The sequence below is a fragment of the Pan paniscus genome, chromosome 23 (genome assembly GCF_029289425.2).
Source record: "Pan paniscus chromosome 23, NHGRI_mPanPan1-v2.0_pri, whole genome shotgun sequence".
In the NCBI taxonomy this organism is placed as follows: domain Eukaryota; kingdom Metazoa; phylum Chordata; class Mammalia; order Primates; family Hominidae; genus Pan; species Pan paniscus.
This window is the reverse complement of record NC_085927.1, coordinates 40,236,709-40,297,656: the sequence shown is the minus strand read 5'-3', so window position 1 is coordinate 40,297,656 and position 60,948 is coordinate 40,236,709. Positions and strand designations below refer to the sequence as shown.

The 60,948-nt window shown below is 53.0% G+C and overlaps 2 protein-coding genes across 5 annotated transcripts; both read left to right on the top strand.

Moving 5' to 3' along the window:
* The first annotated feature begins 3,616 nt into the window (after positions 1-3,616).
* On the top strand, positions 3,617-38,478 carry TBC1D10A (TBC1 domain family member 10A). The gene is made up of 9 exons (XM_014343287.4): positions 3,617-3,905; positions 25,865-25,964; positions 30,936-31,043; positions 34,644-34,750; positions 35,432-35,546; positions 35,626-35,691; positions 36,370-36,559; positions 36,675-36,829; positions 37,616-38,478. Exons 1-9 carry the CDS (start codon positions 3,697-3,699, stop codon positions 38,090-38,092), a joined length of 1,527 nt encoding a protein of 508 aa, XP_014198773.2. The 5' UTR covers positions 3,617-3,696; the 3' UTR covers positions 38,093-38,478.
* Positions 38,479-40,685: 2,207 nt separating this feature from the next.
* CASTOR1 (cytosolic arginine sensor for mTORC1 subunit 1) lies at positions 40,686-45,376 on the top strand. 4 transcript variants are annotated; one of them, XM_008964403.4, is made up of 9 exons: positions 40,686-41,083; positions 41,693-41,763; positions 42,909-43,096; positions 43,182-43,314; positions 43,521-43,644; positions 44,093-44,206; positions 44,371-44,453; positions 44,543-44,637; positions 44,805-45,376. In XM_008964403.4, exons 1-9 carry the CDS (start codon positions 40,971-40,973, stop codon positions 44,871-44,873), a joined length of 990 nt encoding a protein of 329 aa, XP_008962651.1. In that variant the 5' UTR covers positions 40,686-40,970; the 3' UTR covers positions 44,874-45,376. The 4 variants fall into 4 exon arrangements, with proteins under 4 accessions (XP_008962651.1, XP_008962650.1, XP_008962652.1 ...); XM_008964402.4 differs by having other exon boundaries at positions 40,710-41,083; positions 43,518-43,644; XM_008964404.4 differs by lacking the exon at positions 44,093-44,206 and having other exon boundaries at positions 40,834-41,083; positions 43,518-43,644.
* Positions 45,377-60,948: the final 15,572 nt, after the last annotated feature.

The window sequence follows — 60,948 nt, the reverse complement described above, 5'->3', positions numbered from 1 at the left end:
TCTTATTCACTAGAGCAAGCTCGTCCAACCCATGGCCCAGGAGAGCTTTGAATGTGGCCCAACACAAATTTGTAAACTTTCTCTTTTTTTTTTTTGAGACAGAGTCTTGCTCTTTCGCCCAGGCTGGAGTGCAGTGGCGCCATCTCGGCTCACTGCAAGCTCCACCTCCCGGGTTCACGCCATTCTCCTGCCTCAGCCTCCTGAGTAGCTGGGACTACAGGCTCCTGCCACCACGCCCGGCTAATTTTTTATATTTTTAGTAGAGACGGGGTTTCACCGTGTTAGCCAGGATGGTCTCGATCTCCTGACCTCATGATCCGCCCTCCTCGGCCTCCCAAAGTGCTGGGATTATAGGCATGAGCCGCGCCCGGCCCCAAATTTGTAAACTTCCTTAAAACATTATGAGATTTTTTTTTGCAATGTTTTTTAACTCATCAGCTATATCGTTAGTGTATTTTATGTATGGCCTAAGACAATTCTTCTTCCAGTGTGGCCCAGGGAAGCCGAAAGGTTGGACACCCCTGCACTAATGTCTGGCTCATTATAGGTGTATTAAATAAAGAACTCTGGAGTTTGGCCAGGCATGGAGGCTCACGCCTGTAATCCCAACAATTTGGGAGGCCAAGGCGGGAAGATCACTTGAGCCCAGGAGTTCAAGACCATCCTAGGCCACATAGTAAGACCTAATCTCTACAAAAAAATACAAAAGTTAGCAATTTCACACAAGGACACCCAGTTGTTGAGGGGCACAGCCACGAAGTGAAGTCTCCCAAGCCACGTGCCATAGATTAAATTGGGCAAACTCCCCCGCTGCAGCCACAGGGTGTGATGGGGAACACTCAAGACAATAATGAATTTGCAATTCCTTTTGCAAGCTTCAAATGCCACCACTCCTGGCCATTATTTATTTATTTATTTATTTATTTATTTTGAGATGGAGTCTCTTGTCTGTCACCTAGGCTGGAGTGGTGTGATCTCTGCTCACTGCAACCTCTGCCTCCCAGGTTCCAGCGATTCTCCTGCCTCAGCCTCCTGAGTAACTGTGATTACAGGCACCTGCCACCACACCCAGCTAATTTTTGAATTTTTAATAGAGACGGGGTTTCACCACGTTGGCCAGGCTGGTCTCGAACTCCTGATCTCAAGTGATCCACCCACCTCAGCCTCTCAAAGTGCTGGGATTACAGGCATGAGCCACCGCGCCCAGCTCCTGGCCATTATTTACTGGGCTTCTCCATGTGCCAGGTGTTTAGCGCATACTGTCACACTAAAGTCTCAGCACAACTCTTCCAAGGAAGAATTTTTTCAGAATTTCCAATTTATAGATGAGGAAATGGGCTCAGAGAGAAGTAATTTGCTCAAGGTCACAGAGCATAAATTCAAATCCTGGTGGTTTGATTAAAGAAAATTAGAAGCTGAAGCATCACTGGAGTAACATCTATACAGTCTCCTAAAGATGAACACTCAGGGTCTCTAATCTGCCCCCTCCCCAAATATCCCTGGGTGAACGTCTCTATATTTGTGCCCTCACAGAGCTGAGTAAGAACATGTTTGGGATATAACCCTAGGGATAGAATCATGAAGTCAAAGGGTCGTGGATACTTTTCTTTGCTGTACTTGAGGCTTCACATCTGCCCCAGGAATGTCTGGCTCCTCCCCCTCCCTTTCCTGGGATAGGCCCATACCACCATGAAAGACCCATACCGCCCCTCGTGGGAACTGGGACCAGGAGCCCACCACTGTCTGGAGTCACTGAAGAGAAGGAACATCCTCCTAGACTGAGGGTTTAAGACCAAAATAGCCTGTGCCCACTCCCATGTCTGTTCTTGCCTTGTTTATGGAAAGCCAGAAGCTCATGGAATGTGAGGATTGTACAATGACGCCATCAAGAATGTCCAGGCCACATGGCATCAAGGTGAAATCACTCAAGGCTCAAGACCCCCTCTTGGGGCTTGCCTTGGGGCCCTGAATAGTCTGTCCCAGGCCCTGCAGCCAGGTCTGAGTCTTCCAGTCCCTTCCCCTCTCTAGGCCTGTCTCTCCCACAGGTCTGCAGGGAGTGTCAGATGACAATATACTGTGACTTGTAAACCATAAAGTACTAGACATAAGCGAGGAGCTATCATTATATTATAGATCCAAGAGTTGACAATCTCTAGGGTCAGAAATCAGCTGCTTGGGGCTAAGCCCATATAGATAAAATCGGCCCATCCCTCCAAATATAGGCAGTTGGTAAGAGCTAAGTTCGAATCCTGGCTATATTCACAGCTAATTCTGGGACCTTAGGCAACTGACTTTACCTGACTTTACCTCAGTCTCCTTAACTGTAAAATGGGACTAATAATGGTGTATACCTCATTGCTAAGAGATTACAAGACATGTTGCAACCAATTTGGAAAACAGTTTGCCAGTTCCTCGAAAGGTTAAACAGTTGCCATATGACCCAGCAATTCCACTCTTCCTTATCTATCCAAGAGAAATGTAAACATAGGCCCCCACACAAAAGCTTGTACCTGAATGGTCAGAGCAGCATTATTCATAATGGCTAAAAACTAGAAACACGCGAATGACCATCACTGATGAATGGAAAAACAAAATCTGGTATAGTCCCAGCTCCCAGGAGGGGCAGTATAGGTCTTTCATGGCGGTGTGGGCCTATCCCAGGAAAGGGAGGGGTGGAGTCAGACATACCTGGGGCAGATGTGAATCCAGAAGCACTGATACATGCTACAATGTGGATGAAACTTGAAAATGTTCAAGAGAAAGAATCCAGACATAAAAGGCCATATACTGTATAATTCCATTTATATGAAATATCCAGAAAAGGGAAATCTATAGAAACAGGAAGCAGATTAGTGGTTGCCAGGGACTGGGGGAGCCAGGATGCGGAGTGACTGCTAATTGGTAGGAGTTTCTTTTTGGGGTGATGAAAATGTTCTAAAATTAGAATGTTGTGATGGCTGCACAACTCTGTAAATATGCTAAAAATCATTGTACACTTTAAACGTGAATTTATGGTATGTTTATGTTCCATAAAACTGCTGTGGAAAAGACTACAGGAGAAAGTAGGTAGAGCTTCGGGCGTGCGTGGCTCAGTAAACGCTGGTGATTATTAATAATTAGGTCTCACGAGGTAATTTAAAGCCCCAGAAGCAGTGAGTGCAATGGGACTGCCAGACTTCTGGCTCAGGCTGGGCCTTTAAGCCGCTCTGCGTCCCTGAACTCACTTGGGCCTCCTCAGAGTTCCTCATAAATGAATGGGGCAAACAATCCCTACCACGTCCTTGGGGTCTCGCAAGGAGCGGGGCTCAGGAGGCAGATGAGGAATCCATGGAGGAAGCCCTGGGCCTCCGGCTCGCGCTCTGCAGTAGGTGACAGGCGCCGCGTGGGACCAACCCGGAAAGGCCCGAGCTCGTCCAGGTGAGTTCTTGTGATTGGCAGCCCGGAGGAGGGCGGGGAGGGCTGCGGTGACGGCTGCCCCGCCCCCTCACTTCGGGCTTGTTGGCGCCCGCCGGGGGAAGGTGGGCGGGGCCCGGGGTCCGCGGCGCCCATTGGGCGTGGGGGGAGAGCTCCCGGGTGGGCCTGGAGCCCCGCCCCCCGGCCTTGCGGCGGCCAATAGGCGCCGCGCGTGGGCGGGGCGTCGGCGGCAGCCGGGCGGCTGAGGTGGCCGCTGGAGCTCAGGCGGCGGGCGCGGCCGGGATGGCGAAGAGCAACGGAGAGAATGGGCCGCGCGCGCCCGCGGCCGGGGAAAGCCTGTCGGGAACCCGGGAGAGCCTGGCCCAGGGCCCCGACGCCGCAACCACCGACGAACTCAGCTCTCTCGGGTCCGACTCGGAGGCCAACGGCTTCGCCGAGCGCCGCATCGACAAGTTCGGCTTCATCGTGGGCTCGCAGGGCGCCGAGGGCGCGTGAGTAGCGCCGGGGGTCGGGACTGAGCGCGGTACCCACGCGAGGGGCCTCGACACGGACGGAGGCGCCCTCGGGACTTGCCGACACGTCCCCCTCCCAGGCAGGGACCACTAATCCCCGTTCCCTCCCCTGCCCCACCCCCACCACCCGGGCCTTCCTAGACCCGCCCCCTTCGCAGTCCTACTTCCGACCCAGGGGGCGGACGGGCCCACACCTCCACCCGCCACCTCCACCCTCCGGACAGACTGACCCGCTCCCAGGAAGGACCGACTGTGCCCTCCTTCCAGCCGTGGAACAGAATGACAGACTGCCCCAAACCCACCCCTGCCGCCAAGTCCTTAGGGATGATTGTTTCTGCCACCCCGACAGGCTCCCAGATGGCTGGCGCCCCCCTCCATAGACACGTATTCTCCATCTTTCCCCCTCCCACAAACCCACAGACGCCCTTGTCTCCCCGCCTCACTGCCCCCACACCAGGAGACCTCAGACCGACTTCAGGACTGACTGCCCCGCCCCCACCCCTTCCCAGGACAGACTGACCCTTTCCTCGAGGCATACAGACCTCTGGATGGACAGACATTGGTCACCTCCCTCCCCTCAGCTCCATCCTGGGACAGACAGTCCCTTCTCCTCATGGAAGCGTCGGAGAAGGGCCCCCTACCCCCTCATACACAGCTTCCTCCACTGGCACTGGCAACAGGTGGGCAGGTACTCTCCCCCTTCCCAGCACGTACAGGGCGACAGGGAGCCCCACCACTAGGACAGACCATCAGCTCCAGCAGCCACAGGAGCCAGTAGATGGGCTCTGTGTATGTCCTGTGTATGTATGCGCCTCTTCCCAAGGGCAGATCTTGGGCGTGGGACGGGGGCAGGCAGGGAGACAGCAGGGTCCCTGCTCATATTAGCACCCCCCGATGTCCTATCCCGAGAGCACCCAGACACCCAGCTAGCAGACAGAGAAATGTGGGGCAGTGGAACAGCACCTTGCCTCCAAGCTGGGCCCCATGTTGCCCCACAGAATCCCCCGAGCCCAGGCCTCAGAGATCATGTGTACAGGCTGGCGGTCCCCTTAGGAAAGATGGACTCCATACCCCACTCTCATCCCAGCTGTCCTGTCACGTGAGACCAGTGTTGTGCACAGAACTGACAAGACTCCCTCCTGATGTGTGCTTTCCATCCCAATCACCAGTAGGAGCTCCTGGGGCCCTGCCATGACCCTACTCCAGAGAATATCCTTTCTCCCTTTCTCTGACCAATTGAGATTGTCCAAGGTCACCCCAGACTCTCATGACTTATGGAAGCGCTTTAACTGTCTAAGAACCCCTGTCACTTCCGGGATTTTCCCCAGCCCTAAAGCCTCTTATTCACCAGGCCTCCTTCTTCCTGGGAGAAATCCAGGCCCCTCCCCTAAGGGGAGTTCCCTCTCACCCACTGGATCTGTCTCCTCCAGTATCTCCCTACTGGCTCACAGCAGGCTAGGTTTAGTCCAGGACTCAGAGAGAGCACCCCTCATTCTGAACCCTCACCCTGACTGATGCTTTGTCACAGTTCCCCAGGGATTCACTTGTCAGAACTTAGTGGGGACCTGGAGTGTTTTGAATTGAGGAGCAGTCACCTGGGATTAGGACCCAGGGAGGTGTGTGGTCTTGAGATCTAGGAAAGGAGTTCTCAGTTGCATTTATGGGACCTTGGAAGGAAGAGCTCAGATTTGTGGGAGAATGCTAGGGCATGAGAGTTCCTACTACATGCTTATCAGGCAATCAACCAGATCTTGGGGTGCAGAGCAATGTGATATATTAGGAAAAGGCCAAACTTAGGAATTACACTTGCTAGCTTTGTGACCTTGGGCAAGATCCTGAATCTCTGAGCCTGTTTACTCACTGTAAAGGGCGACAGTAACACCCACTTCCCAACATTACTCTGGGGGTTAAGTGAGTATATGATACGTGAAGGTGCCTGGCACAGCGCTTGTCACAAGTAGCGGCCCAGAAAATGTTAGTTTTCTTTCTTTCCTTCTAAGGGTCTGAGAAATGAAGAGAAAAATGAGGGCATATCTCTGGTATTTGTGGGCAGAGTGAGGCCCCAGTGGAAGCACCTCCCTTTGGCTGTAGTCCCCAACCAGGCAGCCAGACATCTGTCTTTCTTACCCCACAACCACAAACCCGGGATGTGGCTCTGCAGACACCCTCTACATGGCTGCTGTCTGTAGGGCTGGGGCTGAGGTGGGATCCCAGCTCCAGTCCTCTCTCCTTCCCTCACTTTCTGGAGCCTGTCAGTCAACCTAAAATCTCTGGTATCTGAAAGCTTCGATGTTCCCTACTTAATTTATATTGTGGTTTCAAAAAAGCCAAGAGTAAGTCCCTGCCCAAGGCCATAGAGGGGAAGTTACGGAAAGTTTCAGGGTGACCGCCCTGAACCCAGTCTCGTGGTTGAAGGCTAGGAGTCCATGTTCTATGCTAGAGAAGTGAAACGTTAGCCCTCATGGGTACTGTGGAGATGGTGGGGACTCTGACTCCAGATTAAAGGTCCATTTCAGCTACCCTGGGCCAAAGGTTGTCTTAAGACATTTTGGTTGTGGAAGTTGCCAGGCCTGGCGGTAAGAAAGCAGGTCACAGGCTACCTTACTGAGGTGACTATTAGCTACATGGCATGAGTAGATTAAAAAAACCATAGACTGCACTGTAAGGGATCTTTTTTTTTGAGACGGAGTCTCGCTCTGTCACCCAGGCTGGAGTGCAGTGGCGCAGTCTCGACTCACTGCAACCTCTGCCTCCCGGGTTCAAGTGATTCTCCTGTCTCAGCCTCCTGAGTAGCTGGGAGGCAGAGATTGCACCCATCACCACACCTGGCTAATTTTTCATATTTTTAGTAGAGATGGAGTTTCACCATGTTGGCCAGGTTGGTCTTGAACTCCTGACCTCAGGCGATCCACCCGCCTCAGCCTCCCGAAGTGCTGGGTTTACAGGCATGAGCCACCATGCCTGGCCTGTAAGGGATCTTAATAGATTGACCAGCTCAGCCCTTACTTACATAGATGAGGAAACTGAGGCCCAGAGAGAAGAGTAACTTTCTTAAGATCACAGCATATTAGTGGCAGAACTAGGACTTGGACTTAGGGTTTCTGACTCCCAGGTCAGTACAGTTTCCACTGCCTTCACCATCCATAAATATGGCCTTTCGTCCCTGCAGGATATCAGGTGTCAGACAGGTAGAACAGAAGTGTCTTAGCAGTCACCTGCCTGCTCTTACCTTCCCTGACTTAGCTCAGCACTTTCGACTCTCTCAGCAGTATATGAGGCTAATAGAAGTGGCCCAGAAGGATAAGAATATGTTGTCATTACCAGTTCATTAGACTGATTAGCTTCAGGACTGGGAAGAGGCTCATTCACCTTTTTCTCCTCAGGCCTGCGGTGGAGTAATTAATACTTATTTGCGGGGAGATATTTCAAGTCAGGAAGCTGAAAGTGGCAGGGCATGGTGGCTCACGCCTATAATCCCAGCACTTTGGGAGGCTGAGGCAGGTGGATTCCTTGAGTTCAGGAATTCGAGACCAGCCTGGGCAACATGGTGAAACTCCATCTCTACAAGAAAATACAAAAAATTAGCTGGGCATTGTTGTTGGGCACCTGTAATCCCAGCTACTTGGGAGGCTGAGAGGTGGGAGGATCTCTTGAGCCCAGGAGGTGGAGGTTGCAGTAAGCCAAGATGGTGCCACTGTGCTCCACCCAGCTCTTTCTTGAGACAGAACATGACCCTGTCTCAAAAAAAAAAAAAAAAAAAAAAAAAAAAAAGACTAGGTGCTGTGCCTCACGCCTGTAATTCCAGCACTTTGGGAGGCTGAGGCAGGCGATCGCTTGAGCCCAGGAGTTCAAGACCAGCCTGGCCAACATGGTGAAACCCCATCTCTACAAAAAATACAAAAATTTGTTGGGTGTGGTGTCATGCACCTATAGTCCTAGCCACTTGGGAGGCTGAGGTAGGAGGACTGCTTGAGCCCAGGGAGGTGGAGGTTACAGTGAGCTGAAATCACGCCACTACACTCCAGCCTGGGAGACCTTGCCTAAAAAAAAAAAAAAAAAAAAAAAAGCTGAAAGTGACCTTAGAGATGGCCATCAGCATACAGATGGATAAACTGGAGGCCTGTGAGAAACCTGGAATTCCTGATTCCCAGTCCTAGGCCTTTCCATTTCTTCACCTTGTCTGTCTTTTGAGCCTACTCCGCAGGGAACCTTTAGTGAGACTGAGATGGTCCCTGTCTGTTTTTGAGTAGTAGCCACAGACAAGAAAGCAGCTTGCCAGTAAATGATCCTGTGGGTGGCATAGGCATAGATCAGAGTGCCGACAGCATTAGTTCTTCTGGCTTGGCTGGAGACCGAGTGGGGCATTGAAGCCCAGGAAGGGCCGGGTGCAGTGGTTCACCGCCGTAATCCCAGCACTTTAGGAGGCCGAGGTGAGCAGATCATTTGAGGTCAGGAGTTTGAGACCAGCCTGGCCAACATGGTGAAACCCCGTCTCTACTAAAAATACAAAAATTAGCCAGGCGGTAGTGGCTCACACCCATAATCCCAGCTGCTCAGGAGGCTGAGACAGGAGAATCGCTTGAGCTTGGGAGGCAGAGGTTGTAATGAGTTGAGATCATGCCACTGTACTCCAGTCTGGGTGAGACAGACCGTGTCTCAAAGAAAAAAAAAAAAAAAAAAAAAAAAAAGGCCCAGGACCAGTTGAGGAAAAAGATGTTTTCAGCAGGGAAGGGTGGGAGGAGTGATGATACCCCTCCTGTCACTTTGGAGCAGGAAGAACAGACTTGTTTGGTGGCCCTTCTGTAGCATAGAGGAAGTGGTTGGGAAGGGAAAGAAGGATACAAGTTTTATACCAGGTCTCCTGACCCGAGGGAGGTGACCTGAGAGAGATGGTCCCTGACCTTCTTCTCCTTTTCCTATGTGATTGTCAGGTCTGGCCTCCTGAGGCTGAGAGCTTCCCATCCAGCCTCAGTCCGCCCAGTCTGCAGGCCAAATGAGGTGAGGAGCTATGCTCTTTGGGATCCCATGGGTGTTGGCTTCCTGTTATGGGAGCAAGGGATCTGAGCTGGGCCCAGGGAGAAACATCTGGAATAGCAGTATTGCCTTCTTTAGTTCTCATTCCCTGGGCCTTTCATTACTAGCCAACTTTGGAAATCATAGAACTGGCTTAATTGGCATCCCTATAGTTTATTGTGTGCCAGTTTTTATTGGAGTGGGGTCAGGGCCCTCCTGGCAGGCCAGATTCTGACTCCTTGCCTTATTCTCTAGTTAGTAAACTCAGAGCATCTACTTTTCTTGAGCTGTTACAGATCCCAGGAGAGCATGGAGCTGGCATTGGGGTGGTCCCTGGGTGGCCCATCTGGAAGGAGGCATTTGTACATATGGGGCCCTGGGCTGTGACTCTAGACTGCAGGCCCTCCCATTTTCTCTCATTTTTTCCTTCTTAGCCTCGAAGGAAAATCCGGTTTGGTGGCCCTGTGAGTGTTAGGTCCTCAGACAAGACCTGACTTGGTAAAGGAGGGAGCCGGCACACCAGCTGCTACCCTGGGAAGGTGCCTGAGTGTCCGCCTGCTGGGAAACTCTAAGCTGTGGGAAAGAGATAAGATGGTAGCACCTACTTGATGTTTTGTCCTACCAGCATCTGGGCCTGAAACAGGACCTCCCAAGGGGCAGTGAGGCCTGGCTGTGGCCCAGCCACCCAATCTGTTTATATCGAGGTGGGCAAGAGAAGGTACTGTGTGCTCCCTCCTCACACAAGTGCCAGAATCTGGCTGGCTGTGTGATCTTGGACATGTTGCTTCACTTCTCTGAGCCTCAGTTTCTCACCTGCAGAATGGTTATGATAACACTGACTTTGCAGGATCATTCTGAGGTTTAAATGAACTAATACAGGGTAGGTGCTCAGTGAATGTTCTTCTCCCTCTTAAAGACTGGAGCAGCTTGTGGTTCTATCTTTTCATTTTCTACTTCCCATCTTTGGCTATAATGATGAGTGTCAGTGAGGCCCAGCCCCTGTGGGCAGGAATGAACCCTAACCCATGATGAATCCTTACTTCCCCTGAGAGGGGTGATTATCCCCATTCTGTGGATGAGCGTACTGAAGACCGAGGAAAAAGTGCCCAAGGTTTGCCAGCTGGTAAATGGCAGAACTGCGACCAGAACCTGTTTCTTGACACTGCATCCAGTAGTGACTACACCTTGCTAAGGTGGCAGCAGGCAGGGTGCCAGGTGCTTACTGTCCCTAAGTCCCTAAGGTCCCTGAGGTCCCTACACCCAGGGCAGGAGTTAGCAGGAATCTGGCTGCCTCCCCCTTCCAGTATGGAGGGCAGAGCAGGTCTCAGTACAGGGAAAGGTCATGGCCGTCAAGCAGGAGAAAGGCACAGGGAGGAAAATCCTTGGAGAGGTCCTGGAAGCATGGCCAGATCAGGCCTGATTTAGTCCTCCCATAGGCCAGAGTCTGGATTGCATTGGTCTTGACCCCAACATGCTGCATAATGGCCATTTGACTTTGATATCTAGTCTGTGCCTTTTGGAAGAAGTGTTACTTTGTAGATGAGGCAGGGATTATGTTGCTTGTACCGGTGAGGAATCTGAAGGTTGGAGAACTCTTGCTGTTAGTGAACTGTGGAGCCAGACCAGAGAGGGATCCCAGGTCCTCCGACTGTCACCCAGTGCTCCTCTAGCTACGTAGCACTGACCATTCTCTTCCCCTTTCTCTTCCTCAGTCGAGGTAATTGAGCCTACAGGCTCAGGATGCATTGCCGACTAGAGCAGAGCCCTGCCATCATCCATCCATTGTCCTAACCGATCACTTTATCCTGCAGACAGTACACTTGAGGGGTAGGAGGCCTCCTTTAACTGATTAGTCTGCCCCTGGTAAATCTATTGCCGCAATCCTGGGCCCAGAGACCCTCTCCAGCAGGGAGAACACTGTACTGGCCACCCCACTGGCAAGTCAATGCTCCTGATACTTAACCAGCTTAGAAGCCCCCACCTAGGATTTCAGGGCAGCTGCCAACTTTGGCTTTCTCTGTCTCATCCTTCCATTTCCCGTCTCTCCTCCCCCTACCCTACCCTACTCCATTCTGTGCCCTGTCCAGGTCTTCAGAGGCTGCCATAGCTTAGCACTCAACACCTCTTCAGGTAGAGAAATACTCAGCAGACCCAGCAGCCTGGGAGAGCAAACCAAGGCTTACTTTTGCCAGCTTATCCATCTTAGCAGTGAGCTTATTTACCACACATTTATTGAGCACCTACTCTGTCAGACCCTGTGATTTGGACAAGAGATATAGAACTGAACAAGATGTCTGTGTTTTATTGCCCTCAAGGCACTCACAGACTTGCTGAAAAATAGAACCACAGACAAATCTTTCCAGTGTTGAGTGATGAAGGCTGTCATTGAGGCATGCAGTTGCTCTGGGAGTACAGAGGAAAAAGCAGCCAGCCCCACCTACAGGAGCCTAGAAAGTAGTAGCATTTGATCCAGGCTTCAGAAGAGGCAAAGCAGGCAGTCCATTGGATGAGAGGGGGCCCATGTGCAAAGTCCCTCCCAAAAGCAGTCATTTCAGCATGTGTGCCAAGAGCAGAGATGACAAGAAGAACGGGAGGCAGTAGGATGATACGACAAGAAGAACGGGAGGCAGTAGAATGATACGAAGCAAGGGTAGGTTAGGGAAATGGGTTGGGCAGTCTGAGTCTAGCCTTGAATGTCAGGCTGAGGCCTCCTGTGTTGCATAAAAGTTAGTCCAGGAAATGGGTTGGGCGGTCTGAGTCCAGCCTTGAATGTCAGGCTGAGGCCTCCTGTGTTGCATAAAAGTTAGTCCAGGTCTGGCATGGAAGACGGCATAAAGAGGAGCTGGACTGCAGGCAGTGAGACCTGTTGGGAGAATCAAGGATGGCCTAAAAGGGCTGTGGTGAGACCTGGAAGAGGTCTGGAGCAGTGAGGATAAAGAGGCTGGCAAATCATTAGGGCTTGGTTCATGACTGCCATGTGGGCTGATGGAGAGGTAGGAAGGCTCTGGACTAGCTGAAGTGGCTTTGGCCTCTTACAGAGTCCATTCTGGAGCCCTCTGGCTACAGGGAAGCAAGGCCAGCTGTGGCCTTCCTCTGAAGAGGGCAGTGGGCTGCTGTGACTCTGCGTTGTCACAGCTCTGGGCTCCCCAAGGTGCCTGGTATGGCTGGCTTGCCCAGGGCACATCAAGGGGTTCTTTGTCTCCTTCCAGCAGGAGAGTGGGTTGGCTGACCTGGTTGGGGAAGGAATAGGATAAGCGGTGTTGAGCTTCCTGGTCTCTGCCTGGCAGACATATTGGATGATAAGGAAGGATGCAAGGAGAACCAGAAGAGAGGACTGGGGCCTGAGGACATGGAAAACCTACCTTAGGGTGGTATGGCAACTGGGAAGGGTGGGTTTGGGCCTTTGGACACAGCATACACTGATCAAGGGGAGGCACTTGGCAACTGGAGGCTTGTTTGACCTCACCTAGCACCTTTATTCTGTTCTTAGAGGTGGTGCCTTGGCTGGGACAAAACCTGTGAGAAGGCAAACCCCTCAGCACTTACAAGGGGCACCACCAGTGGCATCCGGAGATGAGAGATTCTGGCTGGAAATGTGGATTTTAGGCTAGTGTTTGAGAAAGGGCTCTGAACCAGGCACAGGGTCAGAGTGTCAGTGATGGCTCCACCACTGACCTTTGTAATATGTGACTTAGGCACATCCCTCACCCAACCATGGGGCTAATGCTTCCAGTTTTTTTCACCCAGCACTTACTATATGTGTAGCCCTGTGCTAGGCTCAGGATATAGACCTGATCTTGCCCTCACAGGGAAATCAGACATTAAACAAGTAGTTTCAACCAGTCTGGTCAACATAGTGAGACCCTGTCTCTAAAAAATAAATTAGCTGGGCATGGTGGCACGTGCCGGTAGTCCTAGCTACTACGGAGGCTGAGGCTGAGCCTGGGAGTTTGAGGCTGCAGTGAGCTGTGATTGTGCCACTGCACTCCAGCCTGGGTGACAGAGCGAGACCCCATTTCTAAAAAAAATTTTAAAAAGAGAAAGAAGTTACCAGGTGTGGTTGTATACAAAGGATTGTGAGGATCAAATGAGATAATTGGATTAGGAGCATAGTGTAAACAAATACTGCTGAACGGAGATCTGGAGACCTTAACCCTATGCCTTACTGAGCCACTAACTAGCTGTGTGACCTTGAGAAAGTTGCTTAATCTTGGTTTTGTTTTGTTTTGTTTTGTTTTTTTGAGATGGAGTTTTGCTCTTTTGCGCAGGCTGGAGTGAAATGGCACAATTGATCTTGGCTCACTGCAACCTCTGCCTTCCGGTTCAAGCGATTCTCAATGCCTCAGCCTCCCGAGTAGCTGGGGTTTTAGGTGCCCACCACCATGCCCAGCTAATTTTTGCATTTTTAGTAGAGACGGGGTTTTGCCATGTTGGCCAGGTTGGTCTCAAACTCCTGACCTCAGGTGATCCACCCACCTTGGCCTTCCAAAATGCTGGGATTACAGGCATGAGCCACCATGCCGGTCAAAAGTTGCTTAATCTTTTTAACCTCGGTTTTCCCCACATAAAAACTACTCAGTTTGTATGTGTGTGTGTATGTGTGTTTGTTTTTAAGAGACAGGGTCTGGCTCTGTCACCCAGGCTGGAATGCAGTGGTGCAATCACAGCTCACTGCAGCCTCAACCTCCCAGGCACAAGCGATCTTCCCACCTCAGCCTCCTGAGTAGCTGGGATTACAGGCTGAAGCCACCATGCCTGGCTACTTTTTTTACTTTTTGTAGAGACAGAGTCTCACTATGTTGCCCAGGCTGGTTTCAAACTGCTGGGCACAAGCGATCCTCCCTCTTCAGCCTCCCAAAGTGCTTACATTATAGGCATGAGCCACTGTGCCAGCCAACTAAGGCAGCTTTAGTGGGATGGTGTTGAAGACAGCTACATCTGACATCCTGAGACTGACCGTGGAGTATATGAAAAGTGTTTTGAAGCCTGAGTAACATAGGGAGACCCCATCTCTACATCCCATAATTTAAAAATTAGCTGGGCATAGTGGTGCGCACCTGTTGTCCCAGCTACTTGGGAGGCTGAGGTAGGAGGATCACTTGAGCCTGGGAAATCAAGGCTACAGTGAGCCATTATTGCACTACTGCACTCCAGCCTGGGCAATGGAGACCCTATCTCAAAACAAAAACAAAAACAGTGCTTTGAGAAGTTCTCTATGTGGTACCACGCAAGTTCAGGGGAGTCACCATGGCACATGCCACAGAAGCCACTGCTCCCAGCATGCTCTGTTCCTCTTGTGAGAGGACCTCTCTGATTGATTGATTGAGACAGGGTCTTACTTTTTTGCCCAGCTTGGTCTTAAACTCCTGGCTTCAAGTGATCTTCTTGCCTCTGCCTCCCAAAGTGCTGGAATTAGAGGCATGAACTACCGTACCAGACTGGACTTCTCTTTGTGTGCAGGATCGGTGTCCCTCAGGACTTTGGGAATGTAATCAAATCAAGGGATGCTTTGATTTATCTAGCTCTTTAGTCTGCAAAGTGCTTTCATTTCCACTGCCTCTCAGTAACCCTTATAGGAGCAATGGGAAATTGGTAGGCTATTATTTTACCCTGTTTCCTGATAAGGAAACCAAGGGTGAGCAAGTGATGGAACAGGGCCTGGCACCCAGCATTCCTCCTTCCTAATTTCCCATCTTACCAAAGTTGGTGACCACTGTGTGGCCTCTCCTCCTCCCCTTCCTGTCCCAGTCTTAGGACTTCAGCCCAGCCCCAAGTGTCTGCACTTCTCCTACCAGGCTTTTCAGGTTGTTTTTGTTGCTAAGTTGTCATGATGGATGACACAATTCCTGTCCCAGGACTCCACACACAGCTCCTCATATGTACCCCAAGACAAGGCAGGAGTAGCTGGGTCGTGAGTGACCCAGTGAAGGAGCATAAGTTTGGAGAACTCCTGTCCCTACTCAGTGCTTTGGACCTTGGACACTGTGAGTCCAGAAGCGATCTTCCGCGGCCAGCCACTTTTGGAGAATGCTGCTGCTTTCCCTTTCATCTTCGCTTGGCTTCACAAAAAAAGAGAACCTAGGCTGGGCACTGTGGCTCACGCCTATAATCCCAGTACTCTGGGAGGCCAAGGTGGACAGATCACTTCAGTCCAGGAGTTCAAGACCAGCCTGGGCAACATAGCAAAACCGTATCTCTACTAAAAATACAAAAAAATTAGCTGGGTGTGGCAGTGGCATTGGGAGCAGGAGTATTATTAGGATTAAGGGAGATGTTGTTGGTAAAGCACCCAGCACAGTGTCTGTCACAAAGTAAGGGCTCTGTGGAACATGGCGGCTCTCACAATTCGAGTGTAAATTACCCTCTGAGATTTTACCTCAGACATTTAGCATAATGGTAAGGGAGCAATGCAGCTTTGGGGTGAAAATCTGGCTTCCCTCACGTGCTCTTCCAACCTACCCCACGACCGTGGAGGTTAGGCAGGAGCCAGTCCCACTCAGCTTGTGGTCTGGAGCTTCCTGGCCTGCCAGGGCAGGCTGGGAATCCCCCCATGAGTTCCTCGCTGAGTCATCTGGAGCAGGGCTGTGATCTGAGGGCCTGACCTTCCCTTTCCTTGGTCTGTGAAGATAAGCAGAAGTAAGAGCAAAGGTGGGCCTCCCGAAAGATTCCACTCAAGGCTTGCAACCAGAGTGCTGCCCGGGGCCTCTGTCCTCCTGGGTGGTGGTAGTCACTTGGGGAAGGAGTCTGAGTTTGCTTAATAATTACCACCACCCTCCTCTGTGTTTTTTTTTGTGGGTTTTTTGTGGTTTTTTGGTGGGTTTTTTTTTTTTTTTTTGAGTCAGGGTCTCCCTCTCTCACCCAGGCTGGAGTGCAGTGGCACAATTATGGCTCACTGCAGCCTTGAACTCCTGGGCTCAAGCAATCTTCCACCTCAGCCTCCTGAGTAGCTACGACTACAGACATGCAGCACTATGCCTGGCTAATTTTTAAAAGAATTTTGTAGAGACAGGGTCTCACTCTCTTGCCCAGGCTGGTCTCAAACTCCTGGCCTCAAGCAATCCTCTGGCCTCTGCCTTCCAAAATGTTGGGATTATAGGCGTGAGCTACTGTGCCTGGCACCATGTAGACTTTCATCCTGAGCTTCCTGTTCTGCTTCTGAGTGACCCCCTCCATCCTCCCAGGATAGTCACAGTAATGCCATTTCACAGAGGAGCCTGTATGGTGGACGAGGCTTTCACCTACATCACCTCGTTTAATTCTGTGAGAGTATTTATCATCATAGTCCCCATTTTAAGAAGCAGAAACCAAGTCCCAGAGAGGCAAAGTGACTTGCCAAGCATCACACAGCTTGTGCCTCTGAGTCCACTGAGCTCCAGGCTCCTCAGGAGCAAGGCTGTGTATACCCAGCCTACTGGACAGCACTTGGTGGTGGAGTTGAGTGACAGAGGGAGAGATGAGCAGGGCCTGGATTCACTTTCCAGTGCCATCACCTGCTTGACTTGGACTTTGGCCAGTTATTGTCTTTCTGAAGAACCTGAGTTTCCTTATTCACAAAAGGGAGTTGATAATTAGAGGATTTATCTCATGGGCTTGTCAGGATTAAATGAAATAATGTAAGTTAAGTGCTGAACACAGTGTCTGGTGCATAGCAAGCGTCTGTTGTTATAACAGACATTCAGTTAAGTTAATTGAATATTAGAATTGTAATGTTATAAAATGCCATCATCAAGCAGATCTGTGCTCAGCCCTGTGCTGGGCTTTGAGGAAGATCTAGAGCTGGTACCAGGCCAGAGAGGGAATGCTCTTTATCAAGTTCTTACTATGCTTTACCCACCTGATATCAAGGTAGAGGAGCATATTCCCTTTTCACTGCTGACAACACTTAATGAAATTCAGAGTGTCTGAGGTCACCAAGCTCATGAATCACTCAACACACACATTTGTTGGCCAGGCACGGTGGCTCACACCTGTAATCCCTACACTTTGGGAGGCTGAGGTGGGTGGATCATGAGGTCAGGAGATCGAGACCATCCTGGCCAACATGGTGAAACCCCGTCTCTGCTAAAAAAAAAAAAATTAGCTGGGCATGGTGGTGCACACCTGTAGTCCCAGCTACTCAGGAGGCTGAGGCAGGAGAATAGCTTGAACCCAGGAGGCGGAGGTTGCAGTGAGCCGAGATTGCGCCACTGCACTCCAGCCTGGGCGACAGAGCAAGACTCCGTCTCAAAACAACAATAACAACACACACACACACACACACATTTATTGAGCACCAGCTAGGTATCAGGCTTGGGACACACTGCAGAGAATGAGGCCAAGAGAGCCCCTGCCCTCCAGGAACACGCCTTCTCATGAAATGCTGCCTCTGCAGAACAGCCTTTAGGTGGAGAAGCTCCACCTGTCCCACTGGACTGCTCACATTCCCCAAACAAGCCATTCCTTCTCCTATTAACTAGCATTTGAACATACTGAGTGTTTTGCCTGGTGTGTTCTTTCCCCTTTCTCAGCCTAGCTACTTCCTGTCACCCTTCAAACCCCAATTCAAAAGTCAACTCCCCTTTAAAGCTTTCTCTAAACAGCCCGTCCTCACCCTGGGGTCTTTTTGCAGTCTCCTAGCCCCTTCTACATGCTCCTGTGATGGCACTTCTTCTCTGTGTGCTAGTTATTTACCTACCTGTTTGTTGATGCCAGATTGACCTCCTCAAGGGCAGGGACCACATTTTATTCATCTTTGTAGATTCAGGGCCTGGAACACAGGCTCTAGAAAGGTGTGCATGGAATATAATGAGGGCCTGATTGTGTTCTGTCCCTGGAATAGTTAGGAGAGGCTTTGTAGAGATGAGAAGGAGTTCGGAATGATGCTTCCCAAGATGATGGCACCAAAATTGAATGGGGGTTGAAGGAAGATGGCTCAGGGGTAGGGGCCTATAGAGATGGGACTAGGGGAGAAAGGGATGTGCAGGGGAACAGGAGGGCCTTGAGAGCCAGGGCCTGAAGTTTCTTTGTTTTTTGTGTTGTTGTTGTTGTTGTTATTATTGTTCTTTGTTTTCTGTTTGTTTGTTTGTTTTGAGAAAAGGTCTTGCCCTGTGACCCAGTGGCCCAGTCTAGGGTGCAGTGGCACAGTCATGGTTCACTGCAGCTTCAAACTCCTGAGCTCAAGTGATCCTCCCACTTCAGTCTCCCGAGCAGCTGGGAAGACAGGGCGTGTGCCGTAATGCCCAGCTACAGGGTCTGAGGTTTCTGTTGGATAATGAGGGCAGTAGGGAGCCATGGACGAGTCTGGGCAGAGGAGGGGTCTTATATAAACAGTGAGTCAAGACTAATTTTGGTAAGATCTATCAATGACATCTAGCAGTTTGGTAAGGATGAGTCAGGGTGGCCCCTGGGTGCCTGCAGTGAGATTGTGATCCAAGGACTCAGTCACCAGCAAGGGAATTTCAAGCAGCACTCTGCCTGGTAGGAGCTGGGATTTGGAGAAAAGATGTCTTCTGTTGAGAATAGTCTCGGGCGGCACTCAGTCACTAATACCCGTAATCCTAACACTTTGGGAGGCTGATGCAGGCAGATCACTTGAGCCCAGGAGTTTGAGACTAGCCTGGGCAACACGGTGAAACCATGTCTCTACAAAAAATACAAAACTTAGTGGGGCATGGTAGCATGAGCCTATGGTCCCAGCTACTCGAGAGGCTGAGGTGGGAGGATGGCTTAAGCCCAGGAGGCGGAGGCTGCAGTGAGCCGAGATCATGCCACTGCACTCCATCTTGGGCGACAGAGCGAGACCCTATCTAATACCTTTCTGCAGTTGTCAGGGAGAGCTGCTTGGGAGTTTCTCTGTGGTCTACGCCCTTCCCTAGATGAGTGCATCAGAGGAAGGTAGATACCTTGGTTTTTCTTTTTGGGAGCCAGCAAGGCTAGTGCTAAAGGAACCATTTCTCACACTGACTAGGGTGGAGCTGAGCAGAGTAGAGAGCTGGGCAGAGGTCCAGGGCACCAAGGCCAGTGAAGGGTGGAGAGAACCTGTTTACCATTGTGCACTGACCCAGCACTAGAAGCAGAGCCAGGGAATTCCTCATGGGAAAGACAGGCAGCCCCAGAATTAGCCTGCATTGGGAAGGAGGGAGAGTGAAGCAAGCCAGACTCTCTCACTCAGACAAGGAGCCTGGACACTGCCAGCTGGCTCCTAGGCAGGGGTGGCCGGGCCCCAGAAGGGAGTGCCAGGCTGCTGCAGACCCTCTTCCTTTTTCCTACCAACTCACAGAGTGTGTGGCGTCAGGCAGACCGCTTACCTTCTGGGGAGGGGATGGCCTCACTGCATGATCTCATAGGTTTCCCAGTCCTGACAGCCATTTGCACACCACCAGCCTACCCTCTCCTGCCTTTGGTTTCTCATCATCACTTCTTATGGAACTGGTCTAAAAGCCATTTATACCTTCATTCATTACCACCTCTTAGGGTAGTGAACTCCAGAGGTTGTTGCCTAGTATGCAAAACAGGTCAGCCTTTTGTTTGTCCTCACTTCACTTTCAGGCTCTGGGTGGAGAGGGTAACCCTCTGGATCGGTGATTGGCCATGCTCCCCCTGCACATCCACTTCCCAATTTTCCACACTTTGGTGGGACTTCCTCCAACTGCCTCCTCTCCATCCTGGAGACCCAAGTGTGAGGGGTTTTTTTTTCACGTTATTCACCCCTGCCTTTCTCGGCACAGAGGGTGATAAGAAGAGGGAAGGGAATGTGACAGGGATTGAAGCCATGGTATGAGCGGGGGACTTTATATGTCTTGGATAGTTTAGTGCTCAGGTGGCAGCCTCTACTTCCAGGCTATGTAACCTTGGGCATATTACTCCACTGTGCTGAATCTTAGTGTTCTTGTCTATTAAATGGAGATAATTAAAGCTATTTCCTTGGGGGATTGTGTGCCTGTGTAGTGTTTGGCAGAGCTAGTACACGGCCAGCGCATGAAAGTGTCAGCTCTTAATTGCCTCACATCAATGTTTACCAATGTTCTCTGAGGAGGTGGCATTCCTCCTGGGTTACAGATGAGGAACTGGAAGCTCAGAGAGCAAAGCAGCCAGCCCTGTTTCACACAGCTGTAAAGCGGTAGAGCTTGGATCAGCGGCCAGGAGTTAGAATTTGTTTACCATTGAGCAAATTAAGTAATCTCTCAGAGCCTCAATTGCTTCATGAGTAAAATGGTGGTAATCATGCCCTGCCTTCCTCAAAGGCCTGTGTATGGGGACCAGTCAGATGAGAAAAGAGATGTGAAATTGCTAGTTAAGCCGCAAATACCAGTCACCTAATAGCTACCATTTGCTGGCCACCCACCAGGCTGGGCCCTTGTACACATTTATTCCTCATTGCAGCCCTATAAGAGATGAGGTGTGCGTTATGACCCCACTGAAAGATGAAGAAGTTGTCACTTGTTGCACATGGTCTCCCAGTTAGTAGATGGCAGAACTGGAGTACCTAGCTCAGCTAACTTCAGGTCCCCACTCTATTTATTCTCCCCTACACCCCACCTGGTTTTCCCTATGGGTGAGAGGAGGATCAGTCCTGTGGTCTGTGACCTCAGACTTTCTGCTTAGGGTGTATTTCTCTTTGTTTGGGCTGGTTCAGGGAGTGAGGCTTGGAGGAGGGTTTAGACGGGTTCCTTGGTATCAAGATTTATCTCCCACGACAGGCTAGGATAAGGAGGTGATGAGCATGGACACTGCCCTTGCTGAACCTGCCTAGCCAGAGGTGCTGAGATGTGCTTGGGCAGAAAGCAGATGTCTAGAAGGACAAGGGAAGAGAGAACCCCAGCCCTTGGTCTCAGTAGCCTGGGAAGCAGTCTTGTCCTTCTGAACTTTTGGAAGCCTCAAGCCTCTGGGTTTTGGGAGAACGCTAGGAAACTGGGAACCTACAGAGAATGGGGTCAGCAGAGCGTCACTGCTGCCTTGGACCATGACATGGCACAGCATGGCTAAGCCTGTTCCAGTCCAGGAGCCTGACAAGATCTGTGATTAGGTGCCACCTTTGTCTCCTCTGAGCCTTTCCTCCTCAGAAGCTGGGGTTGCCAGCAAATGGCAGATTGCCCTGGCCGGGTGTGGTGGCTCATGCCTGTCATCCCAGCACTTTGGGAGGCTGAGGCGGGTGGATCACATGGTCAAGAGATTGAGACCATCCTGGCCAACATGGTGAAACCCCGTCTCTACTAAAAATACAAAAATTAGCTGGGTGTGGTGGTGCCCCAGCTACTTGGGATGCTGAAGCAAGAGAATCACTTAAACCCGGGAGGTGGAGGTTGCAGTGAGCCGAGATCATGCCACTGCACTCCAGCCTGGGCGACAGAGCAAGACTCCGTTTCAAAAAAAAAAATGGCAGATTACCCAGGCTTACCATCTGCACCTGAGGTTGTGCTGGCAAACCATCCCATCCAGTGTATTGGTGTCTCTGAGCATTGCTAGGTACGGGCAGGCCACTCACTGGGGCAGTCACAACACTGGAGGAGGGGGTTAGACTGTCTCCAGTGGCTTGGGGGCCAGAGATGGAGCCACACAGAAGCATCTGGAGAAGGGCCTGATTTCCCCACAGCCTTCCCCAGGGAGCTGGAAATAGCATATAGGTCACTGTGACAGAGGGGAAGCCCTGGGTCAGCTACTTACTTATTAGCTTTGTGACTTTGTCCAAGTCATACAACCTTTCTGATCAGGCCAAGTCTGTCATGGTCCAAATGGAAATAGTAATTAATCTGTGAGGGCCCCTCTTCACTGGGCTATTAGAGGGACACGTACAATTTCTAAGGCAGAAGTAGCTTGTAGCCCTGATGCAGTGCAGATGAAGGTAATGATGTCATGGAGAAAGCCAGGCAGGCAGCTGTTGAACACCTGGGGCGTGTGGTAGGAGTCACAGAAGAAGTTCAAGACCCGGTCCAGCTGGGGAGGGACAGTGCTGAGTAATATGAGCAAGTGGTAATGAAGTGCATATTTCACACTTAATGACTTGACTCATTTATCAGTTGGTGCTGAAATCAGTTTTAGGGGCTTGTGACCAGCATTTAAAACAATAGAATAGAAAAATAGAAAATCAATCTGGAAATATCAGAGTGCATTTGTACATGTAAGGGCAACTCGTTTCCTAAAATGTATTCTGGTTGTGTGTGTGTATGTGTGTTGTGTTTGTGTGGGTCTCAGTTTAAAAAGCATGAGACATGGTGTTCTGAGCCAGGATGAAGATCTTCAGGTTGGAGGACATTTTACGAGATCTAGGCAGGCAGGCAGGCAGGCAGGCATGCAGGCATGCAGGCTGTGTGGAGGCTGAGGGCTTGACCTGTGGAGGCAGAGAAGTGTAGTACAAGGGTCAAGAGCATGAGCTGTAGAGTCAGTCAGGCCTGGGTTTGAGTCCCAGCTCTGCCACTTATAGCTACATGGTCTTAAAACACTCTTAACATTACTAAGCCTTGGATTCTACTTTAAAATGGGGAGAATGGGCCGGGCGCTGTGGCTCACGCCTGTAATCCCAACACTTCAGGAGGCCGAGGCGGGTGGATCGCCTGAGGTCAGGAGTTCAAGACCAGCCTGGCCAACATAGTGAAACCCTGTCTCTACTAAAAATGCAAAAAATTAGCTGGGTGTGGTGGTGGGCGCCTGTAATCCCAGCTACTCGGGAGGCTGAGGCACGAGAATCACTTGAACCCGGAAGGCGGACGTTGCAGTGAGCCGAGATCGCGCCATTGCACTCCAGCCTGGGCAACAAGTGCAAAACTCCGTCTCAAAAAAATAAAATAAAAAGGGGAGAATGATGTTATAGTAGGGTTATTACAAAAGGTACATGTGATAAAGGTATGTGAAGCATTGAGAAGAAAATTGTAAGTAGTAAATAATCTACGAATGGTAACTACTGTTGCTGATATTATTATTGTTGTAGTGATGGTTTTTAATGTAATATTGGGCTCTGAAGGGTTACTGTCACTTGGAGAAGGGAGAAGAAAGGGCATTCAGTTAGGGATGAGTGGATGGTGAGGGATAAACATGTGTGTGCCTGGTATGGGAGAATTGTATGGCCTCAAAAGCGGTGTTGAGATTATGGTGGAAGTTACTAGGACAATCTTGGCATAAGGTGGGGAAGAAAGCTTTAGCAGTGGAAACTGTTTAACAATAGGGTGACTTCACCTGGAGGTAAGGAAGGCCCATCCCTGGAGGAGTTCCAGCAGTGGCTGAGCCAAAAGAAACTGGTCTCACTTGTCTCTTTTGGCTTCAGAGACTCCCTCAGGCTACCTTAAGGAAGGAGGGGTTTTCTGGAGGATGAGTGAGGCCGCCAGATTTGCGACATCCCCGTGGGCCATTTGTGGTCCCTTATACTGGGCCAGCTTCTCTCTCACTAGCAATTGGTTCCTGCCCTCTCCACTGTCAGGAGGAAGCCTCCTCAGGGCTTCTACACGGTCATACTATTTTCAGGGACCCCTCTGACCCCAGCTTCATCCCACAGCTCCTCTGTGGGCCTCCTTAGAGGGTCAAATTCATAAGATAGACTGTACAAGCATGTAGCGAAACTGAGGATCAGAGAAGAAAGGGGACTTGCCTAATGTAGAAAGGATTTCTACATCAGACAGCAGTTGGATCAGATGTTTTCTAAGATCCTGACTGAGTTAATTGAAGGATATGTGACTCTTCTGATTTAACAACAAAAAAAATAGCCTGCAATGTTTCAGGAGTATATCCTGTGCCTAGAGACATCTACCTGCAGTTAGAGAGCATGTGGTACGCTGAGTGCTGGGTACAGCGAGACCTCCAGTGTCTTCCTTCTCACCATCTCCAGGTAGATTAAACTCCTCTGCTGTTAAAGGAAAAACCATTCAGATGGCCATATTGCCTTAAAATTTTCCTAATTTAGGATTTAAAAAATCAAAACAGATCTTTCAATTGACATGCACAGTTAAAGTAGTAGTGGGTTTTTTGTTTGTTTCTGAGAAGATCTTGCCAAATCAATGGTGTAGCTTAAAATCAGTGGTGTCTTAGAATCCAGGAAATATGGTAGTTTGTTTTGTACTCTTCTGAAGTTCCGGTTTGAGGTTTGACATTGGGGGTTTGAAACTGCCAAAGCTGTTATCTGGCATCAGTTAAAAGAACTCTGAATTTAACATGTTCCTCTGTGTATCTGCAGTTGGGAGAATGGGCGTCTTTGAGTCCCTGCAGTTAGATTTTATCAATAAAGCCAGACTGAGGGTTGAGGTATCAGATAGACATATTTAATCACCTGTGAGTTCTTTGGAAACTGGTAATCTCAAGTGAAAACCTTGCCCTCTGTAAGCCTCAGTTTCTTCATCTGTGCAGTGGGGATATTGGATTAGCCATTATCTACATCCATAACTGCCAGAACTTCCTGTTGACTCAGTTTGGGCACCCTTCTGACTGGTTAACTAGAAGGCTGTTCCTCTGACTTGTTGCATAAGCAGTGCATTATAGGTGGTGGAAGGTATCATGGCCTGGGAGGTGTGGGCCCTTAGTTTCTGCTCCTGGGATGTTTGGGGGTTGCCCGGAGATACATATCCCTTTGTAAATTACCTGAGCTTTTGTAAAGGCGTGGTCCTTGCTTTGCTTTTATCAGGAAAGGCAAAGAAAGGAGTAACTCATGCCCTAGTTCTGCCTTTAGGTGGTGAGAGGGGCAGCAGTTCAAGGTGGGGTGCCTTGTATCAGTGCGTTGAGGGGGCCTCCTTTGCCTGGGCTGTAGTCCTTCCTCAGACGTTCAGTTCCAAGGCTACTCTCAGGCCTGGGCACTTCCCCAGATAAAATGCACTGAAGAAGACCTTCCCTTTTGTGTCTTAGAGGCCTCAGCTCTGCCAGGGCCCCTCCCTCTGCTCTTCCAACCAGTAAAAGTCACAGTAGCACATTTCCTTCCGACAGAGAGAGGATCAGAGACTCAGGCCTGGGCCAAGCCCCAGCCCCACTGTGTCCTGTTCCTGAGAACCTCCTCTGAGCTGCCTCCGACCCTGTGCTCCTTTCTGAGAGGTCAGGCAGCACTGTGTGCTGGCTCTTGGCTGGGACCTGACTTGTATTTGAGTCTGGGTTTTTCCACTGATTGAACGCTAAGCAAGATACCTTTCCCGAGTATCTTACCTCTCTAAGCCTGTTTCCTTGTCTGTCATTAATACCTTATTCTGTTAAGAAAGCAGAAAAAAGCACCTTGGTGCTGAGTTGTTTTCCCCACATTCAGTGCCCACCAGAATATCAACTCCATGAGGGTCAAGACTTTGTTTTAATCATGGGACGGCATCCCCATAACCCATCCAGAGGCCCTCGCCCTAGAACACTGCAACACAGTTGTGCTAGCTGCCCAGTCAGTAGATCTACAGATAGAAGAAGTGGTATTTGATGGGGCTTTGAAGTGTATGTAGGATTTTGATGGGTGGAGACGATTTGGGAAGCATTCCAGCAAAGGGACTGGCATGAATAAAGGCTGAGAGGGAAAGGGCCAGGGCATAATTGGGGAAACTCTGAGTAATGAGTTTGGCTCAAGTAAAGAGGTGAGCATATTATTTCTGTACTCGTTTGACTAGTTTTTGTGTTCAACTCTGCACCTTGTACACCGGCCCTCTGAAGAGGCTTATTGACTAAGGCAGACCCAGGACAGGAATGCTTTGCTTTGCTGCACAGATGCAGACACTCACTCAGCCTCTGCCTCAGAGAGGTACCATGGGTCCTGGCCACATTAGGGAAGTAGGCACTTGAACCACCTGCTGTCTCTCTAGCTTATGCCTTGAGGCGGTGGATGGGGAGGTGGCGTGTTCCCTCTCATCTGCAATAGGATGGTCCGAGGTAGCAGTCCTGAAGGGAACAGCAGGGATGGTAGGCAGGAAGAATGGAGGTCTGACCAGGCTGGCAGCTGGGAATGAAGCCAGGGCCTTTGCTTCCCTTGGCACCTCTCACAGGCCCTGCCCTCTGCTCCACAGGCTGGAGGAAGTCCCCCTGGAGGTGCTGAGGCAGAGGGAGTCCAAGTGGCTGGACATGCTCAACAACTGGGACAAATGGATGGCCAAGAAGCACAAAAAGGTGAGGGGCCTGGCCTCAGGTCTTGGGCTGGGAGTTGGCAGCTTGGGGAGGAGGAGGAAGAGGGAGGAAGTTCATCAGCTAGGAAAGCAGGAGCTTCTATAACTGCCAGATGCCTTAGGTGTCCTCCAACTGCCAGTGCAGGACAGAAGCTGGCTTGAAGGCAGGGGGAAGGTTGGGCCCTAACACAATGACTTCAGATTCATGCAGAACATTGTCCTGGAGCTAAACCTCAAAGCCACTCTTAGCCAACAGCCATAACACAGCTTTCCTCTAGCCTTCCCAGGGGAAGGACTTAAGTGCTGCTTACCAGCTATCAAGGAGGACTTTACAATACTGCCAGTAACTAGCGTGTATGGAACATTTACTTTGTGCTTGGCACTTGCCTGGGATAATTCCTTACAGCACCCTAGTGTGAGGTTAGTAATAGTAGTATCCCCACTTTACTGATGACCTGGTCAAGATTTGAACCAAAGCAGTGTACCTTTAGCACCTGCCCTCTTAGCCACCACAGTACGAGGCCTTCTTTACCCTCTAGATTAACTTGATGACTTCCCTCTTGACTCCTGGCCAAAGAAAGAAGAAAGTAACTTCACACTGTAATGATAGTCTTACGAAAATGAAATCACCCAGTAGTCCTTTTCAAGGGAGGCTGTCTTTAGACACTAGCTCTATTGCCCTGTGGGAACATTCTTGCCCACCACTCTTAAGTGTGTGTGTGTGTTAATATCCTTGGCTGCCCTCAGCATGGTGTTACCACCTGGCCTAGAGGAGGCCTGTTCCGAGCCTTACAGCTAGGGTCTCTCTGTACAAGTTCCTAATGCACAGAATGAACCCTATTGCCCACTCTCATCAGCTGACACTCTGGTCTGATCCAGGCTGGCACAGCTGGCTGCAGGGCCTCACAGAAAGCTCAGGACTGACAGTCAGGCATATAGACTTGGGCCCAGCCCCACTCCTTTCCTCTCTTCACACCTGTGGCTAACTGTGGAACTTCTGGGCAAGTCACTTCACCCTCTCAGCCTCAGTTTCTCTGGCCAAATGGGAGTGATAATCCTGTTGCTCCCCACGAAGTGGTGGTAAGTGCTTCATAGACTGTATCATAGATGGTGAAGCCCTGTGCTATGAGAGGAGAGGCTCACCCAGACCTGGGCTCTTGCTTGTTATTCTCTATAGCTATCTGTCTGTCTGTCTGTCTGTCTGTCTGTCTATCTATCTATCTATCTATCTATCTATCTATCTATTTATTTGAGACAGGGTCTCACTCTGTCACCCAGGCTGTAGTGCAGCAGCATGATCTTGGCTCACTGCAGCCTCGAACTCCTGGAGTTAAGTGATTCTCCCACCTCAGCCTCCCAAGTAGCTGGGACCACAGGCACATCACCACACCTGGCGAATTTTTGTATTTTTTGTAGAGATGGGGTTTCACCATGTTGCCCAGGCCAGTCTGGAACTCCTGAGCTCAAGCAATCCATGTGCGTCGGCCTCCCAAAGTGCTGGAATTACTGGCATGAGCCACTGCACCCAGCCTATCTCTTTTTTAAAACAATGTTAAGACGGTTATTCCTCACCTGCTTCCTGCCTGACTCTGGCTCTGTTTCCCTGCCTCATCATTCCTCTGGCTCTTACTGTGAGCTGTAGCTTGCTCTCCAGCAATCTGTTATGGTGACTGGTGGTTGGCAGGGACCTTCCGTGTTCTTGAAAATAGGGATTCCAGAGGGGAGCTTCGGGGAGCACCTCTCAGCAGAGTAGCAGCTGACACTTCCCCTTTTCTTTCCTGGCACTGTGGTTAGAGCCCAAGACCTGCCCCTGCCCAGCTGAGGCCTCCAGAGGAAGTGCTTCAATCCACCGTGCCCAGAGGCCCTAACTCACTGCTTCTCTCCAGCCCAGAACCATCCACTGGGTGCCCCTCGTGCCATCTCAGCTGTGGCCATACTGGGCCCTGCCCTCGGGGCTCTTCCTGCCTGTGGAGGCTTGAGTTCTCCCTCTGGTCAGGAAGTCGTGGCACAGGAAGTATGATACCTGTTTCAGGAAGTGGGCTCAGACCCAACACTTCTCCTGGACTCATACATAGTCCTGCTGGGAGGGTGCCTTCCTTTCCGGAGACTCCCAGCCATGTCTAGGACAGAATTCTGGTCCTGCAGGGAGGCAGGGCTGGGGCTGGAATGCTGTCTTCCCGCAGGGCCCTGCCCTCACAGAGTTCAGCAGGCAAGGGTGTGTCCTCACTCAGCTTTCATCAGAGACCTCCTTTCCCAAGGCCTGGCCTCAGAGAATGGTAATCCTCTGTGGTTTCTGGGAATACTTTCCCATGCTTTATCCTTACTGGTCCCTACCATCCTCCCTAAGGCAGGCAGGGTAGGGATGACCCCCTCCAGCACCTTTATGCTGAGGAGGCCAGAGTGGGAAAGGCTGGCTGTACTCCCAGCTCTTTGCTGCCCGCGAAGTGTTCCAGGGCTCTCCTGGAGAAGGCCAAGTATGATGGGGGCTGTGATGATGTGGGGCTGCCTCTTGCTGAGCTTAGCTCTGTGGGAGAGCCTGAAGGGCCTGTGGCTTTGGGCTAAAGCACATCCCTTTGCCAAAGCCTGCCCAAGTTGGCTTCCTTAAGGAGACCCTTGTCCCATAGCTGCAGGAAACTCTTCCTTGCGTCTAGTGCAGTTCCCTTCAGCCCCCTTCCTCTGCCTCCTTTCTAGGCAGTCCCAGAAGCTCTCACTTGGCACCTGTGACCAGCCACCGCTACTCTTCCCCCACCACCCTCAGCCTGTTTGCCTGGCTCCTTCCTGGTTCTTGACTCTCTCTGACCCTTGGAAAGTTTTCTCTTGTTTGCACTGGTCACCAGGAAGGCCAGGGCTTCTGTACTCCCTCCTCTGAGAGCTTCCAGCAGGACTGTTGAAGGGGGTTTCTAGGTGAGGGGAAGTTAGGTGTGAGCTGAGGTCCTGGGCTTCTGTGTCAAGCATCCTCCTGGGATGGAGGGGCAGAGAGGAAGCCATTGCTTACTGAACACAGACTGTGTCAGGCCCCACACTAAGCACATTTTCCCTCTCTAATGGACTCCTTTGACAACTCTGCACAGTAGTAGGTATTATTCAGATCTTACAGTTGAGAAGTGGTTGGCTTAAGGTCAGCGCTAGATTCAAACCCACATCCAGATGTTCTTCTCATGCCCTGAGCGCCCATCCCCTTTATCCCAGGTCAGGCTGCTTAGTGCAGGGGTTGAGGGAGTATCATTGGCCATCTCACCCCTCCCCCACCACAGCATTTCACAGGAGTGATGCCTCTGCCTTTGTCCTTGCCCACCTTGACGGGTCAGGGCAACTGCCTTCAGAGCCTCATTCTGGTCCCAAGCCCAGGAGGAGCCCACTGGTGATGTAGAAAGTACACAGGGCTGGGTCCCTCCAGCCTGTGCGGTGCAGCTAGGAGGTAGTAGGGTTTCTGATTGTATGACGAATTTACCCCCACTCTGCTTGTGTGATGAAATTTCCCCCACGAATTTTCCCCTACCCTCAATGCCCCATTTGTAAAAGACATGATCGTTTTGATAGTTTTTCAAATTGAGTTTTGCCAGTGAAAACTTTTCCTGATAAAAACAGCTAGCCGGAATTGAGCACTAGCTCTGGGTCATGAGCTGCCTCAAATACTTCCTCCCTCACTTCTCCCATTCTACGAGTGGCAGGGAAGACCTGGGCCATTTTAGCAAGGGCTGAGATCAGGACTCACACTCAGGCCAGCTGCCTATGCCCCAGGCTGGTGATGTTGGGAGCTCAGGGTCAACGAGAGGAGAGTGGGGATTCTTGACCAAAACAAAGAGGGAGCCATTTGAGCAGCTCCCATCTTCCTTCAGAGTTCTGCTGAGATTTCTCCCCTCTAGGCTGACGGTATCCTGCCACATGGCTGCTGAAACCAACATACCTGCGTGAAAGTGCCCAGGCCACACCTCTGGGCACATTCTGGTTCATCTCATGAGCTACCTTCCCTGTGGCTGCAGCTGAGCCGCACACAGTGCAATGCCCTCCCTGGTGACAGACTATGGGGTTCACCCAACTTGTAATGGTTCCTTTTCCTTTTTTTTTTTTTTTTCCTGAAACAGAGTCTCGGTCTGTCGCCCCGGCTGGAGTGCAGTGGCACGATCTTAGCTTACTGCAACCTCCACCTCCTGGGTTCAAGCGATTCTCGTGCCTCAGCCTCCCAAGTAGCTAGGATTACAGGTGCCCACCACCATGCCTGGCTAATTTTTTGTATTTTTAGTAGAGACGGGGTTTCACCATGTTGGCCAGGCTGGTCTCAAACTCCTGACCTTAAGTGATCTGCCCTTCTCGGCTCCCCAGAGTGCTGGGATTACAGGTGTGAGCCAGCGTGCCCACCTATAGGGTTCCATTTTGATTCAGAAGATAGTTATGAGGGTCTGGAATTCCATGGCAGACCTCAGGAATGCCTGTGTTGTCACCAGGGATGTGGGACCCTGCCATCACCTGGTGTTAGCATATCTAATTGCAGGCACCTCCTCTCCCCGCACCATAGGATTGGCATGGTAGCAACAGTAGGAAAAGTCCTTTTTTTTTTTTTGAGACAGAGTTTTGCTCTTGTCACCCGGCTGGAGGGCAATGGCACGATCTTGGCTCACTGCAACTCTGCTTCCTGGGTTCAAATGATTCTCCTGCCTTAGCCTCCCGAGTAGCTAGGATTACAGGCGCCCGCCACCACACCCAGCTAATTTTTGTATTTTTAGTAGAGACGGGGTTTCACCATGTTGGCCAGGCTGGTCTCAAACTCCTGAACTCAGGTGATCCACCCGCCTCGGCCTCCCAAAGTGCTGGGATTACAGGCGTGAGCCACCTTGCCCGGCGAAAGTCCTCTTTTCTCCCTGTTTCTGCTCTTGCTGCTGTGTGCACTGAGGGCCCACCACGCACTGGCAGAGGGGCTGGGCTGGGGGAGCTGCCTGGGTGGCTGCATGGGCTCAGCTGTCCTTTTGATTTTCAGATTCGTCTGCGGTGCCAAAAGGGCATCCCGCCTTCTCTGCGGGGCCGTGCTTGGCAGTACCTGTCAGGAGGCAAGGTGAAGTTACAGCAGAACCCTGGAAAGTTTGACGTAAGTTTCCCTTCCTTTGCCCTGCCCTCCCTTCCGCATCTCTTGGTGTCCTCCCCATGGCAGCAATCCTCCATGTGCTCACCTGAACCTCACAGGATGAGCAGTCCATGAAACCTCCAGTCATGTGCCCAACTGCCCAGGCCCCAGCAGGCCAGACCGGCCCAGTCCTGGGTACCTGTGTCTCCTGGAGGGTCTGTACAACTGAGGCTCCAGCCCTGAGCAGCCCTCAGTGGAATGGCCAGATTTGGTACCCCCTATTCCAGCTCTTTCTCTTGATGACCACTCAGGTTTTGCTTTCCTGGGCTCAGTAGGCTACCTCCCTGCTCTTGGTTATCAGGAGGGGACACTCAGACTATTTCCCTGACTGCCTTGGGCCCTGTGCCCTGGGCCTATGGGGGCTTGACTAGCAGGACCACAGGTCCTTCAGTGCCTCCTGGCCTCCCATCCTCTACTTTCTCCTGCCTTGTCCAAGCCTGGCCAGCACAGCCCACCTGTGTGTCTTGTGGGGTCATCAGCCCTAGGAGTAGCAGAGCCAAACCCAAGGGGACTGAAGGGAACTGCCCAAGTAGCTCAAGGGGTCAGACGCCAGTCAGTGGCCAGAGAGGGTGCCCTCTGTTGTTATCCCTCCTCCTGTCCCGATATCCCTCCTGCTGCTCCCTGCCCCATGGCTGGCCAGAGTAAAATACCTCTCCATTCAGAGCTGGGCAGCTCCTCCAGCCTGCTCCCCTAGGGAACTATGGGGAAGCAGTTGGATTCCCTGGGGTTGCCCCGGCTTACCTGCCAGATCTGGCCGCAGGCATCGGGGTTTCTCGCAGGCCCTTGGGACTGGTGACAGGCAGACAGTGAGACAGAGCAGAGCTGCCTACCACCAGCTCTTTGTTGACATATCTCATGCTTCTTCATTGAACACTCCAGTCTTGCCAAACCTGTTCCTTGAGATGACTGGGCAGGAGCAGGGCAAGGTAGCCTAGAGTTTCTGCTGTTGACCTGGAGAGGGCGAGAGCTTTTTGCTGGCAACACGTGGACTTGCAGGGGCAGGGAAGCTGGTAGAGTGTCTGGCTGGGGTAGGTCTGAATCTGGCTGATTGGATTATTCCCCAGAGCACCAATACCAGGCCACACTGGAGCAGCCTCTTGACTCCAGAGTCTTCCTCCTAGTGGCTACATCTCTTCCATTTCGAGGGGCTGCATCCTGGGCAAAGTGGGAGGCTCAGGGGTGGGAACCTCAGTCCAAGTCCATAGTTAACATCAGGCTGCCAGAGCCAGGCATGAGAGCCAAGAGCGTGGGCAGCCTGGTCAGCCTCTTGGCTGTGTGGTTCAGCAAGCGTGAGTGTGTGTGCAGCAGAACACAGAGCTGTGTGCATGTGTGTGTAGAGCTGTGCTTCCAGAAAAGAATCAGCCACCCCCCAGGGGGTCTGGAAGGTTGCTTGTGTGAGGAGGTGGATTTGCAGAGAAGGCCTTCTTGATGCACCGAAGCTGAGTGACGGGTTCCTGCACAGTTCTGGGGGCTGGAAGAATGGTTTGTGAGCACACCTGGAAGGACTTTGCCTGTGGGTGACCCAGAGGAAGCATGAGGAGCTTCCCCTGGTTGCTGCGGGTCCTGTGCCGAGGCAGGGCACAGTGGGGGTCTGGTGATGGCAGCATGCACCTGTTTCTGTGCTCTCTCCCCACAGGGCCCTCCATTCAATACCCAGTCCAGGTGGCCCATCCCAACCTCAGCATTCAGGGCAGGCTCTGCAGGTGCTGGTGGCTCCTTCTCCTGCACGTGCTATTTCTTCCTCCTTCCTTGGGCAGGCAGGACCTCCCTGTCCTTTTTTACCTGGCTTTCTTCTCTGGCTTCACCTTATGATGGCGCCAGTACCCCTCAGGCTGGTGGAGGCTACAGGCCCCATGACCATGGTACCTGCTTGTCTGCCGGTGCCCTTTCGATCTGCAGCTACCCTCTTTTCCTTTCTCACCAACCATGTGTGGCCAAGTGCCTTAGGCTGCTGAAGTGCCAGATGAACACATCCTAGGAACTGACTTCCGGGGTTTTCGGGTTCCTACCTCATGGGAACTGCTAGGAGAATTTGTGGGGCCCTCTTCCCCATTCTGACAAAAGCAAACCTGCACTGCGCTCAGACAGTACTTAGAGGTGCACAGTACACAGACCCCCATCACAAGGGTGTGTGGGGCCCCAGAGGCACGCATCCACCGCTCCGCTATGTGCCTGCTCTAGGGCTCTGTGTGGAGGCCCCAGCCCCTCCCTGTCCCCTCCAGCCCTGAACACTCTGTCAGCCGCTCCTCTCAGTCCTTACCCTCTAGTCAAGTTCCTGGCACCCTAGGTTCTTGAGCTTAATGCTAGGACACTCCCACTGAGGGCCAGAGAGGGAAAGGGGCTTGTATGAAGTCACCTGCTCGTCAGGGCAGGGCCTGGGTCTGCGCCCACTGGGTATGTTTGCTGAGGACCTGGCCTCCCTCCTGAGGGCCTTCCCTGATGCTGCCCCTGCCCTGCAGGCAACTTGTACTTAAACCAACACTCCCATGAAGGTGCCTGGGCCACACCTTTCAGCACATTCTGGTTCCTCTGGTGAATACTCTGCTTCCCTGCTCAGCCCTCTGGGCTTCCTCCTTATTTATTTTTTCTTTCTTTTTTAAAAATTGAGGTATGAATTTACATACAGTAAAATGCATAGATCTTGAATGTGCATGCAGTTCAGTGAGTTTTGATAAATAATACACATCCATGTAACCAACATGCAGATCAAGGTAGAGAACATTTCAAATGACCAAGAAAAGATTTTCCTTTTTGTAATGGCTTTGTTGTTTTGTAAAGGTGCACATACTAAAGTGTTCACAGAAGTTCAAAGAAAAGAGTAAAACTTTGTTGAAACCTCGGCACCCAGAGAAGTATCTGAGGTTAATGGTTTGACAGATGTCATGTCCTTCCAGAAAGAGCTCTGTGCAGATCTCACACACACCTGGCTTCCTGGATAGTTGACGCCACCTGCACAGGGAGGCACGTAGCTGAGGAGCTGGGGTGGACGGCTTTGAGTCAGACCTGGCTTCCAGTCCCAGCTCCACCATTTTTCTAGCCAGAGTAAAATACCTTGACATGAGGCCTTGACATTCAGTTTTCTCATTTGCGAACAGGGTGTAATGATAGGTCCTATCTCTGGAGGTTGGGGAGCAGGATCAGTAAGGCCCACAGGTACCCTGTGCCCAGCTTAGCGCCTGGCTCAGAGAAGTGGGAACAGCTGGTAGCTATTGCTCAGAGAAGCAGCCTTCTGTCTTAAGGATGTGACATAATGTATCTGACTCCCGAATGAAATGTCTAGAGGTCCTTCCAGCCGCAGCTAGAGTGGACACTCTTGCCCTCATCGGTCTTCCTAGAGCCAGGTTTAAGGTTTCCAGGGCCCTTCCCTCCTTGCCCCTTTGCCCCTGCCCAGGCATCCTTACCTGAGCTTCTCTTCTTGTCCTTGGGAAGGCCCAGTCTGTGATGGGCTTGGGTGGGCACTGCCCCTGGTGGAGGGCCCCCTCCCCTAATCCCTGGGCAGCCGTGTCCTGTCAGCAAAGCCCACCTCCATCCTCCCCAGCCCCTAATTTGTGCCCTTGCTTCTAGGAGCTGGACATGTCCCCTGGGGACCCCAAGTGGCTGGACGTGATTGAGCGTGACCTGCACCGGCAGTTCCCATTCCATGAGATGTTTGTGTCCCGGGGGGGCCACGGGTGAGCAGGCTGGGCCTCATGAGGTGGGAGGTGGCTCTAGGGCCTGTCTCTAAGGGGTCTAAGGAGGTACAGTGAGTTCAGGGCTTTAGAAGCTGGGTGCCCCCAACTCCACTCTTAGCATTTCCCTTTTTTTGGTTTGAGTCTGATGTGTGTTCTCAGCATCTCCTCTTACCTCTGGGGGGGATTTCCTCATTGACTCCAGAGTGCTAGAGCTTGTCCAGCCTGGCCCTCTTCCGGAAACAGGTTTTGTTGGCGAGAAAGAGGGATAGAGGGAATTGGGTGAGTGGAGGGTATGCAGGGGAGAGATAGGGCAGGCAAGGGGACCGAGACAGATGCAGGGACAAAGCTGGCCCGGCCAAGGGGCCATAGCTGCTGAGTGAGGGGCCCCTACTTCCAGCCCTGACATAGCTTTACATCCCGCCCTGGCCCTGCTCCCTGTTTTCTCTTTGAGCCTCTGCCCTCCCCTGTCATGGGGGAGACCTTCCCCACCTCCTTCCTTCTGGGCACGTGAGAGTCCATGTGCTCCAGTAGGAGACTGACCCCTTGGTGACCACAAGCAGATCACCTTCCCTCTCAAGGGAGGGGCAGATTCTGAGGCAGGCTGGTCCACTGGGGCATAGGTGAAGGCCGTGGGTAGCAGAGTCACCCTGGTCATCACTGCTCTGCCTGGCCTCTCCACAGCCAGCAGGACCTATTCCGTGTGCTGAAGGCCTACACGCTGTACCGGCCCGAGGAGGGCTACTGCCAGGCCCAGGCGCCCATTGCCGCTGTCTTGCTCATGCATATGCCTGCTGAGGTACCACCAGGCCCCGGGCAGGCAGGGGGGTGGGTGGGGAACCCCCAACGGCAAGGCCTCACATCTCTCTTGCCCACAGCAAGCCTTCTGGTGCCTGGTACAGATCTGTGAGAAGTACCTGCCCGGCTACTACAGCGAGAAACTGGTGAGTGTCGCCTGGCCTGGGACTTGCCCTGGGCTGGACACCCTCTGTGGCCCCTCCACGCCCTTCTCTCATAGTAACTCCTGCCCAGGTTAAAAACTTTCCGGCCTTCTGTTGCCTTCAGGCTGAAGTCCCAAGGCCTGCCACGGTTAGGTCTCCTGGGTTGCGATGTTATCCCTTCTACACTGACTTTCATCTCAGCCTCTAGCTGCTCTGGCTACTTTGCAGAATTGAAGTTCTTCCAGGGCACCAAGTTCTTCCCTCCCTTCGCCTTGGCCTTGTCCTAGGCTAAAATCTGCTTGGAAGCTCCCTTCCCCGTGCTGTCCCCTAAAAACTTCTCTTTTCCTTCAGCTTTTAGCCCTCAGGGAGCTTCCTTGACCCTGACAGGCGAGACCCTCCAGCACATGCTTGAGAGCAGTCCTGCTCCAGCCTTGTTAGGGGCATTCAGCCTCCTCCCCCTCCCCTAGCCTCTTTTGCTCAGGTGCCCTTCTCAGGATAAGCTCCCTCCAGGGGACCAGCTGGCTCCGCTTTGCTCATCATTGTATCCTAGCACCTGGCAGAGGCAGACACCCTGCAGGCGGTAGCTGCCTGAGCCTGCTGGGTGCTGGGTGCTGGGGTGTAGTCTCTGCCCTGGCTCCTGCAGCCCACGGTCATGGTCCCGTGGCCTCGATGTCTCCCTAGGAGGCGATCCAGCTGGACGGGGAGATCCTTTTCTCGCTGTTGCAGAAGGTGTCACCGGTGGCCCACAAGCACCTCAGCCGTCAGAAGATCGACCCGCTCCTCTATATGACAGAATGGTTCATGTGCGCCTTCTCCCGAACCTTGCCCTGGAGCTCTGTGCTGCGTGTCTGGGACATGTTCTTCTGTGAAGGTACTGGGCTGGGCTTGGGGGGAGCACCCCTGTCCCCAGCAGCCCACAGTGGGGCCTCTCTTTGCAGAGAAACCCCAAAAAGCTTCCTTGTACTTACTGCCCATCCCCCATGCAGGGGTCAAGATCATCTTCCGGGTGGGGCTGGTGCTGCTGAAGCACGCGCTGGGCTCCCCTGAGAAGGTCAAAGCCTGCCAGGGCCAGTACGAGACCATCGAGCGACTGCGGAGCCTCAGCCCCAAGATCATGCAGGAGGCCTTTCTGGTCCAGGAGGTATAGCCCATGCCTGCCCCTTATCATGGGGAGGGAGGAAGACAGGTGGGGGTCCTTTGAAGGGGGTCCCGCTAACCCTCAGCCCCTGAGGGTGGATCCTATGCCAGGACCATTGCTAGGCAACACAGAACATGTGGGTGGACCTCATCCTTCTGTCTGGTGAAGAGCAGGCTTGGCTCTGCAGGGCCTTCTGGATCCGAGCCGCTTGGGAATGAAGAAGAATGTTGACACACAGCCCCGTCTTCCTCCCTGGTACCCCATTCGCAGCCTTGGCTCTTATTTCTCTTTGTTCTTTCTTTATGGATACTTGTCTCTCAGGGGCAATTAGGTGGAACATGCGTGACCAGCTTTTACATATGAGGAAATGGAGGCTCACAGAGGCAGAATCACTAAGCAACTCCCCTTAAAGTCACCCACCCAGGTGGAGCTGGAATTTGAGCCTAAGCAGCCAGGCTGCCCTGGGCAGCGGTGGGTGACAGGTTGGCAGAGAGCAGGTTTTTGTCTGTCTGGGTCTTACCCCTTTAGCCCCATAGTCAGGCAGGTGGACTCGTGAAGCTGTGGGCAGCTTTATCCTCTGAGGCGGTGGGTCTCAAGTGTCCAGCTCACCTGGCACTCAGCTGTGGGGCTCGTGACTGCAGCTTGGGACTAGACCCTCATCCTTCCTGGGGTCAGTGTTTAGTGGCCAAGGCTGGGGGATGCTGAGGAAGACTGGGGGCCCAGGCTGGGAGGCAGAAGGGGAAGGTCCTTCTTCTTGGTGTCCACTTGCCTGTGTCACTGCCTCTGCAGGTGGTGGAGTTGCCCGTGACAGAGCGCCAGATTGAGCGCGAACACCTCATCCAGCTGCGGCGCTGGCAGGAGACCCGGGGTGAGCTGCAGTGCCGCTCCCCGCCCAGGCTGCATGGTGCCAAGGCTATCTTGGATGCAGAACCTGGTCCCCGGCCTGCCCTACAACCTTCACCATCCATCCGCCTGCCCCTAGATGCCCCCCTCCCTGGCTCCAAAGCCAAGCCCAAGCCACCCAAGCAGGCCCAGAAGGAGCAGCGGAAACAGATGAAGGGGAGAGGGCAGCTGGAGAAGCCCCCAGCCCCAAATCAAGCCATGGTGGTGGCCGCTGCAGGAGATGCATGTCCCCCACAGCATGTGCCCCCAAAGGACTCAGCCCCCAAGGACTCAGCCCCTCAGGATTTGGCTCCCCAGGTCTCAGCCCACCACCGCTCCCAGGAGAGCTTGACGTCCCAAGAGAGTGAGGACACCTACTTGTAACCCTGGCAGCTAAGGCCTCCAGGGCGGGGTCTCCATATAACTACACGGTTCATGAACTGACATTCCACATCCTGCCCACCCTCTGAGGGCCAAGCTGCCTGGCCACTGGGCTGGGCTGGAGTCTGGCTGGTCCAACACAGATTCTGCCTGGTCCAACACAGATTCTGCCTGAGCCTCCTTATTTATTTTCTTTACAGTGGCACTCAGGCTGGCCCAGCCAGGGCAGGCAGAAGCTAGGGCCTGGGGGGTGGGGCCTCCTTCAGCCCCCTCCTCCTGGGGGGATGCTCCCCAGGGTTAGGGTGCTGGTGTGAGGGGAAAGGGTGGGGTGTTCTTTGTGTAAAATAGAAACATGGTTTTGTACAGAAATAAACAGCCTTGTATAGAGAGCTCGTGTACAGCTAGGGGCTGGGAAGGGGGTACCACCTTGGTCACCTTGGTGCTCAGCATCTCTTCTCTTTGCCCTACAGAGCCCCTTCTCCTGGGCCCCAGCCCAGCACCAGAGCCTCTCTGAGAGGTACCTTTGCCAGAGGACATGCCAAGTCCCTGGTCAGCCCCCATTCTTAACCCCCATTTTCACTCACCCCATCCCCACTGCCTTATGTCTACCTTCTGCCACAGATGAGGGACACCAGGGCTGGAGCTCAGTGCTGGGCAGAGCAGGGCGTGCTCCCTAGGCCTTGGTCCTCACCCACCCACCAAGGGGGCAGGGACTCCTAAGGAGGAGGTTTCAGGGTCTTCCTCCTTCAAGTCCTGGCCTGGATGCTACCTCAGGCTCCAGTAAGTTTCTGAGAGCTGATTCTGGGTTGGGGTCAGGGACGGGGCCCGGAGTGGAGCACCACGAATGTCCTCACAGGCTCAGCCCAGGCCCTCAGGGAGGGGGGCGAATTGTGGTTCTTTGATAAAATGCCGCCTTCGATTTACTGCCAAGTGCCAGGCTGGACTGGTCAAGTAGGCTCCATTAGCCCCATTTAACAGACGAGGAAACAGGAGCTGAATGGGAAAGCCTCAGCCGGATTTGCACCAAGAGCCCCTCACTCAGCTTCCTCTCCTGACCAGGGCTCCAGGAGACCTGACTCTGCCCTTGAGGGCCCAGGCAGGCACTGCGGTCACAACCTGATGACTGGTGAGGGCAAGGACAGGGTGTCCCTGGGAGAGGCCCCCCTTCTGCTGAGGAAGCAGCTTTTCCAGTCAAACAATAGCGCTGTTCCTGGCAGATGACCAAGCTCGGCCAGGCCAGGCCATAGCGGGAGGGGGCAGGAGAGGGAGGAGCAGAGCCTCCCTGGGAGCTTTCAGCCTTCGCCTGGGCCTGGAACATCCTGTCCTGGTACAGCTGGGGATACTGAGGCCTAGGGAGGTGAAGGGTTTCAAGAGACTATCAGGGTAGGCCACTCCACTTCCTGCCTCCTTCCCCTCAGCCCCATGGTTTCCCACTCTGTCTGCACCTGCCATTGATGAGATGGGCTCAGCCTTTGAGAAGCTCCTCCTTCCCCTAGTCCTCCAGGGGATAGGCCAGGATGTGGTGGCTACATAGTGTTTCACAGGAATGTGTCAAGCCCGAGAGTCCAGGGAGGAGGCTTAGCTTGGCTTCCATCTGCCTATGGTGGGGGCTCCAGAGCAGGCAGAGGGCCTGCTCAGGCCTGCTGGGTCCCAATCAGGCCTGAGGCCTGCTTTAATCTACTTGGTTCAAAGCCTCACATCTGAGGCCTCAGGGTGCTCGGGCCAGGCAAGGGTCCCCTGGAGCATTCTCAGCCCTGCATGGAGCCAACATGGACATGCTGATGCCTGCTTAGCCTTGGGGGGGTCTTAGACCTGTGAAGGCCTGATAAGATCTGGGGTGTCTGCCAGTGCCGGGGGCCTCCTTGAACCTGAAGCAAGTTTAGATGTGCACAGGCTAGCTAACGGCTGCAGGCTTTGGGGCTCAAGTTTCAGGCTTGAGGTCTGAGTACTCACTGAACCTCAGCTGCAAGGGCCTCCCCCACCAAAGTCTGAGCACTGGGCATTACTGGCTCAAGCACTTCCGGGTTTTGTTGGTATCGAGGGACCTCAAGCCTTAGGCCTTGGCCACCTGCAGCCCCCTAACCCAAAGTATGTCGCTCAGGCAGAGGTGGCTAGGATTCTACCTCTGTGTGCCCCTGGTGGGGAGCCTTCTATTTTGAAAGTTGGATGAAAGGAACAAGTGGGGCTACCAGGCCAGGTTTCAATTTGTCAGCCCCCTCGCAAGCGGGGAAGGGTAGGTATCAATCGCAATCCTGTGCTGGCGGCCCTGCCCCCTGCAGCCATGAGAGGCAGGAGAGCGAAAGGCGCCCGGGGGACAGCGCTGCACAGCAGACCTGTGCCTCTCATTGCTCCGGGGATTTAGGGGCAGCGTTCTGGTCCTAGCCGAGCTCCAGTTTGTTTCGTGTCCCTTCTGTCTCAAGGACTTCAATCATGAAACCCACGTGTGTGCCAGAAGGACAGAAACGTCCCCTCCGGGATGCTCCCACCGGCTGCGCAGCTGGCTTTCCGCGGAAAGGGCGGAGCCCAGGGAGGGGGCGCGTCAGGGGCGGGGCCTGGAGGAGTCAGACGGGGTGGGTTCTATCCCCGAGCCAGTACTAAAAAAGGCGGAGCCGTTCGGGGCGGTCTCGGTGGGCTGGCTGGAAAGCGGGATGAGGTTCTGGCGTTAGGAGGAGGCGGGACCACCCAATAGGCTTCTCTTCCCGCGGGGCGTGGCCGTCAAGGAGCCGGACGCCGCGCCTGGCTGGGCGGGTCAGCCTCGCAGCGGGCGGCGTGGACGCGGCAGCGCAGCGGCTCCTTTAAGGCTCGGGCACCACCCCCGCCGCCCCGCCTCCCGTGCGGCCTGGGTCTAGTTGGCGGCGGGGTCGGGTCCGCGCGAGCCGCGATGGAGCTGCACATCCTAGAACACCGGGTGCGGGTGCTGAGCGTCGCCCGTCCCGGTCTCTGGCTCTACACCCACCCGCTCATCAAGCTGCTCTTCCTGCCCCGCCGCAGCCGGTGCGCGCCCGGGTTCGGGAGCGCAGATGGGGGCTGGGGGCTCTGCTCTCGCTCCGGGCCAGGGTCGGATGATTAGGATCGCCGTAAGGCAGGCAGGCAGGCGGGCGGGAGCGGGTGGGGAGGACTCTCCCCGTCCGGCCGCCATCCGGCCTGGGGGACCGCCGCCTATCCGGCCGCGTGAGGCCCCCTCCCAGGGGCAAAGCGCAAACAGCCTGGGATGGGCAATGCTTAACTCAGTAGTGTCAAATGGGGGGCATTCCTACCTGGTCACTGCGGGGAGCTCCTTCCAGGACGCCTCCCTTCATGTCAGAGAGGCTGGACTAGGGGGTCCAAGGTCCGACGCCCCTGGGGCTGTCGCCGCGGGTGTGAACCTCTCCTCCCTCCAGGAGTGGAGGGGTGGAGGGCTCCTGGAGAGGTCGGGAGGCCGGAAAGTAGCCCCCAACCCCCGAGATGGGGCTAACATCCCATTGGCCTGGAAATTAAAGGCCGAGAGGGCAAGAAGGCGCCCGGCCCAGGGTCGCGGGGGTGTCTCGGGGCAGATGGAGAGAAATCCACTCCTGACCCCTAGTTCTCCACACCAAGCTGAAGATGCTCCCCACCCCCAACCAGGTGCAAGTTCTTCAGCCTGACGGAGACCCCTGAGGATTACACGCTTATGGTGGACGAGGAGGGCTTTAAAGGTGGGGGTTGGTCCGGGGAACGGGAGTACGGGAGGGGCTTGTCGCGCTCCCCTTCTGTAGGGTTCTCACCAGTTGCTGGGATCCGTCCCAAGAGCTTAAGCCTTAAAAGCAGATGGGTCGGGGTTCGAATCCTACTCCACCACTCCCTGGCTGTGTGCCCTTGAGCAAGTCACTTTCCCTCTCTGAGCTGTTTTCTCTTATGTAAAATGGGTATAGTTATGGTTCTGATACATAGGGTCCCATGAGGCCTTTATAAACTTAAAACCGCTGAGGGGCACTCAGCAGTCTTAGGCCTGCAGAAGGGCCTCTGTTATGATTCCAGTCAAGTGCTGCTGTTAGAAATCCCTGGGTATTATTTCCTCCTGGTCTTACTCTCTGGTTTGGGTCACCTCCTCCCCTGCTGGTCTGGAAACTCCAGGAGTCTGAGGGAAGGAATGCAGGAGCAGGCAGCCATCTCAGGGGAGGGTCCTGGAGGCCTCCTGGCTGTGCTGGGGTGAATAGCAGCCACCCAGGCCCTGGCCCCAGCTCAGGACTGGACGCCAGCCTGGGCCCTCCCTGGGGCCTGGAGCTGACGCCTAGCTCCTCCTCCTGCTGCTGGCCCTGCCCATCCTCACAGGCTTGGAGTCTCAGGCCAGCTAGCTGGAGCTTAGCCTGTCCCCATGCTCCACTGCAGGCCTTAGTTTCCCTGTTTTTACTTCAGAAGTCTGGGTCTGCAAAAGGGGAAGGCAATCCCCCAGCCAACCTGATCTGCGAATGCCCCCTGGTGGTGCCATGTGGTACAAAGCTTCTGCTAACCCACAGAAGACACCGTAGTGAGGTAGATATTGTCGTCCCATTTTACAGATGAGGAAACTGAGACTCAAATCACCCACCCCAGGTCATAAGACAAATTAACAAAGCTGGGACTTGAACCCAGGTCTGTCTGAATCTGGACCTCTGATCTTAAGTGGGAAGTTTCAATGCCACCAGGCCAGCACTTGAAGCCTTTCTCAGTCTTTGCACACATAGGGACTTCAGGAGCCCCAGCCTCCAGACCTGCCCTTACCTTGATGGAGCCCTCCAAGGCACAGAAAGGGAAACTGAGGCTCAGAGAGGGGCAGGGGCCAGCCTTGTAGACCCTGACCTGACATGTCCCCTGCCCACAGAGCTGCCCCCATCTGAGTTCCTGCAAGTAGCTGAGGCCACATGGCTGGTGCTGAACGTGTCGTCTCACAGCGGTGCGGCAGTGCAGGCTGCTGGGGTCACCAAGATCGCCCGTTCGGTCATCGCGCCACTGGCCGAGCACCACGTGTCTGTGCTGATGCTGTCCACTTACCAGACGGACTTCATCCTGGTGAGTTTCCTGCTAGTGCTGATGCAGAGCAGGGTGGATATAGGTACCTGGGAGCCCATGTGATGTGCCATCTGCTGTGGCCCAGGTGCGGGAGCAGGACCTGTCCGTGGTGATCCACACGCTGGCCCAGGAGTTCGACATTTACCGCGAGGTGGGCGGAGAGCCTGTGCCTGTGACAAGGGATGATTCCAGCAATGGCTTTCCCCGCACTCAGCATGGTGAGGGCCGCCCCCTGACACTTGGACTTGGGCAGGGCCTCCTCTTCCCACTGGGTCCCTTCCCTTTTGGGCCCCAGTGGGGCAGGAGGACCCCGGCCAGTTCCTGGATAGCAAGACCCACCCCTGGCCCACACCTCTCCCTGACTAGCCACCAGGGGGCGCCCCAGCCCACTTACACCTTTTCACCTGCTGCTGTCCTCCAGCAGGGCCCAGCCCCACGGTGCATCCCATTCAGAGCCCACAGAACCGCTTCTGTGTCCTCACACTGGACCCTGAGACGCTTCCAGCCATCGCCACCACCCTCATAGATGTCCTCTTCTACTCGCACAGGTGGACCTTGGAACTTCGTCTTTGTCCTCACACCACTGTTCCCTACACTGTGTCCCACCACTTTCCGCCCATCTATCAGTTTTGCACCTCTTGCTTGTCCTCTCTTGGGGTTCCTGGCAGCCCATGATGCTCACTTGTGCTTCACTGATGTTCGGGGAAGGTTCTTGCCCCAAAGCTGGATCCCTTTCCAGTGGGGTCCTCTGAGCCATGCCCTAGTCTGGCCCTCTCACCGTGGAATCCTTTGTTTTTGGCACAGGCTGGGTTCATTGTCCTCCCCCATCCCCACCCACACCTTCCAGAGGGCTGGACCCTTGGGCGGGTAGCAGAGATGGCAGAGCCTGCCCAGGCCACCATGCCAGCTCCTTCCCAGGGTTCTGGAGGCTGATCGGGAGCAGGGGCAGTAGGCTGGGTGCCTGGTAGAGCCCCTAAACCTCCCATCCCTCCCCAGCACCCCCAAGGAGGCAGCCTCTAGCAGTCCTGAACCCAGCTCCATCACGTTCTTTGCCTTCTCCCTCATCGAGGGTTATATCTCCATTGTCATGGATGCTGAAACACAGAAAAAGTAGGTGACCCCTGACCCCGGGTGGGCCCCAGGCCCCAGCCAGTCCCAGGCAGGGAGGAGGTGGGGCATCAGACTCTGAGGTCAGCAGGTGTACCTGTCCCAGAGCTCACGGTCAGGCAGGGGTGGATGGGGGTGCCCTGCCCATCACCCATCTCCCTCCCCAGGTTCCCCAGTGACCTCCTGCTGACCAGCTCCTCGGGGGAGCTGTGGAGGATGGTGCGCATCGGTGGACAGCCCCTGGGCTTTGGTGAGGGCTGTTCCCGGTGTTGGGGGGCTGGGGAGTGTCTGGGGAGCAACCGGCATGTGCCACATGTGGCCTTCCTCCACCACCCTCAGATGAATGTGGCATCGTGGCACAGATTGCAGGTCCCCTGGCTGCCGCTGACATCTCTGCCTACTACATCAGCACCTTCAACTTCGACCACGCCCTGGTGAGCACCAAGGGCTGGGGCAGGGGGAGCACCAAGGGCTGGGGCAAAGGGGAGAGTGAGGCCCAGAAATGTGGGCGGCAGGAGGTAGTCTCAGCTGGGCCAGGAAGTCAGGGGTGGCCCTGGCCAGCTTCCGCCTTGACCCTTCCCTCCTGCCCACCTGCCCTCAGGTGCCCGAGGACGGTATCGGCAGCGTCATCGAGGTCCTCCAGCGGCGGCAGGAAGGCCTGGCTTCCTGAGGCCCATGGGCAACAGAGCAGCCTCCCTGCTCTCCCCTCGACCCAGGCTTCCAAAGACTTCTCTAAGCTATTTCCTTAAGCTCTGGAACGAGCCCCCTGTTCTGCTGGGGACCCTCATTCCGCTCTCTGTGTGTAAGCTGCGTGCAGGCACCGGCTTTTACGCGGACACCTGTGTACACTCACAGGTGGAGTGGGCAGGTGCTAGCCTGACTGCGTGTCTGCCCATGCAGGGGAACACGGTGCTCGGGGCTTAAGCCCCCAACCCATCACTCCCTGCACAGCCTCGGCGTTTGCACAGTCCCTGCCTGAGGCCTGAGCCATTCCCCAAAGGCTTCCTGGGCCAGCTGCCCCCCTGACCTCCATTCTGCCTCTGGTGGGGTTGCCTTCCCTGGCCAGGTGAGTCCTGACAGTGCCTCTCCCTCCTGGGGCCTCCAAGGAAAGTATTTTGACATCTCTCTCTCTTCTGTTTTTATTGACTTGTTAATAAAGGACTTTGTAGTGACTGGGTTGGGCTACGGTCCTTGGGGGTCCTCTGGGTCTGAGTCTCAGCCATGGCTCCACCTCATGGTCCCCTCGATCTGAGGTCTTGGTCTGTCTCTGTGTAGCTGGCTAGGGGCTGGGCTCACCTGGCTTTGCCTCATTCACCTCTCACCACAGCTCAGTAAACCATCACCATTTTCCAGACGAGGAACCAAAGCTTTGAGAGGTGACATGACTTAGCCAAGGTCACATGATTCCCATTCCCATGCCTGCCTTTGAAATCTGGGGTGTTCCCAGATTTCAGAATAGCTTCCAAATAGCCCAGAGGGTTCTGAACCTTGGCAGAGACTCCCAGACCCTCCTGTCTGGGGAAGTCTCCCAGCCTTCCCTGTCACTGTGGATATGGCCGGCCTGCTATGAAACCCACCAAAGAGGGCCCAAAAGCACTTTTCTTTCTTCCAGCCCGCAGCCTGCTTTTTTCTGGGTCCTGCCTGAGTTCTGGCCGTCCCTCTTGTTGGCTAAGAGATCAGTCAGTTCTTAACACCAGGGCTCTCCTGGAGTCATTCCTAAAGTTCAGGGCCAGGAGGATGAGACAGGGACCTGGAGGCCACCTGGAGCCTGCTCTGTCCTCCGGGGCCGCCTCCCTGCTTGGTGAGGCTGGGATCCTGCTATTGCCTGATGGGGCCCCACAGATGACCCAGGGAGACTATCGGGTTCCCTCAGCCCAGACCCACCCATGCTCAGGCAGGGAAGAAGGGTGTGACTTCTGTGTACTCAGAGGTCGTGGTGGCTCCTCAGAAAAGCCAGAACAGGGATAGGCCTCTGGCAATGCGCCCGCCCTGCTCCTGGGGACCAGGGGTCTGGGGCCTCGGGCTACAGATCACAGGAGCCAAGAGCACAGCACAGCCTGGTGAGTGAGCAGCAGGGGCCCCCCGGGCCAGCCCTTCGCTTCAGCCTCAGTTTCCCCACGTGCATGGAGACCTAGGAGACAGCTCTTTCAGGAACATGGGGAGGGGGGCATTTCTTTGGAGTTTGACTTTTTTTTTTTTTTTTTTTTAATGGAGTCTCGCTCTGTCGCCCAGGCTGGAGTGCAGTGGCACAATCTCAGCTCACTGCAACCTCCACCTCCCGGGTTCAAGAGATTCTTCTGCCTCAACCTCGTGAATAGCTGGGATTACAGGGGGCCGCCATGATGCCAGGCTAATTTTTGTATTTTTACTAGAGAGAGGGTTTCACCACATTGGCCAGGGTGGTCTTGGACTCCTGACCTCAAGTGATCCGCCTGCCTTGGCCTCCCAAAGTGCCACACCAGGCCGAGTTTGTCTTTTGTTGGGGGAGGGGGGTTGGGGGAGTGGGAGTCCCAGTTCCTCTCTTTTGAGGGCCTGGTGTGGGCCGTGGCTTGGGGGATGTCTGGGCTTGAGGTGGGAGCTTCAGAGTCAGGATTCTTGGGGCTGTTTAACCTATAGCTAGTGGGCTCCTGGCCCCATATCCAGCCCTGGGGGTCTCACCATCTGTCTGTCTGCCTGTGAGTCATTGCCTGGTTTGGTGTTCCTGTCACCCCGGCTCAGCAAGGGCCTCAGGCCTCTCTTGGGTCCCTCATACCAAGTCCCAACCTGGCCTCCGCTAGTTCTTGGGGTTGTCCACGAGGCTGGCCTGGGTGAGGGGCCACAGGTGCACCACTGCGGGCTGCTCTGACTCACACAGGCCTGAGGTCAGTGTGCCTGTGTGTGTCTCTGCCACATACCCGTGTGTCTGTGTGGAGGATTTTTAGCTCCTAGATAATAGGGTCCTTAGGGGTCACTGGGCCAGCTCTTCGCCTCCAGCAGGCTACAGATAGGGCCACCTTCCTAGGAGTGCTGGGGAGATCATGAGACCAAGCTGGGCTCAGGGGCACAGAACTTGGGAAGTGCCCCAGGGACACACAGATGAGAAAGTGGGGGGCATCTTCCAGGAACGTGACCCAGAATCTCACACGCAGCTGATGCTGTGTGTCAGGTCAGACAGGCTGACCTTGAGATCTCTCAGGTTAAGGTGGAGACTCACAGAGCTACCTCCTAGTCCCATCCAGGCCCCCAGAGAGTCCTGGGGCACAGGAAGCTGGTCTGGTCAGCCTGGGTCTGGGGTTGGGCTCCATGTGGGTCATTCATAACCGAGGTTGGGGGCACTTACTGGCATGCAGCCCACATCCTTCACCTTGGGAGCTCTTGGTCACCTGTCCACATCAGCACAGGCTGGGGAGCCGAAGTGCCTGTCTTCATAAAGATGGCAGCAGGTCCCAGGGAGGGGCCTGCCCACAGTCCCTCAGGGAGAGGGAGGGGGCTCTCTGCCCTCCAACTGCCAGCCTGGTGCCCAGCATCTGCAGGGAGGATGTGGGCCTGGGTGGGTGGGGACGGGAGATGAGGAAACCTCAGCCAGGCAGAGTCAGCGGATTACTTCCACCCTTTCTCATCTTCATGCCTAGACAGAGGAAGTGAACTCCTAAATTCCCCTCTCCGAAATACTGGAGCAGAGATTTAGGATTTAAAGTCCTCATCTCCCTCCCAGGTGGGTGAGGCCGCCGGGTCGCATGCTTGCCAAATGGTTCCACAGCTGGCTTTTTGGTCCTCTGTAGAGGTGAGAAGAAACTGTACATGTTCTTCATCTTCCTCTGGGACCCAGGATCCTGCCCAGTGGGAAGGGCCTGAGCAGGAGGCAGGAGAAAGGAGTAGCGGGGGATGCTGAGCCGTCTGCGGCTGGCTTACTGAGCGAGCACAGGGAAGCCACTTCCCTCATTCGCCTGTATGGGAGGGCAGGTGTTGTGCTTGGTTAATTTACAGCTATACAGTCTACATGTTGCTTAAGGAGAGGCGATACATTCTGAGAAATGCATCATTAGGCGATTTGGTTGTCGTATGAACGTCATAGAGTGTACTCACACAAACCTAGTTGGGATAGCCTGCTACACACCTGGGCCAGCTGGGCTAGCCTGTTGCTCCTGGGCTGCAAACCTGTACAGCATGTTTCTGTGCTGAATACTGTAGGCAGTTATAATGCAATGGCGAGTGCTTACATACCTAAACATAGACAAGGCACAGTAAAAATGCGGTATAAAAAAAGCATAGCCAAGTGTGGTGGCTCACACCTGTAACCCCAGCACTTTGGGAGGTTGACGCAGGAGAATCACTTGAGCCTAGGAGTTTTACCCAGGTGGAGACCAGTCTGGACAACATGGCGAAAGCCCATCTGTACAATAATAATAATAATAATAATAATAATAATAATAATTTTAAAATCGCTGGGCATGTGGCTCACGTCTGTAATCCCAGCAGTTTGGGAGGCTGAGGCGGGTGGATCATGAGGTCAAGAGATTGAGACCATCCTGACCAACATGGTGAAACCCCTTCTCTACTAAAAATACCAAAAATAATTAGCTGGGCATGGTGGCACGCGCCTGTAGTCCTAGCTACTCTGAAGACTGAGGCAGGAGAATGGCGTGAATCTGGGAGGCAGAGCTTGCAGTGAGCCGAGATCGCACCACTGCACCCCAGCCTGGGCAACAGAACAAGACTCTGTCTAAAAAAAAAAGAAAAAAAGCTAGGGCCGGGCACGGTCGCTCACGCCTGTAATCCCAGCACTTTGGGAGGCCAAGGCAGGCAGATCACAAGGTCAGGAGATCGAGACCATCCTGGCTAACACAGTGAAACCCCGTCTGTAGTAAAAATACAAAAAAAAAAAAAAAAAAATTAGCCAGGCGTGGTGGCGGGCACCTGTAGTCCCAGCTACTTGGGAGGCTGAGGCAGGAGAATGGTGTGAATCTGGGAGGCGGAGCTTGCAGTGAGCCAAGATCACGCCACTGCACTCCAGCCTGGGCGACAGAGCGAGACTCTCTCTCAAAAAAATAAAAAAAAAAAAGCTGGGCATGGTGGTGTGTGCCTGTAGTCCTAGCTACTCAGCTACTCAAGAGGCTGTGAGGAGGGAGGATCACTTGATCCCAGGAGCTGAAGGCTACAGTGAGTTATGATCATGCCACTGCACTCCAGCCTGGGTGACAGAGCAAGACTCTGTCTCTCAATTAATTAATTATAAAAACAGTACACCCACCAGGCGTGGTGGCTCACGCCTGTGATCCCAACACTTTGGGAGGCCGAGGTGGGCAGATCACAAGGTCAGGAGTTTGAGACTAGCCTGGTCAACATGGTGAAACCCCACCTCTACTAAAAATACAAAAATTAGCCAGGCATGGTGGTGCACGCCTATAATCCTAGCTACTCGGGAGGCTGAGGCAGGACAATTGCTTGAACCCAGAAGGTGGAGGTTGCAGTGAGCTGAGATCGCACCACTGCACTCCCGCCTGGGGGACAGAGCGAGACTCCATCTCGGAAACAAAACAAAACAAAATGAAAAATACCCAAATAGGACATTTACCATGAATAAAGCTTGCAAGACTAGAAGTTGCTCGGGGTGAGTCAGTGAGTGAGTGTGAGTGAACGTGAAGGCTTAGGACGTTACCGTACATTACTGTAGACTTGATAAACACTGTATACTTAGGCTACACTAAATTTATTAAAAATATTTTTCTTTCTTCAATGATAAATGAACCTTCACTTACTATAACGTTCTACTTTGTAAACTTTTATTTTTTTAATTTTTAAATCTTTTGTATTAACACTCAGCTTAAAACACATTGTATAGCTAAACAAAAATATTTTCTTTATATCCTTACTGCATAAGCTTTTTTCTATTTTAAAATTAAAATTTTTAAAACTTTTTAAACATTTTTGTTAAAAAAACTAAGACCAAGCCGGGCACAGTGAGTCATGCCTGTAATCCTAGCACTTTGGGAGGCCAAGGCAGAAGGACTACATGAGCCCAGGAATTCGAGACCAGCATGGGCAACATGGCAAGACCCTGTCTCTACAAAAAATAAAAATTAGCTGGGTGTAGTGGTACGCACCTGTGCTCCCAGCTACTCAGGAGGTGGGAGTGGGAGGATTGCTTGGGCTCAGGAGGTCAAGGCTGCAGTGAACTGTGTTTACGCCACTGCACTCTAGCCTGGGCAACAGAGCAAGACCCTGTCTCAAAAAACAAAAACAAAAACCCACCAAAACTATGACCAACACGCACACACTAACACACTAGCCTAGGTCTATACAAGGTTGGATCATCCAGACATCACTAGACGCCAGGAACCTTTGAGCTCTATTATAATCTTGCAGGACCACCATCATATATGTGGTTCATCATTGATGAAAATGTTATGCGGTGCATGACTGTATATTCAACGCATGCTCTTGTTATCCCTATTTTACCCAGGTGGACATGAAGCACAGAGAGGTGAAGTGCCTTGCCCAGTGTCACACAGCTGGGCAGTGCGGAACCAGAATTCCAAAAGAAGGTTAGGAGTCCCCACAGGAGCCTGGGGAGTTTCCTTGGGCAAAGAGACAATTTAGCTGAACCCTGAGGGACGGGAGATTTTGCAAGATCCCTTGCAATCCCAGCTGTCTGCGTCGGTGGCCGGGTGTCTGCTGCTGGTGGCAACGGATGTGTGGGCGGGCACGCGAGGCCTGGCCCTGGCTCCTTCCTGACCCGGGGCTGGCAGGGTGGGTGTGTTGGGCAATGGCCGCGGTTTGCATCTCACTTTCCCAGGCAAGCCCCGGCACTGGGGTTCCAGAGCCAGGCTGCCTCTTATGGGGTACCCAGAGCTGCCTTCCCGGGGGTTGGTCATGGTGCCATGTGGATGTGTGTGCTGCATGGGTGACTGTGCTGCAGGGGTGTCTGCAAGCTGCACGGGTGTGTGTACTGCATGGGTGCATGCTGCTTGGGTGTGTGTGGGCAGCATTGCCTTTGCAGTGAGTGCAGACCTCTGTGTATACGTCTCTACAGATGAGTCTGTTTTGGCAGGAAGGTGCACATGTATGTGAGACAGTTTACCCACATGTAGAAGTGACGGTGTGTCCTGGTGTGGGTGTGTACTTGGACCTCTATTGGAGGTCAGGCTGTCTGTGGGTGTACATGTATCTGCTTACATAAGAACACTGGCTCTCTTTCTGCATGTGTGCCTGCCTGCATGTATATGGCTGTATGTGTCTGTGCGTCTGTGTATGTGTGTACACATGTGAGTGTTGGGGGGTGTCTATGTTTCTGCAAGTCTGTTTTTCTATGTGTCAGGGCTGGTTTTGTATGTTTTTGAGAGTATGCGTACATGGAGGCATCTTCTATGTTTTTTTTTGTTTTGTTTTTTGAGACAGGTCTCACTCTGTCACCCAGGCTGGAATGCAGTAGCACGATCTCGGCTCACTGCAACCTGTGCCTCCCAGGCTCAGCCGCTTCTCCTGCCTCAGCCTCCCAAGTAGCTGGGATTACAGGCGTGCACCACCACGCCCGGCTAATTTTTGTATTTTCAGTCAAGTTAGTCACCATGTTAATCAGGCTGGTCTCGAACTCCTGACCTCAGGTGATCCACACTTGGCCTCCCAAAGTGCTAGGATTACAGGCATGAGCCACAGCGCCCAGCCGTCTTTCACGTTTTTGTGTTCACACATGTGCCTATGTGTACCCTCTTGTCTACTTCTCTACCCTGAACCCACATGCCCTCAGGCCTCCCTGCCTCTCCCTGATCAGGGGACATTTGCTACTGCACTGCCACCTCCCCCAGTGCTGGTTCCAGTGCCCAGCTCTCAGAAGGCCCAGCTCCCGTGCAGTCACCAGTACCCTCCACCTTCCACCTTCCTGTCCTGGCTGCCTCAGCCTTGGCCTCTCCAGTTTCCCTCCTACCCGCTCCCTCCTCTCCTTCTCTATCCCCTTCTTCTGTCTGCAGCCAGAAGCACGACTGCCCCTCCTTTCTGCCCACTGTGCCCAGAGCTGCTCAGCCTGGACTCTGCTCAGCTAGCCTGCCCTGACACAGAGCCCCCCCACCCTGCTGGCTCTCCAGCCCAGTGCTCCTCCCCAGTCGGCACCCCATGCTTTCCAGGGACCGGATTCAGCCAAGGATGTCCTCTCCTCTGTTGCTGTCTTAGACTCCCCGCTGGCCTCCCTGCCTCAGTCTCAATCCTAGTGTGTCCTCTCCCTCCCTGATCACAGCCCCCTGCTCAGGAGACCTGCCTTTGAGACCTCCCAGCCTGCACCAGCTTTCCGGTTGGCGCCTCCCCATGCTTGTTCTCTCCCAAAGAGGAAAGCCTTCCCAGCTGCCATCAGGCAGTGTCCTAAGCCAGCATGCCTCGGCCTTTGCAACTTAAGTGAGGCTTTTCTGTGTCTGAGAATAAGAGCTCTTAGATAAGTGCACAATAGGCAATAAAACAGGAAGAGCCAGGGGAGGCCCTTGGACTTTCTCCTGCCCCCTTGACGTCTGACTCACTGTCTTCCAGCCCCCTTGGCTTTCCTGGGGTGGTTGTGTTTTTCAGCTCTGCCTTAAAAATTTTTTTTTAATTGCAATGAGCTTCACATAATATATAAAACCAGCCATTTTAAAAATGACTAATTGGGCTGGGTGCCATGCCTGTAATCCCAGTGCTTTGGAAGGCTGAGGTGGGCGGATCACTTGCGCTCAGGAGTTTGAGACCAGCCTGGGCAACATGGCAAAACCCCATCTCTACTAAAAGCTAGCTGGGTCTGTTGGCACGTGCCTGTAGTCCCAGCTGCAGGGGGCGGCTTGAGGTGACTTGAGCCCAGGAGATGGAGGTTGCAGTGAGCTGAGATCATGCCATTGCACTCCAGCCTGGGCAAAGGAGCCAGAACTTATCTCCAAAAAAAAAAGAAAAAAGAAAAAAAAAAAACAAATTCAGGAATTCGGGGCCCTTTCGTACATTCACAATGTTGCACAACTGTCTAGTTCTGAAACATCTTCATGAATCCAAAAAGAAACCCCACATTCATTAATAGCCACTCCCCATTCCTCTCTCCCCCAGCCCCTGGCGACCACCGGTCTGCATTCTGTCTCTATGGATTTGCCTATGGTGGATATTTCTTGCAATGGAATTGTGTAATAGGTGACTTTTTGCATCTAGATTCTTTGGTTCAGCATAACGTCTTCAGGGTTCATCCACGTTGCAGTGTGTTTTAGTGCTTCACTCTTTTTTATGGCTGAATAATAGTCCATGGTTTGCGTAGACCACATTTTGTTTCTTTTCTCTTTTTTTTGAGATAGAGTTTCACTCTTGTCGCCCAGGCTGGAGTGCAATGGCGCCATCTTGGCTCATTGCAACCTCCACCTCCCGGTTCAAGAGATTCTCTTGCCTTAGCCTCCTGAGTAGCTGGGACTACAGGCACCCGCCACCACGCCCGGCTAATTTTTGTATTTTTAGTAGAGATGGCGTTTCACCATGTTGGCCAGGCTGATTTTGAACTCCTGACCTCAGGTGATCCACCTGCCTCAGCCCCCCAAAGTGCTGGGATTACAGGCATGAGCCACCGTGCCTGGCTGTATTATCTGTTAAAGGACATTTGGGTTGTTTTCACCTTTCGGTTACTAAGCTCTGCCTTCTTGACTGTGGAGGCGCCCAGCACTTGTGTTTAATGACACATTGTTCTGCCTTCCTTCTGTATATGCTTGTTCTGTGGACAGAGTGACCTGGCCCTGGCCAGTCACCCTCTATCACCCATTGAATGGCCACCAGCAGGCCCTTGGATGGAGCAAGCGCTGATGGCCTTCTCTCCCCTCAGAACTACCGGATTTGTTTCTCTTTTTCGTATCAGAATAAACACCCTGAGTTTCCTTGGTGTCTCTCCGAGAATAAGACGGGGAGGAAAGCCACCCTTGCACAGCGCCTGTCCCAGGGCACTTCCTCCAGGTGGTGATCCACATCCCTGGGAGCCCCACCTCTGTGTCCCAGACTTCCCCTTGGGATCAGGGCTGTCATTTGTAGACAGCCCCACTGGGACCCTGGCCGCTTCCCACCATCTTCTGCAGTTGCCTCTTTGTTGGGCAAAGACTCTGAGGTTTTGCAGCACTTGCTGTGCCCGTGCAGCTGGCACCAACAGAACGTTCTGAGTCTGACCAACTTCCTCCCTGTCCTCCGTGCCTCCTGCCTCTATCTTCATGCTTGTGTGGGATGAAGGACTCCCAGCTCCAAGTGCCAGAAAACCAGCACAGCTAGCAAAGAGGGGACCTGTGTCTTGTCCCGTGTGGCTGGGACACACCACGTGTATGTCCCTGGCTTCAACAGGGATCAGGGCTCAGGGAGACCCCTCAGCCTCCCTGGCTGCGCCGGACACATTCTTGTCCACTCTGCAGGACCCCACACCTCTGCCTGTGAGGCTGGGGAAGGTGGTTTTCCATAGCGGCAGATTAGTGATATCCCAGCCATGTGACAGAGGTATGCTTCCTGAGTCTGACGTCATCCCAGGGAAGGATTCTGATTGGTGCTGTTCAGGACACAGGTGCATTGCTACACCACAAAAGCGAGGGTGAGTCAGGTGCTCCCTTCTGTGGCCTGGGTTGAGAAATGGGTGGTCCATCAGTGGGTTTTCCAGACCCTTCCATGTGCCGGGTGTTGGCCCTTGTATGCACATGTGTGAGCATGTGCGTTTACTCACCCTTCAAAACCTGGCTATAAAAAGACATTCGGTGCAGATTCATTTGACCGGAAGCCTTTTCCTTCTCTCTGATTTATCCTCCACATCTAGCCTGTGCCCAGCACACACAGTGGGTACTTAAATATAGGTCAAATGACAGACTGAGAACCCACTGTGATTTGTCTATTTTTGCAAAAGGTAGGACTGCCCCCTTCCACGAAGACCAATCTCTTTCTATGAGACCATCAGGTGCCACTCATGTGGAATTCATTCTGAAGTGAACCCTTTAAAAGAAGCACCAGTGGCTTTTTCTTTTTTAGTCAATTTTCCGGGAAAGTGCTGAAATCTGCAGTGAGTGAAAGAGCAGATTTTGATTTCCCTTTAAAAAAATTATCATAAAAGAGAAACTCAGCGTCTTTGAAATTGAAGCTTCCCAGAAACAAAATCACATGCTCTGATGGACTGTGATTGATAGAGTTCTGATTCTTCGGGAGAGGGGACCGGGAGAATGCATGGAAAAGGGCCTGAGAGACTTGTTCCTGCCCACAGCGAGATGGCCCTGCACTTCCAGAGGCCTGGCTCTGGGTTCACCAGATGTGGGACAGGGACACCTCTGGGTCCTGCAACCTGGGAGCCACAGCTCACCTTTCCCCAGGCTTCTAAAGATGGCTGCAGCTATATGGCTGTGCATTCATCGGTTCACCAAGAATGTATGGAGAGCCTATTACATTCTGGGGGCTTTGCTGTGCTCTGGAGAGGCAATGGGGTGGGGGCCACAACCACAGTATACACCCTCTGAGAGTTTCCAGTCTGGCTGGAGAGACCACCTCATAGTTTTAAAAATGTACACCTCTGAAGAGCGTGGTGTGGAGGGATACGTGGTACTCTGGGAGGGTCCCAGGAGGCGGGTTGGGACCAGCCTGGGGTGAGGAAGGTCAGGGAGGGCTTCCCTGAAAAGGTGCAGCGTGGACTGGACGTTGATGTCTAGGTGGCAGGTCACAGGTATAGTGCTCAGGAAGTGGGAACGGCATGTGCAAAGGCCCTGAGGTGAGAGCTGCTCCCGGAAGGACTGAGGAAGGCCAGAGAAAGAGGCAGGCAAAAGAAAGGTACTAGTGAGGCTGGGAGGTGGGCAGGACCTGGTGGCCGTGGTAATGACTTTGGCCTTATCAGAATGGCAATGGGAAGACAGGGACTGTTTAAGCAGAAGGACTCGACCCGGCTGTGTGGTATGAGCCCCTCCCTAGGGGCCGCAAGAGCAACAAAGCCTAGTGGGATGCCATCACCCCTCACTCCTCACCTTCCTCCCTGTCAGACTTCCAGCCACACCTGCCATTCTCTGAACTAGGCCTGTGCCGTCCTGCGCCCTGGCTGGCCTCCCACTGTGACAGGGAACCTCCTCCCTCTCCTGGCTCCTTCCCCAAGCTGTTGTTTTTGCTTTCCTCAAGCCACTTGGCAACATCAGTTCTGGACAACCCATTGGGCATGCGGGTCGATCTGGTGGCTCTAGGAGGGTGCCTGGGCTCCAGTGTGCCTTTGCTCCCTCCCAGGTCTCTGCATCTCAGGACTCAGCTTCACCATCTGCAGGACAAAATAATGATACTTGCCTCCTAAAGTGGTTACAAGGATTCAATGCTTAGGACTGGGACCAGTACACAGAGGTTGCTCCAGAAATATTCCCGATAATGATGACTGGTACCCCATTCACCCAAACATTTTTGGCCAGACTCTGACGTTTCAAAATAGGCATGGTATGTTGTCATCATGAGAAAAGTCAGACTAGACTTCCTTATCTTTGTTTGATGCTGAGGGTAGTTTTTAGTTAGCATAGTATTTTAGTGCTTAGAGCCGCTAAGGGGCTCTGCCTGGCTCTGTAGGGTTGTGGGCATTCTGTGGTCATCTCACATGTCCCCTAATCTCAGGACAGGATCCTGGACTCAAAGAGAGCAGCAGCGGGGGTTTCCAGGCCAGCCAGAGAGTGGGCAGTGGTGGGGCCTTGTCTGAGGATCTTTGGATTCGGTTGCCATGAGGCAGACAGTTGGAGGTTACTGCACAGAACGGAGTTCCTTCTCCTACACCTGTGGGTGGACACTCCAGGTCCCAGAAGAACTCCGTGGAGGTTGCAAGCCAAGGGATCCCCCCTCCCATCCCAATGTGACCTCGATGACCTTCTGGGGAGGGTGCTTGGTGGCTCCTTGTTCACCCTGGGGTTTATGTAACACCGCCTTTCCCAATCTCCCTCAAAGCCACCGTGTGACATAAGCAAATGCCTGCCTTCGTCTGCCCTGGCGGCTGGCGGGTAAGTGTGACCGAGCACCTGCTCCAATGTGCCAGGCGCTCACGTACTCACCTCACTGCATTTTGCTGACTGTCCTACAAGGTGCATTTGCTACTGCATTTTAAAACATTCAGATACAACTCACCTACCAGCAATTGTATCATTTTAAAGTGTATGATTTGGGGGTTTTGGGTATATTCACATGGTTGTGCAACCATCGCCACTATGTAATTCCAGAATATCTTCATCACCTCCAAAGAAACCTCGTGCCCATTAGCAGTCTCTCCCCAGCCCTGGATGCCCCAGCCCCCAGCAGCCACTGGTGTATTCTCTGTGTCTCTCCATGTGCCTATTCCTGACATTTCCCATAGCAGAATCATACAACATGTGGCCTTTTGTGTCTGGCTTCTTTCATGCAGCATCATGGTTTCAAGGTTCATGCATGTTGTGGCACATGGCAATGCTTCCTTCCGTTTTGTGACTTAATATTCCTTTGTATGGATAGAACACATTTTGTTTATCCATTTTCTATTGACAGACATTTGGGTTGCTTCCACTTTTTGGCTATGCCGAATAATTGCTCCTATGAACATTTGCAAGTTTTTGTGTGGATGTACGTTTCCTTCCTTCCTCCCTCTCTCCCACTCTCTCTTTCTCTCTTTCTTATTTTTTTTGGCGTTTCGCTCTTGTTGCCAGGCTAGAGAGCAAAGGCGCAATCTCAGCTCACTGCAGCCTCCACCTCCCAGATTCAAGTGATTCTCCTGCCTCAGTCTCCTGAGTAGCTGGGATTACAGGCGTGCGCCACCATGCCCAGCTAATTTTTGTATCTTTAGTAGAGATGGAGTTTCACCATGTTGGTCAGGCTGGTCTTGAACTCCCGACCTCAGGTGATCCACCTGCCTTGGCCTCCCAAAGTGCTGGGATTAAAGGTGTGAACCACCGTGCTCAGCCTCTTTTTTTTTTTTTTTTTTGGTCCTGAGACAGAGTCTCACTCTGTCACTCAGGCTGGAGTGCAGTGGTATGAATATGGCTCACTGCAGCCTTGACCTCCCAGGCTCAAGTGATCTTTCGGTCTCAGCTTCCTGAGTAGCTGGGACCACACAGGTGCAAGCCACCATGCTCAGCTAATTTTTAAATGTTTTGTAGAGATGGGGTTTCACTTTTTTGGCCAGGCTGATCTTGAACTCCTGGGCTCAAGTGATCCTCCCATCTTGGCCTCCCAAAGTGCTGGGATTAGGGTCTGACCACTGCACCTGGCCTATGTCTTCAGTTCTCTTGGGTGTATATCTAGGAGTGGAATTGTTGGTTATATGATATCTCTATTTTTTTTTTTTTTTTGAGACAGCGTCTCACTCTGTCACCCAGACTGGAGGGTAGTGGCACAATCTTGGCTCACTGCAACCTCCGCCTCCCAGGTTCAAGCAATTCTCCTGCCTCAGCCTCCCGAGTAGCTGGGACTACCGGCGAGTGCTACCATGCCTGCGTAATTTTTTGTACTTTTAGTAGAGCTGGAGTTTCACTACGTTGGCCAGGCTGGTCTCAAACTCCTGGCCTCAAGTGATCTGCCCGCCTCAGCCTCCCAAAGTGCTGGGATTACAGGCGTGAGCCACTGCCCCTGGCCTCTGTGTTTAACCATTTGCGGAACTGCCAAACTGTTTTCCAATTTGGCGGCACCATTCATTGTTGATTCCCACCAGCAATGCCCCAGGGTTCTCATCTCTCCATCTCCTCGTTAGCACTTGTAATCGTCTACCTTTGATTATAGCCACCCTAGTGAATGTGGAATGGCTTCTCATCGTGGTTTTCATTTGCATTTCCCTGGTGTTTAGCATCTTTTCACGTGCTTCTTGGCCATTTGTATATCTTCTTTTTTTTGGAGAAATGTCTATTAAAACCCTTTGCCCATTTTTAAATTGGATTGCTTGTCTTTTTCATTGTTGTTCAGTTCTGTCATTGCAGTTTAAAAAGAGGAAACTGAGGCTCAGAAGGGGGACATGACTGGTCCAGGGACACTGGGCTCACAGGCAGATTGAGATGGAACTTGGGTTGGTCTCCACCTCCCACCCAGCAGATTGGGGGCCACCTTCTCTCCCCCCACCGGAGCACCTCTCCCCAGCCTCCAGTTTTGACCTGGCCCTGCCAGGCCATCTCAGGTCCTATCCTTGCATTTAAAGGCGTAGGGCCTCCACAGCCAGAGGGTAAGCCGGAAAGTGAGGAAGCAGCAGTTCTGAGGAACCAAGCTGGTCCTCTCTTCCTCTCCAAATCACGCGGGCCTGGCTGACGTGGCCCGGGAAGAGGGGACAGCCCGGGTCCTGTGGTCGGGGAGCCTATTTATACTGGCTGGGCCATGTTGCAAGCTTTTCCTGCTGGTGAGAGGGACGTCACTGATTGCTGACCTCACCAGAAACGCTGACGCATCTTTCCTCACGCTTGGCTGGGATGGTCAGCGGCCAGGCCTCCTCACCTCCGAGCCACTCCCTGTCCTCCTGTGTATCACTTCACTCTGGATGCTCCGACAGTGGCCCCAGCCCCTGTGTCCTCCAGCCATGCCTTCCTCTTGCAGGCTGCATGGACTGAATGGTGTCTTCCCTGAACTCATGTGTTGAAGTCCTAACCATCGTGTGTCAGAACGTGACTGTATTTGGAAGTTGAGCCTTTAAAGAAGTAATTAAGGGCCGGGTGCGGTAGCTCACGCCTGTAATCCCAGCACTTTGGGAGGCCATGGCAGGCAGATCACTTGAGGCCAGGAGTTCGAGACCAGCCTGGCCTACATGGTGAAACCCCGTCTCTACTAAAAAAATACAAAAATTAGCCAGGCATGGTGGTGGGCACTTGTAGTCCCAGCTACTCGGGAGGCTGAGGCAGAGAATTGCTTGAACCTGGGAGGCAGAGGTTGCAGTGAGCCAAGCTGGCGCCACTGCACTCCAGCGTGGGTGACAGAGTGAGATTCCATCTCAAAAAAAAAAAAAAAAGAAAAGAAAAAAAAAAAAGAAGTAATTAAGGTAAAATTGGCCAGGTGTGGTAGCACATACCTGTAATCCCAGCTACTCTGGAGGCTGAGGCAGGAGGATCGCTTAAGGCCGGGAGTTCAAGGCTGCAGTGAGCTATGAAAGCACCACTGTACACTTAAGCCTGGGCAACACAGCAAGACCTTGTCTCGAAAAAGAAAAAAAAAAGGAATAATTAAGGTAAAATGTGAGTGGGCCCTAATCCAATGTGAATGGTGTCCTCATAAGAAGAGATAAGGCCAACCGCGGTGGCTTGCTCCTGTAATCCCAGCACTTTGGGAGGCTGAGGCAGGTGGATCACCTGAGGTTAGGAGTTCGAGATCAGCCTGGACAACATGGCGAAACCCTGTCTCTACTAAAAATACAAAAATTAGCCTGGCGTGGTGGCACACGCCTGTAATCCCAGCTACTCAGGAGGCTAAGGCAGGAGAAGTGCTTGAACCCAGGTGGCAGAGGTTGTAGTGAGCTGAGATCGTGCCACTGCACTCCAGCCTGGGTGACGGAGCTAGACTCTGTCTCAAAAAAAAAAAAAAAAAAAAAAAATCGATTAGGCCACGGACAAGCAGAAGGAACATGATGTGGAGATACGGGGAGAGACAGTCATCTACAAGTCAAGGAGAGAGGCCTCGGGAACCAGCCCTTGATTTCAGACTTCAGCCTCTAGAACTGTGAGAAAATAAATCTCTGTTACTTAAGCCCCCTAGTCTGTGGTACTTTGTTATGGGAGTCCTAGCAATGTAATCTACATGCTCTCCTTACCTTCAGTGACTCTGCGCCCTGGGCCCTGTGCCTGACACCCTCATTAACTATGTGCAAAGAGTAT

What these genes read in the sequence shown, in the direction of transcription:
- TBC1D10A (XM_014343287.4), top strand. Translation starts at nt 3,697, where the DNA reads ATGGCGAAGAGCAACGGAGAGAATGGGCCGCGCGCGCCCGCGGCCGGG. An exon ending in AGAACCCTGGAAAGTTTGAC is followed by an intron (nt 31,044 to 34,643) that starts GTAAGTTTCCCT and finishes CCTTGCTTCTAG; the next exon opens with GAGCTGGACATGTCCCCTGG. An exon ending in TCATGCATATGCCTGCTGAG is followed by an intron (nt 35,547 to 35,625) that starts GTACCACCAGGC and finishes TCTTGCCCACAG; the next exon opens with CAAGCCTTCTGGTGCCTGGT.
- CASTOR1 (XM_008964402.4), top strand. Translation starts at nt 40,971, where the DNA reads ATGGAGCTGCACATCCTAGAACACCGGGTGCGGGTGCTGAGCGTCGCC. An exon ending in TGGACAGCCCCTGGGCTTTG is followed by an intron (nt 44,454 to 44,542) that starts GTGAGGGCTGTT and finishes CACCACCCTCAG; the next exon opens with ATGAATGTGGCATCGTGGCA. An exon ending in TCAACTTCGACCACGCCCTG is followed by an intron (nt 44,638 to 44,804) that starts GTGAGCACCAAG and finishes ACCTGCCCTCAG; the next exon opens with GTGCCCGAGGACGGTATCGG.